Source organism: Gymnodraco acuticeps, unplaced genomic scaffold, assembly GCF_902827175.1.
Source record: "Gymnodraco acuticeps unplaced genomic scaffold, fGymAcu1.1, whole genome shotgun sequence".
Classification (NCBI taxonomy): Eukaryota; Metazoa; Chordata; class Actinopteri; order Perciformes; family Bathydraconidae; genus Gymnodraco; species Gymnodraco acuticeps.
The window spans coordinates 1200-73288 of NW_022989876.1; the positions used below are offsets into that span (position 1 = coordinate 1200).

General features: G+C 40.3%; 4 protein-coding genes across 5 annotated transcripts in view; 3 read left to right on the forward strand and 1 right to left on the reverse strand.

Annotated features, from left to right (window-relative positions):
- Positions 1-1121: 1121 nt before the first annotated feature.
- Positions 1122-11250, forward strand: cdkl1 (cyclin-dependent kinase-like 1 (CDC2-related kinase); the record flags this gene model as incomplete). The annotated part of the gene is given in 7 exon segments (XM_034197935.1): positions 1122-1194; positions 2829-2919; positions 4160-4360; positions 5026-5108; positions 6803-6859; positions 8552-8704; positions 10031-11250. Coding segments are annotated over 7 exon segments (760 nt in total), but the record flags the coding sequence as incomplete, so codon positions are not given.
- Positions 11251-11451: 201 nt separating this feature from the next.
- On the reverse strand, positions 11452-17844 carry dmac2l (distal membrane arm assembly complex 2 like). 2 transcript variants are annotated; one of them, XM_034197947.1, is made up of 5 exons: positions 17730-17844; positions 17509-17605; positions 16266-16474; positions 14499-14670; positions 11452-11976 (listed from the first exon to the last, which is right to left on the reverse strand). In XM_034197947.1, exons 2-5 carry the CDS (start codon positions 17601-17603, stop codon positions 11859-11861), a joined length of 594 nt encoding a protein of 197 aa, XP_034053838.1. In that variant the 5' UTR covers positions 17604-17605; positions 17730-17844; the 3' UTR covers positions 11452-11858. The 2 variants fall into 2 exon arrangements, with proteins under 2 accessions (XP_034053838.1, XP_034053844.1); XM_034197953.1 differs by having other exon boundaries at positions 17734-17764.
- Positions 17845-17870: 26 nt separating this feature from the next.
- l2hgdh (L-2-hydroxyglutarate dehydrogenase) lies at positions 17871-35110 on the forward strand. Its single transcript, XM_034197958.1, has 10 exons — positions 17871-18063; positions 28686-28801; positions 29087-29238; positions 29809-29940; positions 31581-31743; positions 31972-32006; positions 32275-32442; positions 33016-33173; positions 33254-33385; positions 33814-35110. The coding sequence occupies exons 1-10, from the start codon at positions 17984-17986 to the stop codon at positions 34007-34009; spliced, it is 1332 nt and encodes a 443-aa protein (XP_034053849.1). The 5' UTR covers positions 17871-17983; the 3' UTR covers positions 34010-35110.
- A 5198-nt stretch (positions 35111-40308) lies between these two features.
- The window catches only part of sos2 (son of sevenless homolog 2 (Drosophila)), a 61048-nt gene continuing 29267 nt past the window's right edge, over positions 40309-72089 (forward strand). Inside the window, 7 exon segments of the mRNA XM_034197926.1 lie at positions 40309-41120; positions 56237-56362; positions 56827-56958; positions 57979-58143; positions 59974-60180; positions 66269-66412; positions 68346-68456. Of these exon segments, the coding sequence (XP_034053817.1) occupies positions 41037-41120; positions 56237-56362; positions 56827-56958; positions 57979-58143; positions 59974-60180; positions 66269-66412; positions 68346-68456 (969 nt within the window). The 5' untranslated portion in view covers positions 40309-41036.

The window sequence follows — 72089 nt, forward strand, 5'->3', positions numbered from 1 at the left end:
TGAGAAAAATAAAGAGCTTTTTGAACATTAAAGCATGGAGGCATGTAGAGACACTACATACTGATATACACCTGAACATCAGCAGGAGAGGACTCTTTAAAGTAGAGACACTACTGATATACACCTGAACATCAGCAGGAGAGGACTCTTTAAAGTAGAGACACTACATACTGATATGCACCTGAACATCAGCAGGAGAGGACTCTTTAAAGTAGAGACACTACATACTGATATACACCTGAACATCAGCAGGAGAGGACTCTTTAAAGTAGAGACACTACATACTGATATACACCTGAACATCAGCAGGAGAGGACTCTTTAAAGTAGAGACACTACATACTGATATACACCTGAACATCAGCAGGAGAGGACTCTTTAAAGTAGAGACACTACATACTGATATGCACCTGAACATCAGCAGGAGAGGACTCTTTAAAGTAGAGACACTACATACTGATATACACCTGAACATCAGCAGGAGAGGACTCTTTAAAGTAGAGACACTACATACTGATATACACCTGAACATCAGCAGGAGAGGACTCTTTAAAGTAGAGACACTACATACTGATATGCACCTGAACATCAGCAGGAGAGGACTCTTTAAAGTAGAGACACTACATACTGATATACACCTGAACATCAGCAGGAGAGGACTCTTTAAAGTAGAGACACTACATACTGATATACACCTGAACATCAGCAAGAGAGGACTCTTTAAGTAGAGACACTACATACTGATATACACCTGAACATCAGCAGGAGAGGACTCTTTAAAGTAGAGACACTACATACTGATATACACCTGAACATCAGCAGGAGAGGACTCTTTAAAGTAGAGACACTACATACTGATATACACCTGAACATCAGCAGGAGAGGACTCTTTAAAGTAGAGACACTACATACTGATATACACCTGAACATCAGCAGGAGAGGACTCTTTAAAGTAGAGACACTACATACTGATATACACCTGAACATCAGCAGGAGAGGACTCTTTAAAGTAGAGACACTACATACTGATATACACCTGAAAAACACCTTGTAGGAGTTTGATTTTAGCCATCGTTTAATGATTAATCAATGAATAAAGTTGATTTCCTGTTTGTCCTCCAGAGTTCCCGAGCACCTTGTGAGGAGTATAACGTGGCAGACTCTAAAAGCTGTAAACTTCTGTCACAAACAGAACGTGAGTACCTTTATTTCCTCTGTGTGTAAATGTGTGAGTTGTTTCCCTCCTCTTTAAACCCTCCTCCTCCTGCTTTATGACTCCTTTCTTTTTCTTTTCTTTTACGAGAATTCCTCCTCGGCTGAGCAGCAGTTAATGTTTCACTGAGAGACGAAAACACACCAAACAACAGAGTCGTTAAAAACACTGTTTCAACACAAAACACTTTTATTATCTGTGTCTTACAATCAAGAGATGGGAGAAGTACTCAGATCTTGTACTTGAGTAAAAGTAGAAGTACTCAGATCTTGTACTTGAGTAAAAGTAGAAGTACTCAGATCTTGTACTTGAGTAAAAGTAGAAGTACTCAGATCTTGTACTTGAGTAAAAGTAGAAGTACTCAGATATTGTACTTGAGTAAAGTAGAAGTACTCAGATCTTGTACTTGAGTAAAAGTAGAAGTACTCAGATCTTGTACTTGAGTAAAAGTAGAAGTACTCAGATCTTGTACTTGAGTAAAAGTAGAAGTACTCAGATCTTGTACTTGAGTAAAAGTAGAAGTACTCAGATATTGTACTTGAGTAAAAGTAGAAGTACTCAGATCTTGTACTTGAGTAAAAGTAGAAGTACTCAGATCTTGTACTTGAGTAAAAGTAGAAGTACTCAGAACTTGTACTTGAGTAAAAGTAGAAGTACTCAGATATTGTACTTGAGTAAAAGTAGAAGTACTCAGATATTGTACTTGAGTAAAAGTAGAAGTACTCAGATATTGTACTTGAGTAAAAGTAGAAGTACTCAGATCTTGTACTTGAGTAAAAGTAGAAGTACTCAGATCTTGTACTTGAGTAAAAGTAGAAGTACTCAGATCTTGTACTTGAGTAAAAGTAGAAGTACTCAGATATTGTACTTGAGTAAAAGTAGAAGTACTCAGATCTTGTACTTGAGTAAAAGTAGAAGTACTCAGATCTTGTACTTGAGTAAAAGTAGAAGTACTCAGAACTTGTACTTGAGTAAAAGTAGAAGTACTCAGATATTGTACTTGAGTAAAAGTAGAAGTACTCAGATATTGTACTTGAGTAAAAGTAGAAGTACTCAGATATTGTACTTGAGTAAAAGTAGAAGTACTCAGATCTTGTACTTGAGTAAAGTAGAAGTACTCAGATATTGTACTTGAGTAAAAGTAGAAGTACTCAGATCTTGTACTTTAGTAAAAGTAGAAGTACTCAGATCTTGTACTTGAGTAAGTAGAAGTACCAGAGTGTAGGAATACTCTGTTACAGTAAAAGTCCTGCATTCAAAATGTTCCTCAAGTAAAAGTAGAAAAGTATTCTCATCAAAATATAGTTAAAGTAGCGACAGTGAAAGTAGTCATTGTGCAGATTGGTCCATTTCAGAATAATATATATGATATGTTTTATAATGATTGATCATGAAAGTGTTCTCAACGCTGGTGAAGGTGCAGCTAGTTTGAATGACTTTGTATACTGCAGGGTAGCTGGTGGATTTACTCCAGGTGGAACTAAAGTCTGATTTAACACTTGATTATATTTCACATCTGCAGGATAAAAATAAATAGGGTATATAAACAGCAAGGTAGAGTACGGTGTGTAAATATAACAGTATGAATATGAATGAATGTGTTCCTGTGTCTGCAGTGCATCCACAGAGACGTGAAGCCAGAGAACATCCTGATCACCAAACAGCAGGTCATCAAACTCTGCGACTTCGGATTCGCCCGGATACTCAGTGAGTACATACTAAATACACAAGGGTAATCACAAGACAAGACACAGCTGGGCAGGGGAGGCAGAAACACAATGGCCCAATTCCAAACCGCCCCCTACACCTCCGTTTGCACGTTCCCATTAATAATAATAATAATTCCTTACATTTATTATAGCGCTTTTTCAATGACTCAAAGCGCTTTACATATACACACATTACACATTACATGCAATGGTCAGATACTGTGGACAATACCCACAGGAGCAAGTTCAGGTGAAGTGTCTTGCCCAAGGACACACCCCTTGATCTGATGATCGCACTGCGCCACACCGTCCATCTTCACGCCTCGAGGTCATCGAGGCGCTTTTACAAGTACACATTGGTATTATACATGTACTGTGGACAATACCCACAGGAGCAAATCCGGGTGAAGTGTCTTGCCCAAGGACACAACGGCCTGACGCAGTGGCGGCAGGAGCGGGTTTCGAACTGGAGTTCCCCAGCACTCCCCCTTGATCTGATGATCGGATGCACAGACCACTGCGCCACCCGTGCTGTTCCAAACCAACGAGTGTGGAAGGGAGTGGGCTATCAAGCCCTCAAACAGCGAGTCTGCAGCGGTGCTGACTGGAGACCGGTCTCTACCTGACCGGAGTCACGCTGTGTGTGTCCGTCAGGAAACAAGCTGTTTACAAGTAGTTCCAGCCACTGATCCATCCATTATCCACTGATAAACTGCGATGTTAACAACCTCATGATAACCTCATATGTTTTTAACTTAGGATCATACCCGTGTTTAGTCTAGAAAAATGTAAATGTGTGCATTTTATTATAAAGTTGTGTATATTTACAGACTGTTGCAAAAACTAAGAAGCTTATAAACATCAGTTTTAAAACTAAAAGACAACACAATTAAAGATGTTTGGTGTTTTATTTTAGTTATTCATTTTAATGTTTTGTCTAAGAGATGCTGATTTGAAAGCGTTGTTACATACAGTTACGGCATTTCCTGTTTCTGCCGGAGAGAGGGGAATTTGTCCCAAAGCTTGCCGCTGTATTTACTCCCTCCATCTGACGGGAGGGAGCCTCGTTGAATGGGTAGGGTGTGGTTTGGAATTGGGCCAATGAGACAATCAGACAGGAGGGAAAACACAGACAGGAAGCAACTGCAGACATTAGACAGGGGGTGAACACCTTTCAAAGTAAAACGGGAAAACAAAGACAGATCTTGACAGTTATATATATCCTGTGTGTACCCCAGCGGGCCCCTGTGATTACTACACGGACTACGTGGCGACGCGCTGGTATCGGGCCCCCGAGCTGCTGGTGGGCGACACGCAGTACGGCGCCCCGGTGGACGTGTGGGCGGTTGGCTGTGTGTTCGCTGAGCTGCTGTCGGGGGTCCCACTCTGGCCCGGAAAGTCTGACATGGACCAGCTGTACCTGATCCGCAGAACCCTCGGTAAATATTATTTTATATTAAAGGGGACCTATCATGCAAAATGCACTTTTTGATGTCTTTTAAACATAAATATGTGCCCCGGTGTGTCAGGGAACTCACGCAGCGTCAGAAAATAAAACCCTCTCTTTTCCTCCGTACCCAAATCTCTAAAAACGGGCTACAACGAAGCTGATACAGATTTGCGTCCGATATGACGTAATATCTGAAATGTGGACCCACGGCCCAATCAGAAACGTTGCTATCAAAAACAATGCCCGACTGTTTTGGACGTAATATGGTCTTTGTTTACATTAGCATGGCTAACACTCAGAGCTAACCTGTACTGGAGAGAGCGTGTGTAAAAAAAGCAGTAAATAAAAAAAGGAACTCACCTTGTGGTAAACCCGCAAGAGAAAAAGCATTTGAGCTCCATACTGTTTCAGAAATAATCCTTGATGTGGTTTGGAACATGATGGCGTTTAATCACGGCAGAATTTAGCTGTTTCTGCCGGTAGAATTCTGAGCAGGCACAAGCTCCCCCTACCCAGATCAGCCGTTCTCTAACAGGGCTGGAATAGAGGAAAGGTTGGAAATGTTACCTGGGACAGAATTACATGTGTAAATGTGCTGTAAACGCTTGCCTACGTTTACAGGATGAATGAATGTTTATGTGTGTGTTCCTGCAGGAGATCTGACCCCCCGACATCAGCAGGTGTTCAGTAGCAACCAGTTCTTCTGCGGGGTCTCCATCCCCGAGCCCCAGCAGAAGGTGAGAGGATCTGAACCGGCTGAATTCAGAAAGCTTCTTGCACTTATATTAGTGAAGTGACCACGATATCCATTTGTTTTAGTCTTTTGTCCGTGATTCACTCGTGGGCTGACCGATGAATTGACGCTTGTTGTTTGAGAGAAACAATTTAAGAAATGTCCAGATGCAATTGAAAAGTAAAATATGCTTGTTTATTCCAAAAAACGCAGTGGAAAAAATAATTTTCAAACAAACTATTTCTCATATAAACTGATAATTCAAATATTAAAGGCACAATAAGGAACCAAGCTGTCACGCTCCCAACCAGCAAGGTCTAAAGACTTTTATGCTGCAAAACCCGACCTGCAGGAGTAACACGACCAAATGAAATAATAAATAATATACACCACAACATCTTATGCTATAAATGTACTCTAAAGGTCCTTCCACACCAAGCCGATTTTGGCGTTGATAGATGTCGATAGATGTCGATAGATGTCGATAGATGTCTGGCCGTCGATGAGCATCCTGTCGCCCTACTCAGATTGGTGTGTCCCGCCCCGGCGTGTCTTTTCGGCCGTGCCGACACCTTCCGCCGCCGATTCAACAGGCTGTCGGTAAAAGGCCGTCGGCTAAAGAAATCACTCTGATTGGCTGTTCAGCTTAGCGAATCAGTGCATGAGAAGCGAAACGGAAGTGTGGGACCCAAACAAACTATTAAGAAGGCAAATCTGAGATTTCATTTAACTCCAGCTCTCGACACAGGTTCGGGAAAGCCCCGTGAGCTTCTCGCTGTAGAGTGAAAATGGAACGCACACGCTTCTTCTTCTCTCGGTGTATCACTCAGTCTGGGTGTTTCTCAATCGCGAGTACTCTTGCTTAGTAGCACATGTCTGCCGAGCATCTTGCTTCAGAAGCGAGTCAAGAATACTTCCTGACATTTGGAAAACGAAGAATGGAACAGGTGAGCAAGTGTGCGTCATATGAGAGGCCCCGCCTTACATTTTCCGCCACAGATTTTGGAAATTGGTCCGTGCGCAAAGCATTGTGGGGATTTTAAGACCGCGGAGTCTACTCATGTGCAGCCTCGATATTTCTCCAAACGGAGTACGCCGGGCTCGGTAGATTTCCAAGTATGCTGGAGATTGGAACAGTACTTCGGCGGCACTCGATGACATAGTATGCTTGAAATAGTGGCTCTGGAGCAGCTTTACTCACGATTGAGAAACACCCTCTGTCTTCCGGTTGTTGCCTCTTTTGAATTAACGAATACACACTACCGCCGCCTGCTGGTAAGGAGAGTTATTGCCACTCACGCATGCGCAGTTCGTATGTGCTACTTGGCCGTCGGCTGAAGTCTTTGCGGTGTGTTCCAGTGCGACTGTTGGCCAAGACGCAGGAGACGTGAGGCGACGCAACAATCGGGTCCGTCGGGACGTGTTCTTTGGGGTCAGTTTGGTGTGTAGGGGCCTTAAAATTATAAATTAATATAAACTAAGGAAATGGCTCCTAAAATTAGTATTTTTAGATTGGATAATAAAGACTTTGAGAGTCTGCAAATTATACGATACGATATACTTTATTTGTTACATGTATATAAACATAATAAACATTCAAATACATTAAATAGTTTTGGTTCAGGTATTTTGAAACTGCTTTCTTTACATTTTCTAAAAGCTACTAATACCTGTGTTTGTGATGTTTTCTCTCTGCAGGAGCCTCTGGAGCAGAAATACCCAAACGTCTCTCACCAGGCTCTGAGTCTCATGAAGGTAAAGACGACTGTGTTTATTATTATCTGAGTTATAACACACCAGAGTCAGAATCTGTAGTTTAAGGAATGTAAGGTTAGATTTTAATCCAAGGTGATGTGAATGTTTTACAACAATTAGTATTTAAAGTAGTGCTGTCAAAATTATCACGTTAACGGCGGTAATTAATTTTTTGAATTAATTGCGTTAAAATATTTAACGCATTTAACGCATGTGCAGAATGGCCCGCCCCATACGTGCCACCAGTGGCAGCGCCAGGGTATGGCTGGGGTAGGCTACACCCATACCAAGAAATGGCTTAGCCCCACCATGAAAAATGATGTTAAAGTAAGCACAATAAAGTCTGCCAACTCGCGCGGAGTAAATTGCACAGACAGCAGTTAGTAAGATTGATTTCAGTAGCCACGGTTTTGAAAACTTTTGTCACGTAGTGATCGTCTTCTCAATAGAACATCTTTGATAACGGCGTGGTGCTGTTGCAGGAAGTCCCGACGGAGAATACTTTTGCTGTAGTACAGGGGTGCACATAACTGGTACGCAGGTTATGTGCGTAATCTGAAATGCGTACCGTCACTTGTGTCACAAAGCGCATTTGCGTACCGACGTACTTGTGAAGCTTTTCCAGAAGGCGGTTAGATCACCGGACGACAGAGTCGGTCTCCGTGTGCACAGACAGGGCTGCTGTTAACGTCGGTCTGTACAACGGAATTGTGCCAAAACTACGCCAACCGGCTGCGGAGGGAGACTTTCCCCCCCCCCTTCACTGGAGAACTGCGCTAAAACAGCTGATCACAACGTTCACACCCTGTGGTCACGAAGTACTCCACTAGCCGCCGCCCCCCCCCCCCCCCCCCCCCCGTCGACTTTCCTGAAGTACTCCCCCGTTGATAGAAATCAACACGTAATGAATTAAGACCCCACGGTTTGATGATTGATAGGTGTGTGGGTTGTCTTTCATTTTGACACACAGAATTTTTTTATAATAAACATATACTGTATGTTAAATGGATATATCCGCCTTCTTTCATTTATCTTTCCATTCCCACAACAATATACATAAATAAATGGCATATTTTGGACATAGTTCGAATGGTGATTAATCATGATTAATTAATTTTTAAACTGTGATTAATCTGATTAAAAATGTTAATCGTTTGACAGCCCTAATTTAAAGATTAATATAAAGGTTGTTGGTGATCTTTGAGTCAAAACTCAAAAATGTTCATGGAGCTGCAGGTCAAAGAAAAACGTTATGAAGAATTAAGTCTAGGGTGTAAAGGAAAAATGAGGAGAGGAACATTATTGAAAAAAGTCAGATTTCTGGAAAAAAGTCATTATCGAAATCTAAAGATTCAACCAAACAAAAGTCAGAAATCTCCAAAAAGTTCAAATTCAAAACAAAAAAAAGACCGCATTTTTGAGAAATAAGTCATAATAAAAAAAAGTCAAAAGTCTGAAAACAAATCTAAAGAAAAACGTATTTCTTTAAAAAGTCCGAAATCTAACAAAAGTCATAAATCTGAAAGAAAGTCACCAGAAAAAGTCAAAATATTAAAAAAAAACTCAAGTCATAACAAAGTCAGAATCAATTTTACAGGGTTGCCTGAGGATGGACCCCTCGGAGCGCCTGTTGATGGTTATAGTAATGTTTTGTAAAGGTTATAACAGTGTTTTATGTTTGTCTTGATGCAGGATTGCCTGAGGATGGACCCCTCGGAGCGTCTGTCCTGTGAGACGCTGCTGCAGCATCCGTACTTCGACAGCCTGCAGGAGAAGAGCAGCTCGTCTCAGGACCGCTCCGGGAACAGGAGGACCAGACTGACCCGAAAACACCTCCCTCCTGGGGTCAGTATGCTCCGTACAGAGAGCAGAAATCAGACAAAAAATACCAATAAACTACCATATTTATGTCAGTTTTTTAAATACTGAATATTTTCTTTTCAACTATCAAGCATCTTAAATATCAGCATATCAAAATGGTGTTCTTTTAAATAAATTCTAGTGTAAAGAACAGATGTATGTACACATTTAGTTGGGAAGTGTGTGGGAGAGAAACTCCCTCTGGAAGGAATTCAAGGATTTTAGCCTTTGCAGACCCTTTACATGCACACAAACCTATAGAATGGGTATGGGTAAAAAAGTTTTTAAATATGCTGCCCCTTCCGCTTGGAATAATGTACAGAAGGAGCGGAAACTGTCCGATTTGATCACCACGGGGGGTGCTGAGGGGGCTGCAGCACCCCCATCTGCGAGGCTCCACTAGCAACCCCCCCCCACACCCCCAACTCTGACTGACTTCCCGCGTCCCTGAGTCCATCTTAAAGGACAGAGAACAAGAATCCATTGGTCGATGTGATTGCTCTATCCCATAATTGAAGTAGTTTTAAATTGTGCCGGTTTTTTATGATTCATAATAGTTTCTTTTATTTGCATATTGACTGGTTAATGTGCCATTTAATTTGTGTTTTATGACCGCTGTATTCGTCTGCCTGTATTGTCTGTGTTTTATCTGTTGTAACTTTGTTCATGCTGCCCTGCTTGGCCAAGTTGCTCTTGGAAAAGAGATTTTAATCTCAATGACACTTTTTACCTGGCTAAATAAAGGATATATAGAACACACTACAGAAGGGGTGTCAAACTCAATTTCATCGCAGGCCACATCAGCATTATGGCTGTACTCAAAGGGCGGGTTGTAACTTTAAGACTATATATACATACATATATAAATATTTAATATATATAAAATAATGTATTATATTACATTATTGCCTCTTCATTGGATTATTATCAGATAGGGTAATAACTTCATAATTAACTACGTCTGAAAGCAGAAGTCTAGGGCAAATAATTGCAAGTCTCTTCAGTGAGAATGTCACAAAATGATTAAAAATAAAAGCTAAATTCTGGAAAAAAGTCACATTTGAGATGCATTGTGGGACATGTAGTTTATTGGGAATGTGCTTCTGTAAATCGGCATGTAGCCGTATAATAAACATGTTATATTCTTTCAGAGCTCTTGTGGGGCCGCATGAAATGAAGTCACGGGCCGGATTTGGCCCCCGGGCCTTGAGTTTGACACCCCTGCACTACAGGGATAAGAAAACCCCAAAACGCAGAATGGGATCTCTAAAATGCTCTGAAAATTGTCTTTTATGTTGTTTCTCTCTGCAGTATCTGCCTCAGCTGACGAGCAGCAGCATCTTCCCGTCGCTGGATAATAAAAAATACAACAACAACCTGCGCCGGTTCAACTACCACCTGCCCAACATCTGAGGAAATATCTAAACATTTTTAATTAACGAGAGGATTCAAACATTTTATAATGTTATGATCCTGATGTCACTCTATGCACTATTTGCCGACACGTGCACTCAGTGGGTATTTCTCAATGTCGAGGACGCTTCCTTGGTAGGACATGTCTTCCGAGTCACTTCCTTCAGAAGCGAGGCAAGAATCCTTCCTAGCCTCGGAAAACGAAGAATGGAGGAACAGGCGAGCAAGTGTGCAGGTGTGCGTCATGAGAGGCCCCGCCACAGATTTGTGAAATTGGTCCGTGTGCAAAGCATTGTGGGGATTTTAAGACCGCGGAGTCTACACCATGTGCAGCCTCGAAATGTCTTGCTACGAAGGACGCCGGGCTCGGTAGAATTCCAAGGATCCTGGACATTGGAACAGTCCTTCGGCGGGACTCGATGACGTAGCATCCTTGAAATAGTGGCTCTGGAGCATCCTTCCTTGACATTGAGAAACACCCAGTTTTTTTATCTGATTTTCGTGTATTTTGTGTAGTTTTTTAAAGACAAAGACCGCCGCTCTGCTTGTAAAATTGAAGGTCCGTGTACTGCCTTTCCTTTGTTTGCCAAATGTATTTTTTATATATAACGATGGGGACTCTTTGAAAGAAAAATGTTTTTAGTGAGTTTTTGACACAAACTTTGATATTTCTGAAACTATTTATTGACGTCAGGACTGAATATTCTTGAAATATTACGTAATAAATTGATTAATTGTCATATATGTACACAATTTTATAATAAACAGCCTGAATGCAACATGTCCCAACTTCCCTGCATTTAAAAAAAAGTAATTATTACATATTGCTGTAGTTAGTCGGACTGCAACGATTAATGAATCATCAGAAACATTTATTTTCACTCATTTGTATGCAAACATTTCAGAAACTGCTGTTTTAATCCTTTAAAATCTAAATGTTTGCTGATTTTCTCTTTTTTATATCATAATAAAGTGAATATCCTGTATTTTAGAAACCGGGATGGATGTTTTTCCCCATTTTATGACATTTTATAGGCTTAAAAATGTAACAATTAATGATATAATTAAACTGTAAAAATACATGCGATTGAAATAAACAACCAAAATATTTGTCTTAATCTGTACATATTATATATTTTAGCTAGGGATACAGTGAAACTTGGTGTAGTTTTGGCCAATACAATATAATAAAATTTAACTAACTAACAATATATTTTTGAAATGCATGCTGTAATGCATAAAATCAACATATTGTGATTCGATTGGTTCTTACATAATGAATTAATATAGAAACTGAAAACGTGTAATAATTGACTACATTGTGTTCAAGCTGTTTATTGCATAAAGAAATGAGCATTCATAACATGTGTAGTTATAACATGCTGTGTTTTCGCAACAACAACATTGACAGCCATCTGTCCTCACATATCCTACAAATGCCAAATGAATGTAAAAATCTAAAGAAAAAATATTCTTGAATCCTTTGCAACTTGTTTTTCTCTTTGTACAAACACATGGAGTCACCTTTAATACCTTGAATGTTGAAAATATAATATTAAACTACAGATTTGTTCGAGAAAAACTATAAATAAAGTGATTCATTTTCATTTGAGTGCTTATTACTTTCCCATGCTGCACATCATGGACATTCACTTTAAGCTGAAGCATCTACATGTTCCCTCTAGTCCTGGGGATTTTATTTTGTAGCGCCTCTAGGAGAGGGCGTCTAATCGCTCAGGTCCAGAGAGATGTCGAGCTTTGGGAGCGCCGTCTGCAGCCGGCTCACCGTCGTCTTTCTGTCTCTGATCCCCGGCAGGTCGCTCAGGAATAGGAGCTCCAGGTTCCTGAGGGAATATCATACTTTCATTTAAAAGGTCCCTTATTTTACTGTTTTTCATCAATATATTACACGTCTCAGATATAAAACATGTCTCTGATTGGCTGAAACACCAAACAGATCATTGCAGCATTACCCATAATCCCCTCTGTTTCAGCCCTGTTTCCAAAGTGCTGATTCTCTGTCTGTTACTTTAGATGAAAATAAGGAGCCCCTCCCCACGCCCCTCTGAGAGACATTTGGTTACAAAGAACCAGTGGCGAAACGTCAGGGCCTTCAAGGTATTCAGAGAATACCCTGGAACACTCAGATAAAACAAACAAAACATCGATTTAATTATATAAATAAAATGTATAAATGAGAATCGTATCTGTGTTGTTGATCTGTAATATTACAGTGTTACGTTGATTTGTTTGTCCTTCTCGGACCATGCTCTACGCATTTCAGTGGTTTTGTGTTAGAAAAGAAAGCAACCAATCAGATCTTGTTCTGGGTCTCTGGGTAGAATATCCTTCACCAAGGTATTCTACATCCTTGATAGAATGCCCTGGCCGTTGCACTGAATGAGAGCGTACGTTTGGACTGACAGTTTGATCAACCAATCATATATTGATTTGTAGCCAATGGGCGTATTCTTTCAGAGTTTCCCTCGGTTCCAGGGTATTCTAGAAGGCCCGCTAGTTAACTGGAGAGAGACAGAGGATATATTATAGATGAATGCGACGAAGCAATTCATGCCGTTTTATTGTTTTTAACGTTGAAATGACAAGTGCAACAGGTGAAGATGAAGTTGTTGCAGAATTGTTGTGAGTACCCTTTTCAAGACGACAATTCAGTGACAAGACGGACATTATAATGCCGCGGAGGGGGGGGGGGGGGCGACCTTCTGTGTGTCTACAGAAGGTCCAGTTGTGATAGCCATGGTTCGCCACTGCAAAGAACACAATGGTGCTCTAGGAGGAGATTCAGGTGATAAGGTGGGGGGGTACCTTGGTTGGTGATTGGCTAATGGTTACACAAGCCAAAAAATAGTTATGACATCGTAAAGTGGCCAAAATCTGATCAGCTCATTTTCAGACAGGTTTTTATAGAAATGGATCAAAAAGAGAGAGAATCTTTGTTCCTGAAACTTTCAGAGTCTCTTTCCACAAAGGGGACACATGTTGATGTAGAAGAGACATGAAGAAGAAGAGACACATGTTGATGTAGAAGAGACATGAAGAAGAGGGGACACATGTTGATGTAGAAGAGACATGAAGAAGAGGGGACACATGTTGATGTAGAAGAGACATGAAGAAGAGGGGACACATGTTGATGTAGAAGAGACATGAAGAAGAGGATTTTGCATATCAGGTGACAAAATGGATCACTCAGAGTAATTTCAAAGTCATACATCTTTGCAAAGAAGCAGATGTGATATTTCTAAGGAATGCTTGTATATAGATACATCTCATACCTCCAGAAAATCAAAACACCATAATTGGCTATTCCTCAAAATGACAGAAAAACAACATGAAAACCTCAGTTTGCTAACTCTCACAAAACTGCAGAAGGAAAGTGACATCGTCCTGTTTTAAGATCCCTACTTCACGTACACAGGACTTTTACCTAAAACTGCACTATTTAAACCCTTCAACTGCTTCTCTTGTGCTACTCGTCTGTGGGAGTATTGTTGATGCGTGCTTTAATAGGTGCAGTTTTAGTGAAGTGTTTCTGACATCGTGCACATGAGACTTTTATGACAAAATGGAAGAAGAGAACGTGAACACAGATTGACCCATTCTTTCCCAAACTCCTGGAGAATAATAAAAAAAGTCTAATTCATCCAGACCAGTGCTTCTCAAAGTGTGGTCCGCGGTCTGCGTGAGCGTCCCCTAGTGGTCCGTGAGTATATTGGTAAAATTTCACATTTGAAATAAATACATTTCAGTTTTCCGCACTCTCGCGGGAATATCTCCGCAATGGAGCGAGGTTAAGTTTCACTTTCGATTGCATGATATAGCCCAGAGCAACACCTTCATCACACATGTTGACACTTGTTTGTACCATTTTCAGGCGATTTGTAATCTGTTCTAGAAAAACGATGTGTTTTTTGATATTTGTTGAGTTAGGTGGTCCACGAATGTTTTGGTATTGGTCAAGTGGTCCTTGGTATGAAAAAGTTTGAGAAACACAGATCCAGACCATACTCTTCACTAACACAGGACCTTGGTGCATCATGATATAATGTAATGTATAAGTTACAGTAAGTGCAGTACTGCAACACAAGTGATCTTATAAGTGACAATTTAAAGATATATGTAAATATCTTGGATATTTATTATTCAGCAGGAGTTGTGTGAGAGTTTCTAAATGGATGTATTCATTTGCTGTTGTTAAAACAAAAATTCATCAAGACTTTTCTACGATTTTTTTATTCTTCGTTCACCGTGAAAGCATGACATTTTATTTTGGTATTCAAGATAACAAATGGTCATTTTATGGGTGAAGTATCCCTTTAATCTCCCTGTTGTTTCGGTTAATAATCACCTGAGTTTGTGCAGGGCGATGAGGCCCTTGTCGGTCACATTTCCACACGACACCACCTCCATGCGGAGCAGACTCTGCTGCAGGTTCTCGATGGTGCTCAGCCTCTCCAGACACATGTCCTCGATGTAGATACACCGGTTCAGCTTGATCTCCTCCAAGTGCTGCAAACCATCTGGAAACACACACACTTTACTGATTAGGTTTCCAGAGAGGGATTTAACACCTGAATAAATCTCTTAACGCTCGGTGTAAAACATCCCGGCAGCGTGCGTCACTTTGGGACGATCAGAGAGAGATTCACTTTCCTGTTAACACAGAGAATCTCTTTCAGGTTAATGTGAAGCTCAGGTTAATGCAACATTTAGACTTTCTGAGTGGAGCTTTAATCTTTGATTGATCCGGCGCTTCAGGCTGCTAACAGGCCGGGGGCCGAAACGTAATACTCTGTTAAAACGAGCGGAAAGATTCTGTTACACGGCAAGTAACATGAATATTTACTATATTAAAACTACAATAGAAATAAGAAAAAAATATTCAAGATAAATGTGTAGAAACTTAGGTATGGAATATAATTTAAAAAAATAGAAGACATTTATGATGGAATAAAAATAAATAAATAATATTTAGAATAGACATAAATGTATAATATAATGAAAATACCGCAAAAAAATATGTTAATATACTTAATTGCATCTCTTGTAAGAACATGAATAATTTATTTTGACTTGCATATTTTTCATTTCTAAATCATTCTACAGAAAAGGTGGAATCTGGGTGATACAAATCTGCTGAAATAGATTCCTTCTAAAAACATCTAAAACCTGTTAAATAGCAATAACTAACTCTTAACTTGATGAATCCACAACAAGTAGAGCTTAAAGTATTTTTATTTTTTAAATTATTTTTATACAAAGCTTATTTGTATAGGAATGTCACTGGTGTTACGTGTTACCAGGAAGAAGAGTAACACCAGTGACAATTTGGAGAAAACACTACCATTTTAACAAAATGGCTGCAATGTGTCTGACCAAATATGGCTTCAGTCAATATCAAAATTGTTTAACTCTTCAATACAATACATTTTCCAATGTTCACCCCTAGGGCTATGCCATGAGTAACACTAATGACAAACTTGAAAGACGCATGTAAAATGTGAAGATAAAATGACACCTTTAACAAACAAAGTAAGAAGTATCTGACTTTCCTTATGTCTTTGTGCACTGCCTCAAATGATCTCTTGTTACAGGAGGCACTTCAGAGACAGTACATTACTTCAAAAATAAAAGCGTTTTGTGTAGCAGTAACACCAATGACGTAATTTTAGGTGACTGACATTTATTTGATATTATTAATAATAATTTGCGTTTTTTGTTACCATTTCAGTGTTATATTTAATGCTTGTAATGTTATGTAAATTCGATTTATTTATTGAAAAAAATCTTTTAAATTAAAACTATAGGCCCCACTTCCATGTATGATCAAAGTGACAAAGTTCCTTGAACTTGGCATTTTAAATAAATTGCAATTTACGTATAAAACCATTTTTTATTTAGTTTTTATTTAGTACCATTGCAAAGACAATCTCTATTTATTCAACATATATAATGAATGTGAGTATTAGGTCAACGTCATGTATTTTGGTGTCTGCAAAAGTAAGTGACAGCACTTCCACCTTTTCTGTAGAATGACCCATTCCTGGTTTTAGTCCATGCCTATGTGGAGTGAAATGTAAATGTTGTTTATTTCTTTCTCACTGTGCTCACGTACCCAGGTGGTCGAAGCCCCGGTACATGATGCAGGACTCGGTGGCGTCGATGCCCTGGATCTTGAAGCGGCCCAGGGGTCCGGTCGGCAGCGCGTTGTAGTCGTGCTGCCAGCGGTCCAAACCCTGGAACCGGACTTTGGCCCCGCAGCGGAGCAGCCACTCTGCGGCGGCCCGGTCCGGACCCACCGTCTGGATCCGCTCATAGTCCACTCTGAGGAACACAATTTAAAGTCAACTTCATACTGTCCAAATACACTTTCTTTATACATTTTCTCAAACATAAAAATGTTCTGACAGCCCTTTAAATCATTCGGCAAAGAATTCCACTTCTTTACGCCAAGAGACACACATCTGCTTTAAAGTAGTACGTGCAAACTGATGCTTAAAATGTAATTTCCTCCTACATATTAAAGTACCAGAGAAGGGGAGGAGGTGAAGTCAAGGAGGGTCACAGGAAATACAAGTCTGATTTAAGAGTTGATTATATTTCACATCATTAATCTGAATCTGTAGAGTAACTAAAGGTATTAAATATATGTAGTAAAGTACAACATTAACCTCTGAATTGTAGTGGAGTAGAAATGCAAAGTAGCATGAAATGAAATTACTCAATTAAAGTACAAGTCCCTCAAGATTGTACTTAAGTTCAGTACTTGAGTTACATTACATTACATTTAGCTGACGCTTTTATCCAAAGCGACTTACAATAAGTACATTCGACCAGGAAGACACAACCTTGAAGAAAACAGAATCATATAAGTACATCAGGTTTCATAGAGCCAAACATTTCAAGTGCTACTCAACTGGCTTTAGATAAGCCAGTCCTTTATTAGTATATAAGTGCTTTGTTAATAAATCTATCGCTCGAAGTGGAGTCGAAAGAGATGAGTTTTCAGTTTGCGCCGGAAGATGTGCAAGCTATCTGCTGTCCTGATGTCAATGGGGAGCTCATTCCACCATCTTGGAGCCAGGATAGCAAACCCACGTGTTTTTGCTGATGGGAACTTGGGTCCCCCTCGCAGCGAGGGCGCAGCGAGTCGTTTGGCTGATGCAGAGCGTAGTGCACGCGCTGGGGTGTACAGTTTAACCATGTCCTGGATGTACGAAGTAAATGTACTTAGTTATTTTACACCACTGGATATGATCAGTTATCTCCATGCATTGCAGTGTATCCATAAGTTAGCAAATGCAGCTCTATCATTTATCTATGTTGCAATAATATATATATATATATATTGATTTTACTTGTTAAACACTGCATTGAGCCATCCCCAGAAGTGTCTGCGGCTGCTCTCCCTCTGAGACACTGCGCACTGCACTGCCCGAGTTAACAGCCTCATATCTGAAAAACACAAACAAAATAAACTATATTATAAAACTACACTAGTATATCTTTCTGTATGCTATTGCTCTAACAAGGTACACAAATAAATACTGAAAATGCGTCACAGACAGAATAATCTCACCTTCCTCCAACTCTGTTTACATTTGAGACGCGTCCATTGCTCTGACCTCTTGTGTACTTACGTACAGAAAAGCGTGCTCGCTGATTGGCTGAACCGAGAGCGCCGTAAGGGGGCGTGTTAACGTGTCAGATTTCAGGATGTAGCATCATGCTAACAGCAGGAAACAGGAGGGAGGAGGAGACTCAAAACTGATACTCTGGATGTGTTTCTGACAGTTATACAATGGAGTGTGAGGGTTACTGAACTTCGTGATCATGATCCGGACTTTTTGTGGAGCGACTGTGAAGGCTGTCGGGACCGCGAGGCCCATAAAGGAGGTCAGACGGCTACACAGGTACAACATGCTAATCAGGTGTTACTTGGTAGGATAGAGAATTAGCAGACTAGCATCTACCTACATGGATACTTAATGCATGTTTGTTTTAACACATATAACATCAAGAGATTCACGCTATTTTAGAAGGAGGAGGTGAACAATGTTTGTTTAGGATTCTTTTTAAATGATATCTTGAAGCAAAATGACAACAAATAGCTTCAAATCAAGCACATGTATGGCTCTGAATCTTATGTAATACCAATCTTTTAAAGGTGTCACATTTCAGCTTTAATTGCACAGTTGAGTACAAAAAGTTGGCAACTTTAAAAACAGGTTATGTGGATTATATCACATGTATTTATTTATTGTCCTTATACATTTTTATTTAATTAAAATCCGGAAATGTTTTGGTGCATAGCCAATGATTTTCTTTTTGTTGGGAGTCATTTGTGATTTCTAATGGGTCTGTGTGTTTTTTAGGGGATTTGACTTTAAGACACGCAATATAACACTGCACTGCTTTATGCATATGTCTGGAGACTTATTCCCATTGTGGTCCCCTAGTATAATAACTCTTATCATGCCATAAGATAATAAGAAACGAACATAATTGCCCATAAGAACTTTGTCAGTATATTCAGTTACAAGCACATATTGAAAGGCTCCTTCAAAAGTTAAATAAATGCAACATAACACAAAAGAAAGGAAGTAAAGTTTATTAAATACATTTCCTTTCATTCAACAGGATCACACAGTGCTTTACAAGAGTATAAATTAAATTAAATAAGGCCATAAAAACAGCCAAAAAAGAGAAACCATTAATGTATTGAGTGCAGTTCATGGACGAAGAACATTCAGTTCCATTGTTCCCGGTGCAAAATAAAACATATGGTGCAAACAACACGACACGCAGTCTGCTACAGGACAAGATGCAAGCTGTGGAGAAATAACCTGAACTTTGAAACCAGTTATTTATTAACACCACAAGTGAGAAACTAACTTTTAATAATTGCCAGTCAGAGCCAAGGGCATTCAGCTGTAGATTACGTAACACCTCTCTCTGCAGAACCCGATCTGTTACAAGGTGACAATGCACTTACTGGTGGTTGTCGTGCATACAATAAACACTTCGGGAGCGATACTGGTTAAGAAGAATTGATGTCCAAACGGTCTTTACCCTTTTATTCGTCCTGCATTGTATTCCTTTTACCATCTGTTACTTATTAGTACTTCAAGAGAAATGCAAAAAATAATCTGTGTAGGCCTATGTGTCAGGGCTGCACGATCATAGGCAAAATGATAATACAAGTTATACTTAGATTTTAAGGACAGATTATTTCATTCGAGTTTCACATTTAAATACACAGAGCTCTGCTTCTACTTCCATGTTTTGCTGCTTTTCGGAAAATGTACAAATCTTTGCATCAAAATGAACCGGCTCTTCACTCAGAGGGCGTCTCCTCCTAGAAGCAAAATAAAACCGCTCCACATCTTTTCACCCCCGAAAGAAATCAACAGCTTTCACTTCCGCCGTGCTGCGTTCCTGCAACAAGGAGTAAACTAGTCCATGTAAACATTTATAAATCAAGCACATTGGTTATCGTGATACTGTGTGCTGCACCAGTAGGGATGGGTATCGTTTGAAATGTATCGATTCCGATTCCGATTCCGGTTCTGCTTATCAATTCCGGTTCTTATCGATTCCCCGTTTCGATTCCAAAATTGTAAAAGAAAGAGGTCAAATGTTTAGATAACAAAAATATATTTATTCTTTTCAGCTTTAACTGAAATTGTTACAAATGAAAAATATACATGCAATACAAATGTATTGCACAATAGCTGTGCTTTATTTTAACTGAGCTATGCCTGTGGCAAGCTATTAACACTGTGCCCAATTGTCTTTTTATTTTTTAGTGTAGTGGAGCCTCACTTCAGAGCGTTTACCGCGACCCATCTTTGGTGTTATGAAGTGACTGAGCTCGTGAACTGTCTACGGGAGGGCGGGGGGAGCCTCGCTGCGGGGCAACTGTGGACCTCTGTCGCTTGTCAGCGCAACTTACATGATGCCGTTTAAAAAAAATAAGGGCGGTGCCGGCCATCAGCGTACCGAGCCGGCCGTCAACGGCCCGCTGACGACCGGCCGTTCTGTGATTCTCCAGGTCCGCCCTGTATTCCACCGGGTCACCGCGGTACAGACGGACCCGCTGGAATACAGGGTCTACCGCGTTTAGGAACCGTTAAGCAGAACCGAAAAGGTGTATTTTGTACGGGTACCCGGTACCCGGCATTTTCTTATCGGTTCTCATCTGGAACCGAGTTTCGGTTCCCAACCCTATGCACCAGTCAGTCCCTATTGTTGAGCCCACTGTCCTTTTATGAAGGAATGCCTGCAGCATGTGTTTCTTGTTAGACCTAACAGAGGTCTCTCTCTTTTTCCTTTTCCCTCGTAATCAAGTCCAGCAAGAAGTTTCATAACTGATCAAATGTTCTTCGGGTTTCAGCAGGAACAGCGCTGCACATTTTTGCAAGTTCAGGCAGTCACCCAGAAAACCCCCTTAAAGCCATGTTTCCTCCCAGTTATTTGGGTTGTCCTGATTCAACCTGAAGGTTCAGATAAGTGGACTGTGCTGCTTTTTTCTGCACTGCTTGTTTTGTTCCAATGTTCAGAGATGGAAACAAGCTGTTGGCTGTTCCCGGCCTCCTGTGGGAGTGAAGCTCTGTAAATCACAGAGCTTAATTCCCAGCCTTCAACAATGTGTTTATCCAGCTCTTTGCAAAAGCTGCATTGTGGGAAATCTTCAGTTCCGTTTTTCCTAGAACTGCCGTTTATACTCAGAACTAAAAAGCCTCTATCTTTATAAAAAGTGTTTGCAGTGGATGCAGTCTTGTGACACAGCTGGAGATTCTCCAAACACTGAACTCTCACATGTTTCTCCACTGAAGTCTGATCATTACTGGGGGGTCGCCAAAGCGTTGTAGGGCTGATTTTGAGACCGTAAAATACAAATATATTTATTTATATAAATAAATAATTACAATTATATATTTGGCCTTCATTTAAACTCTTAAGCCCCACTCTTAAGATTTAATAAACTATGAATGTTTCATATCCATGTAACGGGAAGAAACTCAGCTAACTGATATTATTATTTTTTTTCAGCAAAAAAAAACACAAGGCTAACGCTGAGCCTCTGAATTAGCCCCGAGCGAAAAAATGCTAACGCCGTTTGCACAGAAAACAAGGTATAACACCATTATTACTTATCGTAACTGCACATCCAACATATCGATTAGCATCGTGAGAATACACAGAATCGATAGGTATCTATATAATCACTCCATGATAAGAACTCGCGACATTATAAACAAAAACAGACAAAACACGACGTAGCTTTAGGTAGCAAAAACGGCATATGTCTCACCTTAGCTGTTATTCTGATCAAAAGTCGTGTTCAATGGCATTAAATCGAGAAAAAACGCGGCTGAAGGTTAATCCATAGGTTAATCCAATGTGTCCGTCACTTTGAAAAAATGATTGATGATCCATAATTCAATTTTTATGCAAAAATCGGAGAAAACAAATGTGCTGCTAATGGTAGCCCCCAGAGTGTGTCGCAGCTCCGGTTTTGGCTACGCGTCACTCTCACTCCTTATTTGGTAACCTGTGTGTGTATGTGGAACCTCCCCTCGATTCCATTGGCTCTGACGGTTAAAAAGAGATGTCAATCATCAAAATGGACCGAGGGGAGCCAGAGATAGGTCAAATCCACCTAAATGACCCCAGAAGTGTTTTTTGTGTGCTAAATCTCTCTAAAAAAGTCAAATTTCACTTGTTTTGCATCAATCTTGATACAGGGTACTTATTCTATGTTGTACTTTGGATTCCTAAAGCTTTTAGTCTACTAACCCATCATCCAAGGGTGGTTTTCACTAAGTAAAAAATATTTTTTTTTAATTGTTTTACTATGTTCAATCTGAATTTTCTTTAAAATAAAAAACATCTATATTGATTCTGACTTTTCTACATCCAACTCACAGGTTTATCATTACTTTGAGAAAAAAGATTATTAATTTTGCCCTTTTTAGAAGGGAAGATATGATCATTTGTTCTGGGAATGTCATTTTCGAGCCTGAGACCTGAAAAACAGGCTTGGGGCTTAACAGGTTAAGGATGTTTTTTTATTTTTTATTTATACTGTTTAAAACGAGTTTTTAAATGAATACTGTTTGTGACAATGCCCGAGCGGCCATGGAGGCAAAATAGGAGAAGCATGCAGGTTGGTGTTTTTCCACAGAAAACTGTTTTATTTTTCCATCCACTGTGACAACATGGCGGCCCTCCACAACCCTAGGCCTTAGACTCAGGTCCCTGGTTAGCCACTCCCCCAAATCAGGAGAGATTGCTGACACCTGATTTGAGTTGACTGCTCAGCTACAAGTATGGGTGCCTGAGCAGTGAGTCTTTCTCTCCTCTTGGGTTTGCTTGGCTCTACTGGACCTTGGTTTGGTTGTCCTTTCTTTATATACTGATGCATGTTCACACACCCACACACTACACACATTACTGATTAACTGACTTCATAGTTAATTTAGTTTCTTTAAATAAATGCACTTCAATTGGATGAATCATGTGTGGTCTCCTTCCTTTGTCCGTCCTTGAGCTAGGGCGTGACATGGGGGCTCGTCTAAAGTCAAAAGTCAAATTTTGACATACATTTTGTTGGTATGAATTTATTTTCTGTGCTAATTTAGGTTGGAGTATCACACATGGATGTAGTTGTTTTGGAGAGCTTTATTATAATCTAGTTTGGGCCAGTTTTCTTTGAGGTAAATATGCTAAATGTTTGGTGTGGCATGTGACTGGTGTTCTCCTCTGTGAGGCCAAGCAGCAGGTTCTAATAGAGAGTCTGTTGTCAGGGGTTGGGTTTAGTGTGACAGAGAAAGTGGCCAGAGCAGTTGTCTCGGGATCACGTCCATGGTTTCTTGTGGGGTCGCTGTGTATACAGTTGCTTTCCAGTACCACTGGGTTTCAGTGAATAAATACCCGCCACAAGTATCTGTACGAAGACTAGGTACGAGTTTAGTCACATAAGGGACATACTCTAATTAGTTAGTTGAGCATGGGGAGTCACCATGTTGTTGTTGCCACTAGTTGCATAGTGTAAAGGTTTGGTGTATGTTACCTCAATTTGGTTATCTAGGTTGATAGATTTTTGTGGTTTGATATGGCTAACATTGTGGAAGATTTTGTTCAGTGTCCCTCGGATGAGTTGTTGGAGCAATGTACAAAGGAGCAGTTGGTGAAGGTTGCTCATTATTACTCTGTTGATTCAAAGGAAACCCTGAAAAGTGTTATAAAGGCTCATTTGCTAGACTGTGCGGTACTGATGGACAGGGGAGGTAAGAGCATTGTCACTAATTATGTGTCTGGCTTAACATTTGAACAACAGAAAGAATTGTTGATTCTTGAAAAAGAGGTGGAACAAATCAAATACAAAAAGGAACAAATGAAACTGGATTTGGAACTGCAAAAATTGGCTTTGATTAGGGCAGGTAAAATGTCTGCATCGGCATTGAATGAGGAACTTGTAAGTTCACGCTTTGATGTTGCAAGTAATTTACTGTTGTTGCCAAAGTTTAATGAAAATGATATAGACACTTTTTTTGTCTGTTTGAGTGTGTTGCTGATTCAAGGGGCTGGCCTGATGAGGACAGAACTTTAATGTTGCAGTGTGTGTTTACAGGTAAAGCACAAGAAGCCTACTCCGCTTTATCTTCTGACGCCTGTAAAGATTATGATACGGTGAAATCGTCTGTTTTGAAGGCTTATGAGTTGGTGCCTGAAGCGTACCGCCAATGTTTTAGAGACTGGCGAAAGAGTGGTAACAAAACACATGTGGAATTTGCACGGGATTTGATCTTGCATTTCAAGCGCTGGTACTCTGCTTCTGGGGTAAAAACATTGGATCAGTTATGTGATTTAATCATTCTGGAGCAGTTGAAACAGTCGGTCCCTGAGAACATTGCAACCTATATTAATGAACATAAAGTCACATGTCCTAGGGAGGCAGCAGTACTGGCTGATGAGTATGTGTTGACGCACAGGCGCATCTTTGGTGAGCGTTATGAAAGGAATGAATCTCAGAAAGCAGGATCTTTGTCCCCAAAGTTTGCACAGCATCCTAATGGCACAAGCAATGCAAATGTGTGTCATTATTGCCATCAACAGGGTCATTGGAAAAAAGAATGTCCTTTGCTAGAGGGGAAAAGCAACAATTTTCATGTGAAGTCAGTTGGTTTGGCTACAACTATTCATAATCCCAGAGTTGGTGAAACAGAAGTCTTGGCTCCATTGCAAATGCAGGGTAAGCCAATTGATGTCTCAGAGGTTGAGTCGGGTTATGCTTCGTTTATGTCTGACGGTTTTGTAACTCTAGTTGGGAGTGACAAGAAAGTTCAAGTCAGGATTTTGAGGGACTCAGGCGCTTTGAATACTTTTGTGAGAGAGGCCATCTTGCCTTTTTCTCCAGATTCAGACATGGGGCGCTGTGTTCCAGTTAGAGGGATTGGTCTGCAAACCATTTCTGTGCCTGAGCATGAACTGTTTCTGTCCTGTGATTTGGTCCAGAGAGAAGTGGAGGTTGGTGTTCGTCCAGAGTTGCCCGTGACTGGAGTGGACATCATTTTGGGAAATGACCTGCCAGGTGGTCGTGTTTGGTCAGATCATGCAAAGCCATTCAGGGGTAACAAAATAAACATTGCAGGAAAGAGTTTTCAAGTTAGAAGCGAGGACTGGTTTTGTCCGGATAAGTGTGGAATGATGAACTTTGCTAGAAGAAGCAGTTGTTACAGATGTGGCAAGAAGAAAACCATGAGGGCACATATGATGAAAGCTGGAGCAACAGATGGTTGGAAAACTCTGGCTGGGAAGAGCAGGGGTCTCTTCAGTGTAAATGATTGGAAGTGCAAAACATGTGGCAATGTCAATTGGGCTAGAAAGTCAGAGTGCAACATTTGTAACACACGGAAGTATGTGAAAGAGAGCTACAGTAACCTCTTTGGGTAAGATGGGGCAGGCAAGGGGAGCTTCGTCCCATTCTTCTTGAAGTTTTGGCCGTACAGGCATTCCCTGTTTCGTCCACTAAGCAGCAGTAGTTGCTTTTCCTGGGGTTAGGCTGTAATGATTGCGGGTTTTGTGCAAATTTCGGTAGTCACCTCATGTACTTTTTGTCATAGTTCTATTCTTTGCCTAGTATCACTTTTGATAGGCTTATAATGCAGTTTTTGTGTGCTCTGAAACGTGTTACTCGGATTTATGAATTGGAAGAAAATGTTGTGTCTAATGTTCTTGTTTTGTTTCAGGATCTGAGGTGCTACCTCATTCTTAAGGGGGGAGGTGTGACGGCCCCTAGGCCTTAGACTCAGGTCCCTGGTTAGCCACTCTCCAAATCAGGAGAGATTGCTGACACCTGATTTGGGTTGACTGCTCAGCTACAAGTATGGGTGCCTGAGCAGTCAGTCTTTCTCTCCTCTTGGGTTGGCTTGGCTCTACTGGACCTTGGTTTGTTTGGCCTTTCTTTATATACTGATGCATGTTCACACACCCACACACTACACACATTACTGATTAACTGACTTCATAGTTAATTTAGTTTCTTTAAATAAATGCACTTCAATTGGATGAATCATGTGTGGTCTCCTTCCTTTGTCCGTCCTTGAGCTAGGGCGTGACACAGCACCTAAATACACCCAGGACTAATCAAACACACAAGACACAGGTGAGGGGGGAGGAGCAAACACAGGGCACCAGGTGAACACAACCGGGTAATCAGCAGGAGGGAACACAGAGACCGGAAGTAACAGACAAGACGGGGGTGAACACTTATACAATTAATGCAATTTAATCATTTAATAAATACTACATCAATAAATAGTATAAACTATGTGCAAATATGCAATGCCAAACTGCACTGTGCAATCACGCCAACAAAGCTCAAACTGTTCACCACTAAAGTGCTGAGTGACATTATTTCCGTGCACAGGGAAGTTGTCATCAATATACCCTATAGCAGTGGTTCCCAAACGGTGTGCCGTGAGGCAAGTCCGGGTGTGCCGTGGGATTTTGTGAAAACCATACGTTATTATTGCAATATACAACTACACAAAAATAATTATTTTTTAATTTACTATATCAGTACTTTGTAGGTTTATATGTACGTAATCTGCGCGATTTGTGCGTCCACATCTCCACGTGCAGTGCTGCATAAACATGGCTGAGTCAGCGATAACTTTCGAGGGGTGGAGGTATGCCCATTATTTTGAGTTCGTCCGAAGAATAGACAGGAATGTGACGGTGAGGTGCAAACTGTGTCCAGGCCAGAAGCTGTTATCCACTGCTGTAAACACCACGTCAAACCTCAACACACACCTGCAAATAACACATGCTAAGGTGAAGCTACCGCACATGCTATTTGTTGTTTGTTTATATCACTTAGTCTGTTCTTCTTCTCGGTCTTCCGGTTGTTGCCTGTTTTGACAAATACACACTACCGCCGCCTGCTGGTAAGGAAAGTTATTGCCACTCACGCATGCGCAGTTCGTACGTGCTTGGCGAGTAAAGTAACGAGTAAAGTAACGAGTTACTTTATGTAGATAGTAACGAAGTAGTGTAATATATTACTTTTTTTTTTAAAAGTAATATGTAATATATTACATTTTTTTTTGTAACGACCCCATCTCTGGAGTTGGCGTTCTCTACTCTGATTTACATGAAGAACAACCGGAGGTCACGGCTCTCTGTTGAACAGGACTTGCGAGTGGCCCTCTCCTCAGTGCCACCAAGGATTAAAAAATTCTGCGCGCCCCGACAGGCACATGTATCTCACTCATTTGTAAGTCGGCAAAATATTTACAATAGCACATGTTTCAATGCTGATTGCTGAAATGTTACATTTATAATTTGTAGTTCAGGACCATGGACAATGCAGCTTCCTTGCATTGACAGTTCTCTGTGCTGAATTTCTGCTGAGTTTCCTTTGCCTCATTTTTTATTTTGTGACCTGTCTGGTTTAAATGAGTGTGTTGCTGCTTTGATGAAGCCTAATTTGATAAAGTTTCAAATTAATTTCTGAAATATTTCGTTAATAAATATTTCATGAGTAATATAGTTGTCTTTGTCACATTTTATTTGGCATTAGTAAATAATTATGCACATTTACAGATATTTTACATGATATGAGTGATAACACGAGTTATAAGGGCTATTTTGCACAATAGGTGTGCCTTGAGATTTTTACTTGTCCTTTGGTGTGCCTTGGGCACAAAAAGTTTGGGAACCACTGCTCTATAGTATACAGTACAATGATTATATAAACATGTTAACAAGAGCCCTAGTAACGGCATCTCGTCGTTACACTGTTTGAAAAAAATTAAACTAGCTTGTATTTTCAAAAAAGGACATGAAGGTGCAAAATAAGGAAATAAATAAAAAGTAAGGAAATCATTTTGGGAACCACTGCAAGGGATATATTTTTTAAAGGGGACCTATCATGCAAAATGCACTTTTTGATGTCTTTGATGCAAATATGTGTCCCCGGTGTGTCGGGGAACTCACGCAGCGTCAGAAAATAAAACCCTCTCTCTTTTCCTCCGTACCCAAATCTCTAAAAACGGGGGAACAACGGAGCTGATCCAGATTTGCGTCCGATATGACGTAATATCTGAAATGTGGACCCACGGCCCAATCAGAAACGTTGCTATCAGAAACAATGCCCGACTGTTTTGGACGTAATATGGTCGGTGTTTACATTAGCATCGCTAACACTCAGAGCTAACCTGTACTGGAGAGCATGTGTGTGAAGAAGCAGGAAATAAAAAGGAACTCACCTTGTGGTATAACCGGCAAGAGAGAAAGCCTTTGAGCTCCAGACTGTTTCAGAGAGAATCCTTGATAATCCATGATATGGCGTTTCATCACGGCAGCATTTAGTTTAGACAGTAGCTGCCGGGTCCCGCATGAGCTCAGACCCCTCCTTTTTTTTTTTTTAAAGCTTTATCCCCCAAATCAGCACTTTTGAAACCGGAAGTGAAATAGAGGGATATGAGGCATGGCTAGAATGGGTGATCTGTTTGGTATTTTGAGCAAAACACTTCATGTTTTTTATATATCTGAGACCTATGCTATTGCCTACAAATAGCATGATAGGTGACCTTTAAGATTACCAATGGAAAAATGCTTTTATTTATTTTTATTAACTTTACTAATATTAATTTATTTTTATAATTATCTTATTTATTTCCTTATTTTAACTTGTAACTGTCTTACTTATTTTTTTTATTTTTTTTTACTTTATTTAATTTCATATTCTGTTTTACCATATTATTATTTGTCATTTGAACGGAAAAGTCATATGTCAGGATATGTCTTGATTTGTAAAAATGAAAATAAACAGGTTTTTTTTAAAACAATGGATTCAGTGCAGTTGGATATTCTCCTGAAATATTTTTCTGATCCGAGTCAAAGGCCTCTGCTGCTCATTGGACATTCATCCAGTGACCTCATCATTTGACCTGCTGTAACCTGATTCTCTTATCAGTATTTACCCTGATTTTTAAAAGTGTGTGTGCCGTCTGTGTTTCAGCTCGTATGACGTTGCGGTGGTGGGGGGGGGCATCGTGGGTCTGGCCACCGTCAGAGAGCTGATCCTGAGACACCCGACACTCAGCTTCATCCTGCTGGAGAAGGAGAAGGAGCTCGGTACGTCCCTCCAGAGGACGATATAAGAAGTGAAGTGTTTAAACTTGGTGCAGACACAAGAGAAAGAACAGTTTCAGTTTATTTACACCAACAGAGTGCATTTTTTATTTATTTAATTAAAGCAATTACACATTTTAAAATGTATTGTGGTTAGCTTAATGGTATTTTACTGTACACTTTTCCTGTTAAAGTTTTTGCAGCTGCTCTTCAAAATGTCCGTGCACGCTCCTGATGATAAACCTATCTATTAATGTCTTTTTAAAAATGTAATTCCTGTGTCTGCAGCGGTGCATCAGAGCGGTCACAACAGCGGAGTGATCCACAGCGGGATCTACTACACCCCCGGCTCTCTGAAGGCCCGGCTGTGTGTGCGCGGCGCCACGTTAGCTTACGAGTACTGCGACAAGAAGGGACTGCCCTACAAGAAATGTGGAAAGGTCCGTATATATAGCAAATAAAATACTAGCCATACATTACTGAGGCTGTAATTTATGGTCTTTTTGTTTTAATTCAAAGCTTTTATTGAGGGTTTGGAATGAAGCAACGTCGTCATCATCACGCTTAAAAATTAACAACAAGCTCGTACAAAATCCTCACTTTGAATAACAATTTAATGTATATTTTCTGAATATCGGAGCGCAGTGAAAATTAGTTTTAGTCTAAATACCAGGACATATTTTAGATATTAAAATAAATGTCTTAATAAATGTTGAATTTCCTTGAATTTTGCAAAGTATGTCTGAAACGATCCTACGCCACTGGAATCCCATTCTACTAATTGTATATATTTCTAATAATATTATTGTAGCTTTCCTTTTTCTATCTCTGTGCACAAACACAACAAAAGGAATGCAAAAATAAATCAACTTTATGAATGAAGTTTAAAACCTTTTTGTACAGCCCTATATTTATATACAAAATGCATTCAACACAAACTCTGTTTAAGGATTTGCAGGATGGATCATTGTGTTGTAATTGTGTTGTTACCGATGTGTGTGTTTGTGCAGCTGATCGTGGCCACGGAGCAGGAGGAGATCCCCCGGCTGCAGGCTCTGTACGAGCGCGGCATGAAGAACAACGTGAGAGACCTGAGCATCGTCGACGCTGAAGGCATCCGCGAGAGAGAGCCTTACTGCAGGGTGAGAGAAGACTCACACACTGATGTACACAGTGTCTGCTGTCCTTAAAGATGGGGTAGGTAATTTTGGAGAAACCAGCTCGAGTGCGCTAGAATTTGAAAATACACAGCCGGAACAAATCTGCCACTTCCTTCAGACTTCCTTACAGAGCCCCTCCTCCAACACACACAAACATGACCAATGAGGGCACGAGATAAGTCTGTGCACAGATGGAAGGCTGACAGGCAGGTAGGCCATCCAGATACTTTAGCCGGGCCGGCTCAGATGATTGGTCGTGCTTTTTACAGCGCCACGGCTTCCACAGATGAAATGTATTTATTGTCAAAGCACTTAAGATATTCATCGCTATCGGGATGTTAAGAGCATTCCATGGAATATAACAAAAAGTGTTTCTCGAGCCGGTTTCTCAAACTTACCCCACCTTTAAAGGCCCAGACACACCAAGCCGATTTCAGCCGTCGATAGATGTCTGGCCGTCGATGAGCGTCCTGTCGCCCTACTCAGATTGGTGTATCCCGCACCGTCGTGTCTTTTCGGCCGTACCGACACCTTCCGCTGTTGAATCGGGGAGCTGTCGGCAAAATAAATCACTCCGATTGGCTGTTTAGCTTAGCGAATCAGTGCATGTGAAGCGAGGTACGCAAACAAACGATTAAGAAGGCACACACAGAAGGCTATTACCGCACTAAACATGTTTTCGATGGACGAGAGTGAAAATGGAACGCACAAGCTATTTGTTGTTTGTATATATCACGCAGTCTGTCTTCCGGTTGTTGCCTCTTTTGAATGACGAATACACACTACCGCCGCCTGTTGGTAAGGAGAGTTATTGCCACTCACGCATGCGCAGTTCGTATGTGCTACTTGGCCGTCGGCTGAAGTCTTTGCGGTGTGTTCCAGTGCGACTGTTGGCCAAGACGCAGGAGACGTGAGGCGACAACAGTCGTGTTCCGTCGGGACGTGTTCTTTGGTGTCAGCTTGGTGTGTCTGGGCTTTAAAAGTCACCTATTATACTGTTTTTCATCCATATATCACAGGTCTCAGATATATACAGAGCCTGTCTCTGATTGGCTGAAACACCAAACAGATCATTGCAGCATCCCATAATCCCCTCTGTTTCCAAAGTGCTGATTCTCTGTCTGTTACTTTAGATGAAAATAAGGAGCCCCTCCCCACGCCCCTCTGAGAGACATTTGGTTACAAAGAACTCAATTAAGCTCTAGGAGGAGATTCAGGTGATAAGGTGGGGGGGGGGTTACCTTGGTTGCTGATTGCCTAATGGTAACACAAGCCAAAAAACTCGTTATGACATCATAGAGTGGCCAAAATCTGATCAGCTCATTTTCAGACAGGTTTTTATAGAAATGGATCAGGACAAAAAGAGAGAGAATCTTTTGTTGATGTAGAAGAGACATGGAGAAGAGGGGACACATGTTGATGTAGAAGAGACATGAAGAAGAGGGGACACATGTTGATGTAGAAGAGACATGAAGAAGAGGGGACACATGTTGATGTAGAAGAGACATGAAGAAGAGGGGACACATGTTGATGTAGAAGAGACATGAAGAAGAGGATTTTGCATAATAGGTGACCTTTAAATCAGAGTAAAGGATCTGATGCTTCCTCCTCCCCCCCTGCAGGGCATCATGGCTCTGGACTCTCCATACACCGGCATCGTGGACTGGAGGATGGTGGCTCTCCGGTACGGGCAGGACTTTGAGGAGGCGGGGGGGACGGTGGTGACGGAGTCCGAGGTCAACGACATCTGCTCGGCGACGGAGAGCCAGGCCGGGAGCACAGAGGGTAAAAAAACAGGGGTGCAGAGTAACAAAGTGCTTTTGCTATCAAGTACTGCACTACATTTCTGAGGTTCATTTCCTGCTCTTTTTTTACTTCTACATAGAACTTTTATTATGCACAGTAATATAACTGATCTTTCATCCAAGTTGCAGCTAGTATGTTCACATTATTCTGGTCCATTATAACACAGTCATAAACAAGACTAGTCATTCACATTTGTTTTACTTGCAGGTATGAAATACCCTATTGCAATCAGAGATAAAAAGGTAAGAAACACGCGTCATCAAGTACACATATTTAGATTGTGTTTTATAGTTGCATTATAATAATGACAATAAAGCTTTATTTTTACACCATTTTTAATACACAGCACATATTCAGCATGTTGTAGTAAAACAGAAATAAGAAAAAATTGGTCAATACAATAAAATATAAAGATGTCATTGTGTTGTGTAGCCCCGGGGTTAAAGCTTCACAATTTCTATATCTTGTTTTATTATTTCCATCATTTTCTTGCTGTTGTTTACTCTCCAGGGCAGGGAGGTGCGGTGCCGCTTCGTTCTGACCTGCGGGGGTCTCTACTCGGACCGCCTCTCTCAGATCTCAGGCTGCAGCAGTGAGCCGAGGATCGTTCCCTTCAGAGGAGACTACCTGGTGCTGAAGCCCGAGAAACACTACCTGGTGAAGGGCAACATCTACCCCGTGAGTCTCAGGAACAATCCTTTAATTTATACATGTTTAAATCATTAGAGATTCACATACCAGTACTGTATGAAATCTGAAAACGGTGGCGACCCCAAGTGGCAGAAAGAGACGTGTGTTTGAGTTGTTGAAGTTTGAAAGATATGGAAATACTTGAACACGTGGTCAGTAAGCTTAAGCCTTTTTTTAATACTTTCTAAATTATTATTGTTGCATGTATTTATTAGTTGTTATTTCCCATCATCTTAATCTGTTCCCAATGGGGATTTCTAAGTAAACCAAAAGCTTGGAAATTGCAATTATACCTCTGTCTTAATTTGGAGTAACTCTTCTCATCCACTTAGCAGCTGATCTCTGTTACATATACAAAATAAAAAATCAGATTTAGATTCCACTTTTTTGTCATTGCACATGCAGTTTGATAAAGTGTTTGAGGTTCCAGTAGTTTCACATATTGATAACAGTATCACAGTTGTTGGCAAGGTACAGAAAGTTTTGTATGAATATGAAATTAATATGAACAAATAAGGTTGTTTTCTCCTTCATTTTTTCTCCATTTAAATATCCGTATAGGTCCCTGACCCCCGGTTTCCCTTCCTGGGAGTCCACTTCACTCCGAGGATGGACGGGAGTGTTTGGCTCGGTCCGAACGCCGTGCTGGCCTTCAAGAGGGAGGGCTACAAAGTTTACGACTTCAACGTCCGGGACTTTGCAGACGCTCTCTCGTTCAGGTACAACATCAACAACATTTGATCTGTTTTAAATGATATTATTACAGAGATTCTGAGTGTTTATTCTCTCTGTTGTGCAGGGGTCTTCAGAGGCTGGTGATGAAGAACATGGTGTACGGGATGGGAGAAATGTATCGAGGGATTTTCATTGGTGCACAGGTCAAAATCCTGCAGAAGTACATCCCCGAACTCTCGCGGAGTGACGTGCTCAGGTACAAGATAATGCAAGACCTAAGAAATACATGCACACTTCCTTATATTACAGTATCAGGGGTTGATTAACAGGTGCACTTACCTCTGGAGGTAAATCTACCAGCACAATTGAGATCTAGGGCGGCTCGATAATGCCTGTAATCTGTTTTCAAGGTCACAGGCTCCTCCAACAGTGCAACACAATAAAACTGATAATAGTTCAAGTAAATAAAATAAAATAGAATATAAATAAAGCGGAAAAAAAGGCAAAGTTGGAGAGGAACAAAATACACAGCAGCCATCTTCACCGGCGCCATCTATCAGTCAATATTGAGATAAGAATTAGCTACCTTTTATTAATTGACTCTGGAAAACAGTGTGCATTTATGTAACTTGTTTGTAAGAAGATAACTGTAGGATTTAATTCTGTTTCCTGTTTCCTCTGCAGGGGTCCTGCAGGGGTCCGGGCTCAGGCTCTGGACCGAGACGGGAACCTGGTGGACGACTTCGTGTTTGACGGCGGCGTCGGGGAGGTGGGCAGCCGTGTTCTCCACGTGAGAAACGCTCCATCACCCGCCGCCACCTCGTCACTCGCCATCGCTGAGATGGTGGCCGACGAGGTGGAGAAACGCTTCGATCTGTAGAGCAAGATCACAGAATAAAGAAGAGAGAAAACCAAAAATCATCCTTATCTTGACAGTGAAAATATTTGTTATCCAACTATCCCTACCTCAACATCACTGCCATCATGGAGCCTTAATGTGGAGAAGAAATTTACATATTTCACATTTTTCAACAGTTTTTACTTAAGTGTTGTTTTAAGTTGCTTCACATGTTAACTTTACTACATTTCAATACAAGTGCAGCCTTTAGAACTTGTTAGCCTGCCAACGCTAGCCTGCCAACGCTAACCTGCTAACGCAACAGGTGTTCAGGCAGAAAATAACCAACAACTTGTAGCTGTTAGTAAGCTGACAACAAGCTGAGCTCCCATGACTTAACAGTGTACTTAATTAGCCATTATTCTCTCTTAGCTTTAGCAACATTGTTATTAGCCATTAGCTCTTTTAGTTAGCCGCTGTTTTACAGTAGCAACTGGCTAGCCTCACAAGCATCCAAACTAGTGCATTTCGGATAAGAAAAATCTTATCAGTTTAATGTTTTAAACGTACTTTTTTAAGGAGATTGAGGGTTTTTAAAACTATAAATCTTGTATGGTTCTTTTGAGGACATGCGGTTTTTATTTGTGTTTTGACTGTATGAGAGATTAATTTGTCCCTGTCATTTTCATATTTTAATACTGTAAAGCCTGCCGGGTTTTGTCAGACATGCTCCAGAAATGTATAAGAATGAGAAAAAAGGAAAGGAAAAAATAAGGATTTTGTCCTTAAATATAATTGTGTCATAATGTAAACATGATGATCTCTAGTTTTTTGTCAACAATCTGTATGAAAAAAGTGGGATTTTATTTGTAAATGTCATAACACACAGTTAATCAGTTTTATCTTCAATAATTGTGTTAACAATTAACAATATAGTCTTATTGTCATATTTATATTCACTTAAGAAGGAGTTGTGTTGGGGTGCTAATTTCATTTAATTCTGCCTAATTTGCACTTTCTACATGTTCAAGAGCTTCACATTTTCCAGACAATGTATATATATCAAAATTCTATTATTTCATACGTTTTATTGACATTGAATGTTGAGTATTTTGTACCATAAATACATATTTTTGAAGAGCATGATTGTGGGTTTTTGCTTCATTAGTTACATGGCTGCAACCTCAGTTGATTCCAATGGATGTGCATGAACGAGGTGAAAAAGTGAATAGAAAACACGTTTATTTGGTTAAATTTCAATAGATTTTTTAACCTTTCATATTGAAAAGCGTGTGTATATTTACACATGCCCATCCTTATCAAAACCAAACATACTGTATGATGTATACAAAGTGTATATATAGGGTGGTCCTTAAAATTGAAAGTGGGAAAGTCTAAACTCCAACCCCCAGAATTCATTCTATTAGTCAAGAAAACTCTCCTGGTGAATTTCTTCCACAATCTGACAACATGTACCCCTCCCTCATCGACCTGGGCTGCCACACCAGCAGCCACGGTGCGTAACTGAGGCTAAACTTTAAGGTTGATGAGGGAGGGGTAAATGTTGTTGGAATTTGAATACAATTCACCAGGGGCCTATACTACGAATCTAGTTCAACCTAACCTGGATATGTTTGAGTTAGCCGGTTGGCCTAATCCAAAACATACGCGCTCTCGCTAAACTGTACTACGACCCGGGTTATCAAGTGGATCGCTCAAGCCAGCCGTGTCCTATCTAGTTAGGTGCGCGTTCACATGAAAGGGGTGGTATTTGGAGCATTCGACCAATCAGAAACATGGAGAAGCGTACTGACAGCGCAGCGTCATACTTCCTGAATGAAAAGTGAACTTTAATACTAGTCAAAAATGAAGAAGTTAAACTTTAAACATCCATGACTTAAACACTTTATCCAGGATAAAAGCCACATAGTCTGCACCTGCAAGGTGAATACAGCTGGCAAAAGAAAAAGTGTTTGAATGCGTACATTAACAGGTTTATGATATCACTGCCCCGTCTAAGACACGATTTGACTTTAATTACATTTGTCTCGAGTGTTTCGTCAACTTAATGTGTTGCTTAAAATAATACTTCTGCATACAGTATGTGACACTGTGAGTGTTGCACGGCCAGATAGGGCTCAGCTGACTCAGATAAGAAAATATGATCCATTATGAAGTGATATGCCGCGGACTGTAGGCCTACTTAATGTTACTCTGATCCGGTTACTTAGGCCTATGTTGTGGCAGATATTTAAGTAAGCTTTCTTAACGCTAATGTTATAATAGTCAGATTGCTCTGAAGATGGGAGGTGATATTCTATTCTTTTTCACGTTCACACAGTCGGTGATTTTTGCCAGCCGTCTTTCCTGCGACGGCAGCTTTTCTGTATTTCCTTTCTCCTGTAATATGACTTGATCGCTTTAAACTCCACACACTGAGCTCTGATTGGTCAGCAGGCAGTGCTTTCACTGAGTTGAGCTCTTAGCCTACAACCTAACCTGGTCCCGACCAGGTTAGCCGCTTAGCATAAGTTACCATGGAGATCTAGCCTGCTAAAAAGAGAACCAGCTTCGTAGGACCGGAAAGCCGGAGTTTTCCCTGAATTTAGCCGGCTAAGCGAAAATCCTGCTTCGTAGTATACCCCCCAGGAGAGTATTCTTGACTATCATAACGAATTCCGGTGGTTGGAGCTTAAAATAAATTAATTCGAAAATGTACATGCCACTAAGGACCACCCTACTGTATATATGTATATATATATATTGTTTTTTTTAACCCTAACCCTAAGTCTAATTAAATAAATGGGAAAATAATCATAAGATAAGATGGAACTTTATTTATCCCCATGGGGAAAAACAGGCTTAGAGTTAAAAAAAATAGAGGTAGAGGTAAAAAATAAAGACAAAGTAGAATAAAACAATTAAAATAATTATACAAAAGCGATACAAATAAAGTTATAAATAAACAAAAAAAGACACATATTCAATCAAATAAACTTCATTGTGTTGTTCTGTATTATATATATTTTGTTATTGTTTGTATCAGAATTCCAGAATGAAGCACTTCTTCAATTTGTCCACAAGGAGGCAGAGTCACAGTAACAAACGGTATGAGGCATACATATTTCTACATTTAAGGATTTTACTGTGGATGTTGGTAATTGTACAATTCGTTTTTATCACAGATGACATGATTCAATCTTTGATTAGATATTTATTGTGTTTCAAAATATATTACTATATCAGTTTTGAAAAATACACAACACAACACAAATAAAGTCAATAGAAACTTAAAGAAATAATAAAAAAAATAAAAAAACATTTATCATTTTAATAAATAATATATATATATAAAAAATAAATGAACTTATTTTATATGTATGTATTATAACAATATAAATAACAATTATTTTTAAGAATACTTCCTTGTTATGAAACCAAACTTTGCAATTCACAAATAAATACTACTTCTACTCAAGACCAAGACTTTAAGAGGTCGAGACCAAGGGTGTTTCTCAATCGCGAGTACGCTTGCTTGGTAGCACATATCTTCCGAGCGTCTTGCTTCAGAAGCGAGGCAAGAATACTTCCTGGCATTCGGAAAACAAAGGGAGTTTCTCAATCGCGAGGATGCTGGCTTGGTAGTCGCGTACTTCCAAGTCACTTCCTTCAGAAACGAAGCAAGTATACTTCCAAGCCACGGCTTCGGAAAACGAAGAAGAATGGAACAGGCTAACAAGTGTGCCACTCTCTCTAACGGTTTCAACATAAACTACCGAAAATAAATACCTCACGATGTCTATCTAATTATGAACTTGCTTTACTTTCACGGAACACTTTTTTGGTGATAACAAACAAATGTAACAAAGTAACATATTTACCAACACATGTTCTACGCCACTATACTTACATTTAAATGTGTGCTGCGTCAGTTCAGCCATTCTCCGCAAGGGTTTTTTTAATTGGTCCGTGCGCAAAGCATTGTGGGGATTTTAAGGACGCAAAGTCTACCCATGTGCAGCCTCGAAATTTCCCCCAAACCAAGGACGCGGCCTCTGTGGAATTCCAAGTATGCTGGAGATTGGAACAGTCCTTCGGCGGCACTCGATGACGTAGCATCCTTGAAATATTGGCTTGGAAGCCAGAATCCTCGAGATTGAGAAACGGCCAAAGAGTGGAACAGGCTAGCAAGTGTGCAGGTGTGCGTCATATGAGAGGCCCCGCCTTACATTTTCCGCCACAGATTTTGGGAAGTTGGTCCGTGCGCAAAGCATCGTGGGGATTTTAAGACCGCGGGCCGTTTCTCAATCTCGAGGATACTGGCTTCCAAGCCAATATTTCAAGGATGCTACGTCATCGAGTGCCGCCGAAGGACTGTTCCAATCTCCAGCATACTTGGAAGTGACTAGGAAGTACACGACTACCAAGCCGCATCCTCGAGATTGAGAAACGGCCCAAGACTTTAAGAGGTTGACACCAAATCAAGACCAATACTTTAAGCGATCGAGACCAAGACAAGACCAAGACAAGACCAATACTTTAAGAGGTCGAGACCAAGTCAAGACCAAGACCAAGAACAAGACTTTAAGAGGTCGACACCAAATCAAGACCAAGACTTTAAGAGGTCGACACCAAATGAAGACCAATACTTTAAGAGGTCGACACCAAATGAAGACCAATACTTTAATCGCTCGAGACCAAGACAAGACCAAGGCAAGACCAAGACTTTAAGATGTCGAGACCAAGACCAAGACCAAGTCAAGACCAAGACTTTAATGCCCCGGCCACACGAGGACGAAAACGGTCGTTTGCGTTACTGTTTAGTGTCATATAGACCGTTCGGCCACACGAGGACGACCGAATACGGCACTAAACGACTGCGTAAACGATAACGGGTCCCAAGGTGGATAGAACGGCATACGCAACGCACTGGGGGGTCCAACGGCTCCGTGTGTACGCCCTATACGATCATTTTCTGATAATGATGAGGCAATAGCCCCGCCTCTCCCCACCTCTGCTGCTCATGAAACAGACACTGGCGCTGTCCGAAGAGAGGGAGGAAAAAGAGAGGCTCCGTGTATTTTATTATTATAATATATAGATTCGTTATTCATTTGTTTTAAAGCTCAATAAATAACAAAGAAGACCTTTGACCGGCACTTTTATAATTTTGTCGGAAGATTTAAACTTTAATACACGTTGACTGGTGAAAAACTCTGCCCGGTTCCCTCGGCCCCCACCGCGGAGAATAAACAGAAGGGCAACCATGACAACCATGCTTCTTCGCTGCTTTTGTGGAGGAAGTTACAGCGCCACGTACAGGCTCCTGCATATGTACTGCAGCTTCTCCAGCGGTTGGAGCTAAACGGAGCTGTCTCGTGTGGACAGTCACTATGCGGTGAATATTGCGTGTGGACGGAAGCTTTTTTGCGATTGCGTTTGCGTTAATCCTATGCGTTTAGCTGTTTTCGTCCTCGTGTGGCCGGGGTCTAAGAGGTCGAGACCAAATCAAGACCAAGACTTTAAGAGGTCGAGACCAAGACCAAGTCAAGACCAAGACTTTAAGAGGTCAAGCCCAAGACTTTAAGAGGTCTTAACTTCAGACATATTTCATATTATTTGAGCCAACTTTTTTATTGTTGTTTATTTTTCTCACATTCTTTATATATGTGTCTTTGCTTTTATTTGTATCCCTGGTAAACATACGTTACTGAAACCTGATTCTGATTTGTATTCCTGAAACTAAAAATGTGTTTGCTTCTGTAAGTTCCATACTTTTCACAGAGACAGAACATCCAGCCTCTTTTTTTATAGAAATTAATAAATCATATTTTTACTGTATTTTCTTATGTAATAAAAGATTTAATAAATACAAATGAATTTAAAATAATAAAACTGCACTGCCCTTTCAGTTCAAATCCAGATATATTATACACATTTGTATAGTACTCTTATTGTCATTTAAAAAAAATCTTCATTAATGTTTCTTGATTTTTTTCAATGACTTCCTTGTTGTGAAATAATACTTTGCAATAAAAATAATTTTGATTCAGATATTTTATTCCTGAAACTGTGAATCTTCTGTCTCCTGCTGGGACTATAATATGCAAAGAGACAGCAAGTCCAGCCTTTTTCTTTTATTATATAGAAATACAAATCATTATTCATGTTTCTTGTGTTTTTCTTAAATACTTTCCTTGTTATGAAAACCTATTTTGCAGTAAAAAGGGTTCTGATTCTAAATCTGTATTCCTGTTACTGTCTTCTGTCTCCTGCTGGGACTCCAGTATGCAAAGAGACAGAAAGTCCAGCCTTGTTTTTCTCCTCTGTCCAATAAAGAGCTCAGTTCCGCAGCCTGTCAGCGGAGTTACGAACATCTCTGACTTCTTCTCAACCAAAAAAACACCTCGACCTCCGCACGAAATGCCTCGGACTCACCGCTGTTTTTGGGGGGATTTACGATGGATTTTTAACGTCTGATCACCGCGGTAAAAGATGCCTGAATGTGAGGTGTCCAGCGCTGGAGAAAGAGTGCCTTTTCTGGAGCTAAACGGGTCCGCAACATAAAACACAAGGCCAGCCTGTAGCATCTAGTTAGCATCTTGTTAGCTGCTAACGCTGCTAACAGGTGTTCAGGCAGAAAATAACCAAACACAACGTGTAGCTGTTAGTTAGCTGGCAAAACAAGCCCATGACTTAACACTGAACTTAATATGCCTATTATTCGCCTTTTTTAAGCAAACGCGAAGTAGCAAGTATAACACTTAGAAACATTGTTGTTAGCCGATAGCTCCTTTTTCAGTTAGCCGCTGTTTACAGTAGCTAGCCTCACTTAGCATCCCAAGCTAACGAGTTAACTTTATAGCTACATGTGCTTGTTTTTATGTTGTAGCTGATTTTTCGCTCTTTAACTGGATTCTACTGCCAATTTTGGTGATTTTCTTCACGTTTGCAAGCGAGGCAGTTGGAGTTTTCCCCACCGTACCTCTGCCCCGGACTGACCCCCCCCCCCCCACAGGACTCTCTATCCGGGGCCGATGCTGACAGTTCAGCCCGGTCGCAAGGAGCCATGCAGCCCCAGCAGATATACGACTTTTCCAGTGACGAGAACAGTCACAAATGGAGAGGCCTCTTCGTGCAAGCTCTGCGGAAGGTAAGACTGTGATTATTACCTCTATTAACCTCCAAAAGTCACACAACCTGTCTTAAATACAGGAGATACACTGGTTCAATGGAGGCACTTACTAACCCAGACGTCAACAGTCAATATAAATAACAACAGCTAAATCATGCAAATGTCACAAGCAGGACATACTAATTGTCTTCTTTTTACATGCAAAGGGCAGCTTTTCTTCTTTAACTTGCATTTGCAAAATCTGCTGTAAATGAATGACATCAAATCAAGACATGACAAAAAAAACAATAGAAGCTTCTGAAGAACACTGATTACTACCTCTTTATTAACCTCACTAAGTCACACAAACTGCCTTAAAAACACACATGCAGTAGATACACTGGTTCAATGGAGGTACTTGTTTCCTTGCTAACCCAGATATCGGCATCAAAAACAATAGCTCATTTTTATATATATATATATTGTTATGTGGAATAGAAGTAAATGCTAATGTCACCAGCAGAAAATAGTTATAGTCTACTTTGTACATGCAAAGGGAAGCTTTTGTTCTTAATTACATCAAATCAAGACATATAACAAAATACCAGAAGAAGTTGACATTATATTGAGCACCATGCACAGAGGCTCTGGTTTCTTAAGTAACCCAAACCTCAACAGTCGACATCAAAAACAACAGCTAAGGTTTACAAAGATATTATTATATGCAGAAGAAAATGCTGATATCACCAGTATGTGTGTACTTTTTACATGCAAAGGAAAGCTTTTGTTATTTGGCTTGCATTTGCCATTATTGACATCATATAAAATCAGGACATGACGTTAAAACACAATAGAAGCTTCATTAAGATGACTACAAGCTGAAGGTATGGAGGCACTTACTAACCCAAGCGTCTGTCTCAAGCTCAAAAGCTATAACATATAAAAACATGTTGTGTGATAGAAGTAAACGCCAATGTCATCAGCAGAAAACACTTTATTATGTGTGTATTTGCACAATCTGCCACTAAAGGGGTACATTTAATTACAGCATGTAACAACCGTATGACACACAACACAAATAAAGCTACATTGAAATGAGCACCAGCTATGGTGAGGATGTCATTGCTAACCCAAACTTCTGTCACAAATGTTAGTGCCCCTGACAGTCAATACTTTATTGACTACTTGGTTTTCTTTGGTTTGTAAACATATGCTCTGAAAAAGGGGAACTTTAAATACACATTTACAGTAAAGCACAAAACAAAACTGAAGTTACAAATGGTTTGGTTTCCTTTCTAACCCAAACTGTCAGTATGGGCAACACAACTATTACATCACATTACATGTCACTTGTTAGACGCTTTTATCCAAAGCGACTTACATACTCAATACTGTGGACAATCCCCACAGGAGCAATTTGGGGTGAAGTGTCTCAGGGACACAAGACATGCTGACTGCAGTGGGGTTTGAACCTGTGCCCCCCTGATCTGAACACCAACGCACTAGCCCACTGCGCCACACGCCTCCTATGTTATGCCAAGCAAATACATAATTCTCTATGTTCGTAATGCAGATTTTATTCTTTGGTATGCACTTGCAAAATCTCCTACTAAAAGGGTGCATTAATAACATCACATGATTTTAAATACATGTAAACCAGCTTCTGGATGGTGCAGGCTGGATCAAGGTTAAATAAATACAAAATCTAAAATGTTGTGTGCTGAGCAAACCGGCTTAAAAAGGCCACGTCCTCACTGATTAAGATATTTTAAAGCAACATGGGCCACATTTCCACTAGTGTGTGTGTGTGTGTGTGTGTGTGTGTGTGTGTGTGTGTGTGTGTGTGTGTGTGTGTGTGTGTGTGTGTGTGTGTGTGTGTGTGTGTGTGTGTGTGTGTGTGTGTGTGTGTGTGTGTGTGTGTGTGTAGTGTGTGTGTGTGTGTGTGTGTGTGTGTGTGTGTGTGTGTGTGTGTGTGTGTGTGTGTGGGTGTGTGTGTGTGTGTGTGTGTGTGTGTGTGTGTGTGTGTGTGTGTGTGTGTGTGTGTGTGTGTGTGTGTGTGTGTGTGTGTGTGTGTGTGTGTGTGTGTGTGTGTGTGTGTGTGTGTGTGTGTGTGTGTGTGTGTGTGTGTGTGATGTGTGTGTGTGTGTGTGTGTGTGTGTGTGTGTGTGTGTGTGTGTGTGTGTGATGTGTGTGTGTGTGTGTGTGTGTGTGTGTGTGTGTGTGTGTGTGTGTGTGTGTGTGTGTGTGTGTGTGTGTGTGTGTGTGTGTGTGTGTGTGTGTGTGTGTGGTGTGTGTGTGTTGTGTGTGTGTGTGTGTGTGTGTGTGTGTGTGTGTGTGTGTGTGTGTGTGTGGCCTCTCCCTTTTTCTTAAGAAACTTAATTCTCAAGCTTTACAGACAGGAAACATTTTAATTGTAATGTCCGTGCTCAGCAGGACTTAAACGAATCGGTTCCTTTTTGACTGTCCCTCTTGTTTCTTGCGTCATCTTGGCTTCTCCCCGTCATCACCAGGTTGATCCCCCCAAGTCTTCACCTTCTGCTCGTTGCTAACTGAAAACACAAAGTATGCATAGCTCTTTTTGTTTCACTGTCAGCTTTTTTTCTTGGCATTATGTTATAGTGTTTTTACGCGAGAAGCTGCACGAGGCTCTGCAAGCTGCTTTCCTTTCGACATGGGTGTTTGTGTAAAACCACAAGGCCCTTTCTTATGTTTCCTGGAAACTCAAAAAGAGTCACTCATGGGTTAAGAGCAGGGCCCATGCAGTTGTGGGAAAGCACGGTTGCTGTTTAAAGTAGAGACGAGACATCTTTTGCAAAGTTTCCATTGTGCTGTGCTTCTGAGAATCAGCTTGGCACATTAAGATGGTGCAGGAAGAAAATGCTGCTTTCCTTTGTGACCTCTTTACAATATATCATCTTTATTTCATTTATCACAATGGAAACTTAGGGATGCACGATATTGGTTTTTTGAAACCGATACCGATAACTTCCTGCTTCTCAAGACCGATACCGATAACTTCCTCCTTCTCAAGACCGATACCGATACCTACCTGCTTCTCAAGACCGATACCCGATAATAATATATATATATATTAAATGTACCTGTAGTTTTTGCACACCTGGTGGTAAGAAAAAGACTAGTAGTGAGCAAATGACATGAGCATTACTACTATGAACAAAACTAGCCCTGGGGTCGTCTCTGGCAAACTTCTTGCCTTTTTCAAAAGCCTCGTCGATCGGTAAAAGCCCCGGTGCCTTTGCAGCTGGCTTTGGATTCGCCGCTAGTTTAGCAGCGCAGGCGTCTTCGTACGCTTTTAACACACCATCGTAGCGATGGCGATGTTTCAGGTGACTAATCAGGTTGGAAGTATTATAGCTCGTTGCCTTTTTCCCTCCTCGTGGAAGTTCTGCATTTGTTAATACAAATAGCAAGCGAACTATCTAACTCTGAAACTTTGAAATAGTCCCATACTACCGGCGACATGTTTGTTTACTGTCCTGGCTTCACGGCCGCACACCATTTACGTCACAGCCAGGCATGAGTTAGGGAGCGCTGGATTTGTGAAGAACTCCCCTCTTCCTAAACCACTAATACCACAGTACTGGCAAAACGGGAGGAGCCGAGTGAAAAACAAGCGCCCCTCATCCCAATCCACCCACACCGCAGTATTTGTTTCTTTTTTTACCCAAAAAATATATTGTATATTATCGGGGCTATTAATACTGTTATCGGGTTTATCGGGACGACATCATAATTCATAATATCGGGCCGATAATTATCGTGCACCACTAGTTTAAACGTCTTAGCATGTCAACATTTTTAAAAAATGCTGATTTTAAAAACAATGGATTTGTTTCTGAAATAGATGTGTGAAGACACAATGCCATAATGCACCGGGGCGTTGTTTTGGTTATTAGGAAGAGGGTATTAGTAAAAATCTGTATATTATTCAGAATTTATAGAGATTAATATCGGTTTAACTTTTTACTATCATTGTTTTTCTTTTGGTGGCTTTTTGTCAGGTTCTCCGCGGGGTCTTAAAAAGTATTACAAGTTGATAAATCAATTTAGCGAAAATGAAGGCTATTAAAAAATATTAAACGGCATTTCCCAAGGTGTTACATTTTGTAGCTTGTTGTCAATAAGTATATAAATGGTCCAAAGAGGTTGTATTCTACAGTCTGCCTGAATGTAATCATGGCGTAGGTGTGTAGTGTGATTCTGTAGTTTATTGATGGCATCCCGTTGGGTTTGACGTCATCTGAACAGGACATCGCACGCTCACTGCTTGATAGCGCGAAGGTCCGTTTACGCCGGTTGTTAAACAACATCGTTATGGGGAAATGCAAGTGTGCGTCCAAATGGTTGGAAGATAAGGAGGAAGGACAATCAATACTGTATATAGTCAATGTGAGGTGAAGTGTGTCGCCAAGGTAACCGGTTCAAACTCCAAGTGGCGATGAGGTCTTAAAATGTATGGAAAGGGGCTTAAAAGGTCTTACATTTGACTTCAGGATTCCTGCATTCCCCGTCTGTGTTCATTTCAGTAATTGGTTGTATTGGAGTGGTTTACTGAAAGCAGCTTCAAGGCAGTACTGAGGAGTACACACTAATATCTGTTTATTTACAAAAGCAATGTATTTTTGCAACAAAAGGGCCTGGACATTGTTGATGTTTCTCCATCTATAAAGCATCTCATCCAACATTAAGCTAACCCCCTGACAACATCAAACAATGTCCCTTTTTCTCTGTTTACTCACAACTTGAGTCAGTCTGAAAACTTAATTTAAGACTGCATGTGTTATTCTTTTATAATACACAAAGCCACCACAGTTTGAACTTCTCAGCATGTGGACAAAAAAGACTCTGATAAAAATAGCGAAGGAGTTCCTGAAATAGATGTAGAAGTACGTGCACATCAAGTGTATTTTCAGAGTATGAAAGATGCACGACTGTTCTCCAAAATACATGACTAACTTTTGAAACTGAGCTCGGTTAACTGCTGCCTTTGTCTTTGAAAGAGCAGCTAATGAAGCGTCTGCTGTTAACTCTTGCTCTGAGGTCAGTTATTGGCACACAATCTGCTCTTCCTTCCCCTTTCTATAGCGTTTTTATAAAATGCAAAGTAACGTACGGCACACAAAGTGAGGCGCGCACTTGTATTAACATCCATTTTATTCCCTTTGTGTTATTGTATTGACGTCAGAATTCTTTTTTTTCTTCTGACGTCATATTTTGCTTTTATCAACGTTTAAGTCTACAAAACAGTGTAAAGCCTTTTTGGGGGGGATTGGGTTTTTCTGACAGTAAGTTAATACAAAAAAAACCCTGAAATTTGTATTAAGAAGTTAAAGTAAAAATATGCAATAGAAAGATAAAATGTAACTTAAAGGTCCCATGTCGTGCTTTTCCGGTTACCACCCGTCCCCTTGTGTTATGAAGGTTGTTCTGCATGTGAACGGTCTGCAGTCACAAACCCTCAAAGTACACCCTGTAGCGAGTACAACTCTAACACAGAGAAGACCTGTCTGTGCTGCCCCAGAACGCCTCGTTGGACATTTATCTTTTTCCATTGTTTGCTTCCTGGGTATAGTGACGTATTTCGGGTATAGTGACGTAACGTCCGCAGAGCCGTTACGTTTGGACCAATCCGCGGTGTAACAACCGGACAGGTAAACACCGGTAGTCACTCACGGTAACGCCCACCCAGCCAGTGATTCACTGTTGGTTGGCGCCTCCATTCAGTTCTCCCTATATAGTTAGACGGAGCAGGAAGGGGAAGCGTGTGTGTGCGGCAAGAGAGATCGTCGGAGCAACACGCTCATCCGTTTAGAAACCAGCAGTTAGGTCGTTTAAAGTCCGTGTTACCGTTTGTCTGATCCGCCGTCCACCGTCATCATACCCTTCTGTCGCTTCACGTTCCCGGATTATTGTTTGCAAAACTGAAAGGAGCCGGTCATCTCCCAACCACCTTGAAAACCAGGACTGGATTTCCAAAACCGAGTGGATTACTAAAAATGACTTTAATTTATTTTGAAGAAAACCCGAAGTGGAACGTTTTGGATTTAAAATTGAACTGTGGGAAGAAGGACTGTTTGTGGGGTATTCAAAATACACTTGCTATTTGTGATTATCATTTTGAGTTGTGTCCTTTCTTATATTTTCTAATGTCATTCAATGTTGGGTGTTTGCAGTGAGATGTATACACAGACAGCACAGACTTACTAACACTGACTGACTATCAAAACCTGAAACGTCAGGAGAGAAACCTGACTGGCACCCCAACAAAGTCAATCAAGAACCTAAATAAGTAAGTCAAACTGTCACAGCGGACTTCCTCACACACACACACACACACACACACACACACACACACACACTCGGCGGGACGTTGCGAGGCTCGCTGCTGCGAGGAGCGGGACACTGTGAGCCGGCTCACTGGTGTGGGGTCGGCGAGACACCGCGGAACTCAGCCTGGGCACACACACAAACTCCCAGCCAGGCTGCGGGTGTGTGTGTGTGTGTGTGTTTCGGGCTGGGTTTCGCTGTCTCGCAGACGGCCACTGGGCTCACAGGGGGGGGGGGGGGCAGGAGCTCCAACAAGGCGTGTAGGACAGAGAGTGAATACACAAACTATACAGAGATGCTGTGGGAAACCAAAGTGAGTTTGGAACATTGAACAATGTACATGTATCTAGTAGAGCTCAACAATGGAGTTCTGATCAGTAGAAATGGCCGTGACATGGGAGCTTTTTAAAATAAGAAGTTATGGTTATACAAACATTAAAGTCAAGTAAAAATGTGCAATAAAAGCTAAAATATAATATGTATTAAAACAGAAGTTAAGCAGATACATTAGAATAAAAAACATGTATGTAAACAAAGGAATTAAAGTAAAAATCTACAAAAAAGGCGCACAGTGTAATGCAATACATAACGACGATACATATTTGAAATTGTGCATATTGCAATAAACAGTATAACTTAAACAAAACGATTTTTGCTCAGAATATAAAGTGTAAACAATAGGTTTATTTATGAAGCAGCATAGTGTTTTTAAATGACACACGTTTTCCTCTTCCTCCTGCTCCTCGTCACTGAGTGGATGGACGAGGTGAAACTGAGAGCAGGTGTTGCTGCTCTGACTGTCTGAACATGTTGCTCAGCGCCGGAGGGCAAACCGGCCTCTCTCTGACGCAGGAGACGTTTGTTTTGGTTTTCACAGACTCTGACTCGCTGTCCCTCACAGCTGTCCACCGAGGGAGGGGGGTTCCCTGTAGCTATGTACGAATGCCAATAAAAGCCTTGAATCTTGAAAGCTACACAGGAATGGCTTTAATCACAGGAGCTGCAAGGAGAAGTTAATCAACAGCGGCAAATATTGTCCTTTTTTTTCTTCTGAAAGCATCAATAGTCAACTCTATAATATCGATATAGTGATAGCTTGTCCAGCCCTTATTTCATTTAAACTATTAATGTCATTATTACCTAAAAACCCTTCTATATTCTGACACATTTTGTTATTCAAATATGACATGATTGAAGATTTTAGCCATGTACTACTCAAGTTTCCCTTAAAAATCGGTAGTTCAGTCATTCTAAAAATGACATATATTTATTTATTTTAGCGATAGATTTGGAATAATAGTAATACATCCAGAGAGTTCAAAAGAGCATGTTTTTATCCAACAAAATATTCTGCAACACTTTAATCTATATATGTGGGTGTTGAGCCTTTTTAAAAAACCACAATGTGTAGAAAAACATTTTACTCGCATCTCCGCGTCAAACTGTGTGTTTCGGACAGGATGTTCCAACAGGTTGCACTTCCTGTGCACCAGCCCCAGGCTCATTAACACACACACACACACACACACACACACACGTACGACTACACACAATATCAAATCAAGTGTGTGACATAAGTGTGTCCTCAGACAGAGGAGGAGGGGGGCAGCGGGGCTGGTCACTGGGTTGGGTCAGACCAGGGTCACGGAGAGAGGCCACACACACACACACACACACACTGCTGACGGGACAACACTCAGGCTGTGTGTTTGTGATGAGAGGAGCTTAATGTTAGTGTGTGTGAACTTGTTGTGTGCATGAAGGTTTGTCTTCTACAGTTTGTGTGTGCGAAGGATTTCAGTCTAGTGTATATATCTGCACCGTGTGTTAATACTGTATGTGTGTGTTTTTACTAGTACTGTGCACTTGTTTTTCACGTGTGTGTGTCCATAGGATTACATGTCTCTTTGTTCTAGTATGTTTGTTGCACCATGTATCTTGTGTGTGTCTCTGTGAGTGTCTGTCATTGTGTTTCTTTCTGTGTGTCTCTTGCTCTCTTACTTTATGTGTGTGTGTGTTCATTTGTATATCCTTGTTGTTGTTGTCTCCAGTATCTCTACGGTTCTGTGTGTCCCAAAGATGACTTCTGCCTCTTTGTCTTAGAGTGTGTGTCGTATGTCTGCACCATGCATCATTTGTGCAGTGTGTGTTGTTTTGTGTTTGTACGTACGTGTGTGTTGTCTCAGCGTTGATCTCTGGCCTGCGGTTCCCCAGACAGTCTGGTTGTAATGGCAGATGATGTCATGGTATGAATCACAAACAGTGACACATGCTCGGGTTTAATAACAAGCCCCACACACAGACCTGCAACCTGAGCCTGATGCAGCTCCATGAACACAGCCAGGAAAATAATCAATTGAATTAGAAATGTTAACCCTGTATTAACACCGCCTGGCCTCTATTGTTACCTCACACTCTCTGTTCCTCTGCCACCAGCACACACCACACCTGATGCCTCACTGTGTGTGTGTGTGTGTGTGGTGTGTGTGTGTGTGTGTGTGTGTGTGTGGGTGTGTGTGTGTGTGTGTGTGTGTGTGTGTGTGTGTGTGTGTGTGTGTGTGTGTGTGTGTGTGTGTGTGTGTGTGTGTGTGTGTGTGTGTGTTGTGTGTGTGTGTGTGTGTGTGTGTGTGTGTGTGTGTGTGTGTGTGTGTGGTGTGTGTGTGTGTGTGTGTGTGTGTGTGTGTGTGTGTGTGTGTGTGTGTGTGTGTGTGTGTGGTGTGTGTGTGTGTGTGTGTGTGTGTGTGTGTGTGTGGTGTGTGTGTGTGTGTGTGTGTGTGTGTGTGTGTGTGTGTGTGTGTGTGTGTGTGTGTGTGTGTGTTGTGTGTGTTGTGTGTGTGTGTGTGTGTGTGTGTGTGTGTGTGTGTGTGTGTGTGTGTGTGTGTGTGTGTGTGTGTGTGTGTGTGTGTGTGTGTGTGTGTGTGTGTGTGTGTGTGTGTGTGTGTGTGTGTGTGTGTGTGTGTGAGCATTACTATACTTGTGGGGACCTAAATCTGTTTACACAGTCACATGTGGGGACCCGCCTCCCTTATGGGGACAAATTGGAGGTCCCCATAAGGGGGATCATTCATTTTGGTAAGGGTTAAGGTTAGGATGAGTCTCCAGGAAATGTGTGTGTGTGTCATCTAATGATAGTTTTCAGTAGCGATGGTCTATAAAATGTCCACCCAGATGGATTGACAACATTTTCTAATGGTAAACTACTATATTTCGGTATGTTATAGTATACGTGTATGTAGGGTTTTGTCTAAGCCAGGTAACAGGAGCGCGCCGCCCTCTTACTTGAGGCGTGCTCCCTCATACCAAAATGCTGATTTCCCCCGTAAAATGTTAAAGTGATCCCAGATAACAATATTTCTGTTCGTCGAAAACTGTGTAATTACTTTAACAAAATGGTGTCAAATGCCAGACGGCATAGACAGCTTTGTTTACGGAGCTCTGGCGTCGCGTTGTAGTTTACGTCTGCGGTGCCATCTTGTATACGGGCGTCATGCTCTCGTCAGAATTGATATATCTTATACACATGATCAGCGCCACAGTATTCCCCTCATACTGTATTTTATTATTACCACTGTTTTAATGTCACACTTAAGAAAGGAATGTAAATATTTTGAAATCCGCACTTCCTGTTTCAGAATAAAAGCATTTCCTGTAGACAGAATCCTTGCACTTATAAACACAATGCTTTTATTCAGAAATAAGTACCTTGTTTTTTTAAATAGCTCCATAAATGAATAAAGGGCATTTTGAAAAACATATTTCTGCAGCTGTAACCTTTCACTTATACTTTGAGTTTCTACAGAATCTGGACTATTTTGTGTGCACATATCCGTTCCTTGCTCCATGCTTTTGGCGTCAAATAATCTGTGTCAGTTTCCAGGATTAATATTAGTGATGAAGTTGCAATTTCGGGGTAATTTAATCTTATTTTTGAGGTGAAATGTCTGTGGGTTTGGAGATGTATACTAATGCTGCGTCTACTTTTTCCACTAAACTTTGAGTTATGTGCTGCTCAGTCTGCCTCACTGTCCTCCGTCAGATGTCATTATTTCAGCGTGTTATGTTTAAGATAAGATGGACTTTTATTAATCCCTCATTTTGAACAGCGCCCGGGGAGCAGTGTGGGGAACGGTGCCTTGCTCAGGGACACCTCGGTAGCACTTGGTCTTGCCGGGACCTGAACTGGTGACCTTCCAGTTGCCAAGCCGCCCCAAGATTTAAGATACTGTATGCTTCTACAGTGTCAAACTAATGCACTTATAAGCATGTAAAATGTGTTTTTAAAAAGTGTCTGCAGGCGCCCTCGTGTGATGGTGCCATATGTTTAAAGAAAGGGTTTATAAACATGTTAAAAATGGCATTATAATATTCACGTTTTTTCTCTCGAAAAATATAGTAAGGTGGCGATACTGTGGCGCTAATCTTGTATATAAGATATAAATTCTCACCAGAACATGACGCCCGTCTGACGGCAAGAAAGCTGTGTGTCTTGTTGTCAGACTCGGGTGTTTCTCAATGTCGAGGACGCTTCCTTGGTAGGACATGTCTTCCGAGTCAGGTCCTTCAGAAGCGAGGCAAGAATCCTTCCTAGCCTCGTAAAACGAAGAATGGTCGGAACAGGCTAACAGGTGTGCGTCATCTGAGAGGCCCCACCTTACATTTTCCGCCAAAGATTTGTGAAATTGGTCTGCGCAAAGCATTGTGGGGATTTTAAGACCGGAGTCTACACATGTGCAGCCTCGACATTTCCCGCAACGAAGGACGCCGGCCTCGGTAGGATTCCAAGGATCCTGGACATTGGAACAGTCCTTCGGCGGGACTCGATGACGTAGCATCCTTGATATAGTGGCTCTGGAGGAGCCTTCCTCGACTTTGAGAAACACCCTCGTTCTACATTTACTATAAACACATAGCAGCTCTACCTGCTGTCAAATTCTCACATTTAAGAAGCTACAACTGAACAAAGCTTCGACTAAGTTACAATATCGACATTATAATTAGCCAATCCATTCATTCGATTATTAAACTTCCTATTTTAGAGGTGAAAACTGCTTTTTCTGGCATTTTTATCGAGTAATTACATAAAATAGAATATTGTTCTCTCTTTGCAGCAGAAGTTTAATAATCCTACAGGAAATCTCCGTGTGTAATTTTAGTCTAGGATTTATTACATTCATGGATCAGTTTTGTGCTCGGTGTGTGGTCTTCTTTCTGCACTTCAGCTAGAATTGGATCTAATGTAAGACGCTGAGGTTAAAACATCCTTTTCCTGCTAGTTTCTGTGTGTGTGTGTGTTTGTGTGTGTGTGTGTGTGTGTGTGTGTGTGTGTGATGGTTTCTCTGCTGGCTCTGCTCCATTCTGTAGTACGAGCTGCTGCTGTTACACAGAGAGAGGTTGGGACTTCCTGTACGCCAGCCTTTCCCTCCTTAATGGAGCTAACCCATGAAACTGAACACCTTTATGGCACAGGAGGATGCACGTATGATGGAAGGAGTATGAATTGAAGCAAATGGAAGACATGATGCTTTACTGTCCTCTGTTAATCACTGCTTTGTAATCGGCTTTCATTTCATTTCAATATATTACCGTTTTATTCGCATTACATTTTTTACGTTTTTATTTATTTTTCTTTCTTGGTTGTGTATATACCTTTTTTATTCTTAACAAAGTTCATCGGGTAACGGACTAAGATAGAATAAGAAATATATATGTGTATTATTCATACCACAAAGTAGACGATAGAAGATAATGATATTGGTTTTAGAAAAAGTCTGAAAAACCAACATAAATGTCTAACAAAAAGACCTGGAAAACGCCGTAAAAATGACAAAGAAAAAGTCCCAAAAATACCATAAAACGGCCCAAAAAAGAGAGAAAAATGCCTTAAAATGTCTTAGAAAAGTATGAAAAATACCATTTAAAAAGGCAAAAAGAAAATCAAAACTAGTATGAAAGCAAATACCTAAAAAAAAGTTTAATATGACAGAAAATTGCGAAAAATGCCTAAAAAGTGGGATAAATACCCCAAAGAGGACGTCTTCTGCAGATATACTATGTTTTAATATTTTGTAATGTTATTATAGTTTTCTTAAAATAGTTCTCATCTGTATTTTTTTGTTTGACTTTTATGTATGCACCATGACATCAAGTCAAATTCCTCGTACGTGTCATCCTACCTGGTGATAAACCTGATTCTGACGTATGAAGTCATCCATGCTCTCAGTGGAGGGACTCCTGACTCCTGTTCAGATGACCTTCGGATTGGTGTATTGGCGTGACGTTGCTGAAGCTAGTTGCCACATTGTGTGTGTGTCGAGGAAACCCCCGTAGTTTCAGCCCGTGACTCACCGCTCCTGCTCTCCTGTGGAATTTGGTCAAGTGCCTATTTGTGTAAGAGAGGATATATCTTATCTACTTCTGCTTTGAAATGTATTTTTTCCAAGTGGCAGATTTTATTCTTGTGGCTTATTTATACCCGCCAGGTCTTGTGAGTGTGCATGGAAATAGAAAATGACGTGCAGAGACGCAATCGCCGGGACTTTTTGTTAATGACTCTTAAACAGATCTAGGAAAACAAGAGGGTCTTTTATTGTCGCCTAAAGTGAGTTTTATATTGAGCAGATGAAGCTGACACACAGAGGGTTACTCCTGTGGAGTCAGAGCAGAGGAATGCATGGCGCTCGCTCGCTGCTGACCTTTTTACTCTCCTCTCACATTCCTCAACACGGGGGCAACGTTTTGTCATCATAAAGCGCCACTTTACTTTATGCCAGGGTAATTCCATCACCACCATGTGAACAGGTCTGAAGAGAGTCCAAAGTATTCCGTTCACTTTTATATTCATAATAAAGCACATTTTTGGATTTCTTTAGAAGCTGGAAAAGGGACATTTTTTCTATTGGTTAGAAGATTTACCAAAAATAATTATTCAACAAATAAAATAATGTGCGATAAACAGATCAAATGTATATATATGATTATCAATATCTTTTTAATACTAACACCAGTGTATATGATGTTATATCCATGTGTATATATTACTGTAAATAATGTTTTTTATGTTAAATATTGCAGTACGAGTCGAAGTTCATTAATTTAACTTCTGATAAATATTTGTGTTTAATTTTCTCTTTGACATTTTATTTTTTATAAATTATATGAACTTTTTTATCTTTTTATTGCATATTTTCACTTTAACTTCTAACATCTGGGTAAATATTGATATTTTTTAAATGTATTTATCTTTATTATTTGCTTCTATAAACAACTGTCATACTTTTCCCCCGGGGTAAATAAAGTATTCTGATTAAGATTACTATCATATGTAAAAATACAATTAAATAAAATAACAATATGTATAAATTGTGGTTTTAAGGTAACTAACCAGTTAACCCCCCTCTCTCCTATTTTGCACAATTAATCGATATTTTGGTGGAGAATTTAAATATTGACTCGTGCACTGTTCAAATAGCAGGAAGCACAATATGTGTTAAAGGCTAAATATGTTATAACATCTAAATGTAAATGTGGCACTGCAGAGATACCCCGGCCTGCAGACGATATTCTACAGACCTACAAATATATGTTTGATACTCTTAAAAAAAAGACCATTTCAATGTGTTTTTTTAATGACAACTGCATTTATAATCAGAATGCCCCTCTTCACTTTCTACCAGAGTAATTCCATCACTCACATGTGAACAGGTTTCTCAGAGGAGACGAGAGTGAATGCTCGTCTCCTCTCGGTTTCTCCCACATAGTATGTTTTCCTCCCCTCTAAGTCTGCTTTGGGTGCTATAATAGTTTCTCAACGGACAACATTCCTGGGAGAGGGCACGGCCCAATGACGACAACTTTTGGGAGGTTTGGGGGGGGTGCGTTTCTCTCTCACTCCTCCTCTGCACCTAAAGCCTCCTCCTGTCAGGCTGGCTCTCTACTGGGAGCCTGGATGACTTCATTCTTCTCCAATAGAAACCTTTTTAAATGCTTGTTTGTTTACCTTTAAATGGAGAATGTATTTGCTGAGAGATACATGGTTTACAGAGTCTTGCTGCTCAATTTGAGGCTGGAGATGCGGATGGTTCTTGTGAACTTTGGACTCAAATGAAAATACGTGTAGTTGGCTTCATGTCCCTGCGTTTTCAGACATGTTTCACATACTTGTGTTGACATCTTGCTGACATTTTTCAGGTGTTTTTGGAGTATTTTTCAGACTTTCTTTCAAAGCGTTTTGGTGGTATCTTTTCCAGTCCTTTTTAAAAACATTTACGGGCATATTTTTTGCACCTATTTTTTTGTACCTTTTTCAGAAGTCCCAGAACAGTGAATTAAGCAGTTGGATGTTTCTAGACATTTAAACCAGAAATGTTAGATATTATAACTTTAGACTGATAATTTAAAAAGTAGTTTGGCATTTGAGTCTTTGACTGTTTTAGTCTTATCAAGCAATATTCAAAGAAAAATAGGAAAAATACTTCCTTTTTTGCCAAATAATGACAACTTTTCATGTGTATATATCGACCTTTTCATAATTTGAAATTCAATAAAAGTACAATAAACTAAATAAATAGTAGCCTAAGCTTATATTTGTCCAAATTGAGAGCTATTTCAACCCAAATAAAGTGACTTATTCTATCTAAATCATACATCAAAACACGTAGTAGTAATACCTTCAAGAACCAGAGTAATAAAATATCTTCCAAGACTCAATCACGCTCCATAAAGCAATAAGTTAACACTTAAGAAAATGTACCTGGTTGAGTTGCACGGCTGTCATCTCATCTTTTGAATCTCTTGTCTCTCACCCTCAGGTGCAGAAGCAGGTGCACCCGAACCTCACGGCGAAGGAGGACGCGCTGCAGCACATCGAGGAGCTGATCCTGCAGCTGCTCAGCATGCTGTGTGTCGCGCAGCCGCGCTCCGTGCAGGACGTGGAGGTGACGCATCGCAAATATACACTTCATGACGTGAATGTTGTAAATTGACAGATTGCAGTTGAGAAACCCATGCAGCATTCCACATGACTAATTTCAGTTTTAGATTAGATTCCTTTATTGTCACTACGCAGAGTACAGCGAAATTCCAATCATTTCCGATGGTGCGATCACACATAACGGACAGTATAGCTAAAACTTTTAATGTACAAAGTGACTCATCTTCAAAGTCAACTTTATTGTCAATCTTTCAGTTTGTGTACAGACAGAGCGATCGAAATATCGTTTCCCACAACCCCGAATACAAATATATGTATATACCTACAGTATATATACACAATCAACAGACACATTTTTACATATGCACACATTTAAGACATAAATAAAATCAATATATACAAAATAACAGTCGCTCCATGCTTCCACATTCATCGAGTGTTAAGAGAGTGATTTCCCCCTTCTTGCAGGAGCGCGTCCAGAAAACGTTCCCCCACCCGATCGATAAGTGGGCCATCGCTGACGCTCAGTCGGCGATTGAGAAACGCAAGAGGAGGAACCCCTTACTGCTCCCCGTGGACAAGATACACCCCCTGCTCAAGGTAAAGACCCCCCAAGAGTCAAATCCTGAATTCACAACCTTAAAGGTGGGGTAGGTAAGAATGGAGACACCAGCTCGAGTGCGCTAGAATTTGAAAGTACACAACCGAAAAAAATCTGCCACTTCCTTCAGACTTCCTCACAAAGCCCCTCCTCCAACACACACGAACGCGCACATGACCAATGAGGGCACGAGATCAGTTTGTGCCCAGATGGAAGGCTGACAGGCAGGTAGGCCATCCAGTTACTTTAGCCGGCTCAGGTGATTGGTCGTGCTTTTTACGGCGCCACGGCTTCCACTGATGACATTTGTATTTAATGTATTTATTGCTATCGGGATGTTAAGAGCATTCCATGGAATATAACAAGTGTTTCTGAAGTGAATTACCTACCCCACCTTTAAGTCAAAGTATAGATCAGCGAAAAGTACATTTGTCCTGGTCTTATATTGCATTAATGTATAAATTGCATTTTACTGCTGTGAATGTTTTTGACTTATTTTACAAATTGATGTTTCATTTCATACTTTTTTATATTTTTGGGATTGTTTTCAAATGTGTTGCTCTGTAGATGTTTTGAACTCCTTTACATACGGTTGGCTCGTTTAATCTGGAGCTATGCATCATATTCTATCACATCGTTTGTTTTTTCGTATTTCTTTGAGAGAAAAAAAAATCGTTGGCGTGTTCTTTTGAAAAAACGTACCTAAATGTGGACATTTTTAACCTAATTATCCGAACTTTTGTCTTATTTTCAGTCCATTTTTCATACATTTGACATTATTTTTGAAGTTTTCCGACATCACTCTCAGACCTATTTACCTGCACAAACATTTAAGTTATTTTCAGAAATGTTCACATAATTTGAGTCTTTTTTCTGACTTTTTTAGGGTTCTTTTCTTTACTTTATTCACATATTTTTCTAAATAAATAATTTTGATCTGCGCTTTAACCTTTATATATACAGTCTATGGCTTTAACCCATCATTTAATATACTGCTTTTTTCTCTCGTGTCTCAACAGGAGGTGTTGGGCTACAAAGTGGACTACCATGTGTCGCTGTACATCGTGGCTGTGCTTGAATACATATCAGCAGATATCCTGAAACTGGCGGGAAACTACGTGGGAAACATCCGGCACTATGAGATCAGCCAGCAGGACATCAAGGTGTCCATGTGTGCAGACAAGGTGAGGGTAACGCCCCCAATCAGCTGCTTAAACCATCCTTAACTGCAAAACGTATAATACTAGGGATTACGTGGGGGGAAACGTGTGGTGCAGTGGGTTGTGCCTTGGTGTTCGGATCAGGGGGTCACAGGTTCAAACCCCACTGCAGTCAGCATGTCGTTGTGTCCCTGGGGATTGCCCACAGCATTGAGTATGTATGTCGCTTTGGATAAAAGTGTCTAACAAGTGACATGTAATGAATGATTATTACCCTTATTGATACTTAAACACCCTGTATTTATTGTAATATAATTTTTTTTACATATAGGTTTTAGTACAATGTGCATATCTTCACTTATGTTTATTTACATACATGTCTCCTTTACTCTGGATCACATTACAGCACAAATCCAAATAGGCATCTTTAGGACGATACTTTTACAGTATCATTGATCTGTTTTTAGATGTTGAATACATGTTTACTTTTACAAAATGTCCATTACATTTGTATTCCTGGGACATAGTTAGGAGGTGTTTTAACAAAAGCTTAATATTTTCTTTTGAAATTCACATATTTCTTTCCAGATGTATGTTTTCTGGCAAACGAGCGATACTTTCCCTTTCCATATACTCCCTATTTTTGTTTTATGAAGGTAGTAATTGCTCTTAATTTACCCCTGGTATCTACGCTATATACACTTGAATCTAATTTGAACAAGTAACTATTATTTAAGCCATTTATTTTAATGTCTGGACACTTCTTTACTCTCCCCTGTTTTAAAAATAGGTAAAAGATCTCTCATAGCTTTCATCCAATTTTGCAGTTTGATGCTTGCAGGTTGTGGTCATTTCTGAAACATCATAAACGATATGTAAGGGATAATGTGCATAATGTGCATAATGTGATCTAGATCCTGACGCGAAGCGGAGGGATCTAGATCTGCATGAAGGTGTTCTTTTCCCCATAATGACCGCGTCGCTGCACATGATCCCGCTTATTGCACGGCCACATTCTCAACAAAGTAACGACATGACTCTCAATATTAATTGAAATGCTTTTGTGGATTTAGAAAATGATTTTATTGATTTAAAAAATAGTTGTATGTATTGATTTAAATTGACATGCATCCGCTAAGAAAAATAGTCCGTTGTTACTGCTTGAACTAACGTAGCAACGGCAGGAAGGAACTGCTTCGATAGCGTTTTTGAGGAGCTTTTTGATTACAGATTTGAAAACATCGTTGCTTGCTTTAAAAGTAGCACAATTCATGATGTCAAAGCTTGGGAAGTATCTAGATATCCCTGCCCTAATGCCAAAGGAACTGGAAACTGAAGATGTGTCGCCGTTTGATGTCTATGTCTGGACCGCTGCGTAAAAAGGAGGGTTTCTGCCCCGTTACTTCTCCGCTATTTTCTTGTCGCTCTTGTCTGGTCAGTTTGAAAAGCATTTGCTTTTCAGCCAAACGGTATACAGTTAAATCGAACGGACTTCTTTGTGCAGATGTGAGCGTCCTTAACAACGGTCAATAAGTCCTTGACAGCGGTCTGTCTGTTCTGGATTAACAACGTGTCACGTGTTCTGAATTGACCAATCAGAATCGAGTATTCAACTAAACCATGTAATACGATACGATAATACTTTAATGGTCCGATCAAGTCTGAAATGTGACTTGCATTACAGCAGCTACATGTGTAACATCAACATAGACAAATATCAACACACAATACATGAACAACAAACATTTAACATAACGGCACAATCGCTGAGAGAACAGTTTCAAAGACCCTTTAGCGTGCATTTGATCTGATAAAGAATTAGCTTTGACTCTGATCGCTTACTCGTTTCTGCAGGTGTTGATGGACATGTTCGACCAAGAGGAGGACATCGGTCTCATGTCTCAGTGCACGGAGGAGCCCTCGTCCTCGGGCGAACTCACGTACGACGACCTGGTGCGTCTGGAGATCGCCGAGGAGCGTCAGTACCTGCGAGAGCTCGACCTCATCATCAAGGTTTTCCGCCAGCACTTCCTGTCCAACCCAAAGATCTTCACGCCGCAGGTGAGGAACGCCCGCTTAATTAAAAGAGCTGTCAAACGTTTTGTCTTTATTTGGAGTTTGATCAAAGGAAGGGTTGTTCATATCACAGTTAACATGCTGGTGCAGAATCGAAAACAATTGGAATATAAATGAAACTCTAATTTACGGTCCTGTTTTCACACCTTCTGTTCCCTTGGCCTGGAAGGTGGTTCCACCGGATGTATTAGTTGGATCACCAGTTGTTGTTTTTTAATGCTACTGTTGATTTTGAGTCCTCGGAAATAAACTTTTTCTCTGATATGACCGGGCGAAGTGTTGCAAAAAAACGACTTTTGCATGTGTAGCACCTCTTGTCCTATCTCACACCAAGAACAGATGCACCAACATCTACCTTGGTTTGAATAGTGGTGCCGTGAATAACTCTGGGAAGAGTTCGATTTTAGTTGAAGATTTTACAATTGTATTGCCAGCAATGTTCAACAACAGTGCGTGCGGAAAAAAAACACAGTTTCCACACTTAGAAGACGACACTGGCTGCCGTCTTCTAGTTCGGATTCACACAGGGGTTCTTGCAGGTTAGAGTTTGTTAACTAATATAGTTAAGAGTACAAATACACACTTTTTCAAATGCTATTATACACACTATACTAGGAGCTGCTTGACTTATGTCTCTGCGTCTTCAGGGTGTTCACAGGGGAAGAGAGAGGCGGAGTGATTCGCGCCACTCATTACCATGGGTTACACATGCTTAAAATGCAACTTAAGTTGAATTATTTATCCTATTTTGGCCTGTGAATGTGTAGAATTAGAAAAAGCATTGTGTGTGTGTGTGTGTCTGCCATTGGGATATCACAGTAATTAATTAATTTCAGGAAACACTTGATGCTATCTGCAATAAGGGGGGACCAATATGTGTGTTTATCGGCATCAGCAGATAAACAATATTGCCACAAAGCCAATATTATGCATCCCTATTTTATTTTGAAACAGGAAATGGTGACGATGGGTTAGCTAACAAAAACTTGACTTGTGTCACTCTGTATATTTTATCTTAAAAATTGTGCACCTTTTTAAGATAAATGAACCTTGATGTGCAAGAAATAGGAAAGGTACAAAAATAATTCAGTAGCTGCCTGCTTACTCTAAAGCCAGCTTAAAAACAAGTCAAGTTTCCAACTAACTGGAACCCTAATTATAAAGCAATTTTCAGCCAAATCCTCCATAAGAACATTTACAGATTAACCCTGTAATCGGCTAACCTGGTAATCAGCACCAGGAAGCACTTGGAAGTATGTAAACAGATTTAAAAGTGATTATTTAGGTATTAAACCTGAAGAAAAGATGCCCTTAAAGTAGAATTTTCCTATTTTTCTTTAATTTCTTTGAATATTGCTAGATAGGACCAAAACAAAACTACTTTTTAAATTATCAGTCTAAAGTTATAATATCTAACATTTCTGGTTTCAATTTCTAAAAACATCCAACTGCTTAATTCACTGTTCTGGGACTTCTGAAAAATGTACAAAAAAATAGGTGAAATATTTCTGAAAACTTTTACAAAAAAGGATCAGAAAGATATCCTCAAACAAATAAAGAAAAAATGTCTGAAAGCTTTTTAAAAAAAAATATAATAATCTGATAATTATGGGACACATTTCAACGTTTGAGAACAAATTAAATGTCTGAAAAGTGGAACTCAAATGTATTGTAAAAAAATGTAAAAGTCCCAAAATCATGTGGAAAGAAAATATCCTTTTTTCTTGGGAAAAGGTGTAAAAAATAATTCCAGAAAATAAGTAAAATATTTCTCATGTCTGAAAGCCTTCCAAAAAATATGTGAAAAATATGTAAAGTGTTTAAAGAATGGACAAAAAAAAAAACTCCCGACCCCTTCAGTAAATAGATGTTCAAAAAATAGTTTTACATACAAATTGTTTATTGAGGCTAAAGTGTCTTAAAGGGGACCTATCATGCAAAATGCACTTTGTGATGTCTTTTATACATAAACATGTGTCCCCGGTGTGTCAGGGAACTCACGCAGCGTCAGAAAATAAAACCCCCTCTTTTCCTCCGTACCCAAATCTCTAAAAACAGGGCTACAACGGAGCTGATCCAGATTTGCGTCCGATATGACGTAATATCGGAAATGTAGGCAGGCTTTACACCCACTGGCCTATCAGAAAGTTGCTATCAGAAACAATGCCTGACGTGTTTTGGACGTAATCTCGTCTTTGTTTACATTAGCAAGCCTCGCTAACACTCAGAGCTAACCTGTACTGGAGAGCACATGTTTTAAAAAGCAGGAAATAAAAAAAGGAACTCACCTTGTGATAAACCCGCAAGAGAAAAAGCCTTTGAGCTCCATGCTGTTTCATAAATAATCCTTGCTGTGGTTTAGAACAGGATGGTGTTTTGTCACAGCAGAATTTAACTTTATCTCCGGTAGAATTCAGATCAGGCATTAGCTCCGCCTCCTCTTTTTTTCAAGCTAAGGACCCAAAATCCGCGTTTCTCTAACAGGGCTGGAATAGAGGGGAATGAGCAGTATGAGGCATGGCTACAATGGGTGAACTGTTTGGTATTTTAAGCAAAACACTTCATAGGTATGTTTTGTATAGGTATGGCCCTACAATATATGTTTCCAATATAGCATGATAGGTCCACTTTAATATTCAATTGTGAATTAGGTGCTCTGAATTCCCCTAAATAGAAAGCAAAAAGCAAAAGCAGTGGATCTACGGGCTGAGAATGGAAAGTGGAGTTGAATGGGTCGCTGTGGTTTTGCATATTTTAGGCTGGGTGATTTGTGGTATGATTTGGGTGAGGAGGATAAACCTTAGCGAGGCCCAGAGGAATGCAGAGCGTGTAATTATGTTGACACGGGAACAACCTATGCAGCCCTTTGCCAAAATAACCTCAATTATGTCTGTTGTAACAGCGCAGCGTAATCTGAAATCACTCCAGAAAAGTGTTTTACGGTGAAATAATGACGGAGTGAACTTCTATTCTATTCGTCTCTCGCTGCTGTTTTAGGATCCTCGTCCGCTTGACTAATGATTTCCTCGGGCTGTTTCTGATTTTGTTTAGAGTCGTCCTCACCACTGTGTTTTAGCTTTTGTTTATCTGAGGGAGGAAGGCCAAGAATGGGAGCACTTTTTTAAAGCATTCAGTGTTTAAAAATGCCCTTCAATGATCTGGGTATTGTGGTTTTCCTGTGGTACGAGGAATTCAAGAAAGAAATGTGAAGTATACAGTAGGGATGGGAATTTGAAGGCAAATGTATATTCGAATATTCGACCCCCCAAAAAACGGTTAACCGATTAACCGAAATGTACATATCCTATAAAAAAATATGGGGGAAACATTTTTACAAGAAAATTAAACCAAGTCGAATTTGTCAAATGTATTGAACTGGTGATCACAGTTTGAACAGTTGACAGCTATAGGCCTACAGCTTTCATGCTTAAAACATAACTTGGTTTTCTGATGGATTTGGACATAAACGCGAGTGAAGTATAACCGGACGCGAGAGAGAGAGATCAGCACCTGCAGCTCTGCCCGCTGTGAGGGACCGGTGAGCGGAGCAAAACACACCTTTAGACCTAACACACTTGGCTATGGCACTGTCGTATACATTGAATTATTCCATTTGATAATATGTAATCAACTTAGGCATTCCTCCCAAATAAAAAAAAATATTCATAACTCATATCCTCATATTCGAATACCTGAATAATTTCAAATATTCGATTAATCGTTCCCATCCCTAGTATACAGTGTATACGTGACCTGCTCTATCGAAATCAGTCGGAAGTCGCAACGGCTTATTTCAAAATAAACGTGGATTTGCGTAAAAAAATAGTTTTTCGGGGTTTTGTTTGATTTCAAATAAACAAAATCTTGGCTTTCAGAATATGAAACTTTTATTTCCAAAATCACGCGATAAATACATGTTTGAAGCTTGTAAAGGGAAGACGACAGCTCTCACTCGCAATCTGCTCTTCCGCAGCGCCGCCCCCCCTCCCTCCGCTGACATTATGAATGTAAGGCGTAGAGTAATCATAGATAACACGGCAGGGTTACAGTTGGTTTTCATCTGATTTCAAATAAACAAAGTCTTGGCTTTCAGAATATTAAACTTGTTTCGGCAAATTCAGATGATAAATACAGCTTTGAAGCTTCGGCATAATTACAAGCGGAGAATGGAGTAACTTGACGTCACAGCAGGCATAACAACAGCCGGTGTTTCTCCTGAGAGTTTTCCCCGGGAAAAAAACACAATACACACAAATGCAAAAATACACAAACACACACACACACACACACACACACACACACACACACACACACACACACACACACACACACACACACACGTATACACACACACTCGCGAGCTTCCCCCAGACCAGTAATCCAAACCAAAATATCTTCCCTCCGTACTACTTTGATCAGATCGATGGATTCCAGAGAAGAGGAAACTTTGAAGCCCTTTTTCTCAAAACGATGACTCGGTGACAGTCATTATATAATGTGACATATTTTGCTTAATATTTGGAGAACAAAAACATTCCTGATATCATTAGAAAGCTAGGAATCTCCTCTTTCCAACAGTGTATATAACTCAAAATGTGTCTTCGGGTCAATGCATCTGATTTCATGGAGCAGGTCACATATATGCAAAAATGATACGAATAAAGTCTGGAAAAATCCTTGTAATAGCTCTGGAAAAATTCCCTAAAATACCAGAGCATGTCGTAAAAATGATTGAAAATGTTTTGAAACTTTTCTGAGAAAATGGCCTCAAAACATGTGAATAAAGTCTTGGAAAAAGTCCTTGGAAAAATGTCCCAACAGAAAGTATGCGAGCAGTTCACCCTCTCCTCTACGTCATATCCCCAAAACCGGCATCCAACATGTGAGCTAAATACCAATTATTACATGGCTTAGTTGAATACTCGATTCTGATTGGACAATTCAGAACATGTGACACGTTGTTAATCCAGTAGTACAGACCGATGTCAAGGACTTATTGACCGTTGTTAAGGACGCTCACATCTGCACAAAGAAGTCCGTTCGATTTAACTGTATACAGTTAGGCCGAAAAGCAAACTGCATGCAGTTTGCTTTTCTAACTGGGACAAGAGAAGTAACGGGGCAGAAACCCTCCTTTTTACGCAACGGTCCAGCCATAGACATCAAACTGGCAAAACATATTCAGTTGCCAGTTACTTTGTCATTAGGGCAGGGATATCTAGATACTTCCCAAGGTTTGACATAATGAATTGTGCTACTTTTAAAGCCACGATGTTTTCAAATCTGTAATCAAAAAGCTCCTCAAAAACGCTATCGAAGCAGTTCCTGCCGTTGCTAAGGAGGATCAAGAAAGAGAAAGTAAAAGACGGAGCGCTGGACGTCAGATAAATCACCAGAAGAAGGCAGAGAGGAAGTAAACACTAACAGGAACACGGTATGGGCTCTGCAGTGTTTAAGGACTTGTTAGTGGATCAGAAACTGAACAGAGTTGGACAGTGCTGCCATAAAGTTGTTGTTGTCGCAGTTCCAGCCGTTGGTGCGCCGTGGAACAGAGTTTCTGAGCGGAAGAAATACGATCATTTTTAAGTCAATAAAATCATTTCAATTAATATTGTGAGTCGAGTCGTTAGTTTAGTATATGGCCGGGTAATAAGCGGGATAATGTGCAGCGACTTGGTCATCATGGGGAAAAGAACACCCTGATGAGCCTGTCGGGTGTTCTTTTCCCCATAATCACCGCCTCGCTGCACATTAACCCTACATAAACCATACCCACGTGACAATTGCCGGAAGTGATAAACAATAAGAATGAAACGTGATGCAAACATAAATTAAGATAATAATAGAAATAATAAGCAATGGAAAAACAAGCATTTTCAGATCAGAATCAGAAACAGGTTTATTACCAGGTAGGTTTACACGTACGAGGAATTTAACTTGGTGCATAACAACAAGAATTAAAAACACAGATAGAGAACTAGAAAAATATTGATTACAAATATAGTAAAATATAACAGTATTTACATTGCAATGGAATAAGAAGGACTCTGACACTAACCTTTATTCTGTGCAGGACGTGGAGGTGATCTTCAGCAACATCCTGGACATCCACGAGCTGACGGTGAAGCTGCTCGGCCTCATCGAGGACGCCGTGGAGATGACGGCGGACGGCAGCCCGCACCCGCTGGTGGGAAGCTGCTTCGAAGATCTAGCCGAGGTACGAACATCATCTGACGGCCTGATTGTCAGGAGCTCCAGGAAGCTTTGTCGCACATTTAATCAACATAAAGAAAAAGGCCAATGTTTCAACATTTTATTTGTGATAGATGGATAGATGGATGATAGATGGATAGATGGATGGATGATGGATGATAGATGGATAGATGGATGGATAGATGGATAGATGGATAGATGGATGGATAGATGGATAGATGGATAGATGGATGGATGGATGGATAGATGGATAGATGGATAGATGGATGGATGGATAGATGGATGGATGGATGGATAGAGGGATGGATGGATAGATGGATAGATGGATAGATGGATGGATGGATGGATGGATGGATAGATGGATGGATGGATAGATGGATGGATGGATGGATAGATGGATAGATGGATAGATGGATGGATGGATGGATAGATGGATAGATGGATAGATGGATGGATAGATGGATGGATGGATAGATGGATAGATGGATGGATGGGATGGATGGATGGATAGATGGATGGATGGAGGGATAGATGGATGGATGGATAGATGGATAGATGGATAGATGGATGGATGGATGGATAGATGGATGGATGGATGGATGGATAGATGGTAGATGGATAGATGGATGGATAGATGGATGGATGGATGGAGGGATGGATAGATGGATAGATGGATGGATGGATGGATAGATGGATAGATGGATGGATAGATAGATGGATAGATGGATAGATGGATGATGGATAGATGGATGGATAGATGGATGGATAGATAGATGGATGGATGGATAGATGATAGATGGATGGATGGATAGATGGATAGATGGATAGATAGATGGATGGGATGGATGGATAGATGGATAGATGGATGGATGGATATGGATGGATAGATGGATGGATGGATAGATGGATAGATAGATGGATAGATGGATGGATGGATGGATAGATGGATGGATGGATAGAGATTGATGGATAGATAGATAGATAGATGTATGGATAGATGGATAGATGGATGGATAGATGGATGGATAGATGGATAGATAGATGGATGGATAGATGGATAGATGGATAGATGGATAGATAGATGGATAGATGATGGATAGATGGATGGATAGATGGATAGATAGATGGATGGATAGATGGATAGATAGATGATAGATAGATGGATAGATGGATAGATGGATAGATGGATGGATGGATGGATGGATAGATGGATAGATGGATAGATGGATGGATGGATGGATAGATGGATAGATGGATGGATAGATGGATAGATGGATGGATGGATAGATGGATAGATGGATAGATGGATGGATAGATGGATAGATGGATAGATGGATGGATAGATGGATAGATGGATAGATGGATGGATAGATGGATAGATGGATAGATGGATGGATAGATAGATGGATGGATAGATAGATGGATAGATGGATGGATAGATGGAGGGATGGATGGAGGGATAGATAGATGGATAGATGGATAGATACATAAGTACTTTATTGATCCCAATTTGGGAAATGTTTGCATTGCAGCAGCATAAAAAATAAGAGAAATTAAGACACTAGAAATAAACAATCCAAAATATTTCTGAAGTAGAAATAAAATAGCATTAAAAAGTTAAGAATATACATGTGGAAATACACATTTCCAGTAACAAAATATAATGCAGGATATTATAAATGTATATATATATATATACACTAATTGTGCAAGAATGGTGGTTAATAACACTTAACTCCTTTGCGTGACATCCCTTAATTAAAACAGTAATAAACAGGTATTTAAAGAATGGCTTGTAACCGATCAAGTAAAATGTCCCATCTGTATGAGTGCATTTGAATGCGTTGTTCCAGCAGACTCTCAAATACTTTTCAGTGGCATTTTCTTATATGTAGATGTCCGCAATGACTGTTAAAAGATTCTCTCCTCGTGTACAGGAGCAGGCCTTCGACCCCTACGAGACTTTGTCCCAGGATATCCTCAGTAAGAATTTCCACGAGCACTTCAACAACCTGATGGCATGCTCCACCGCCGGCCACTACTTCAAGGTAGGATGATGACATCAGCCACAGGCACATTTTAAACCATAACCCTAATCTAAACCCATGTTATAACATTTTAGAAAACACAATTATAACAATCAATTCAATTCAAAATAGTGTTCATTCAGTCAGCTATTTTTTAATTCAGTTTTAGTCTTAGTCCTGTGTTAAATGTCCTTTTTAGTTTTAGTCATATTTAGTCACCTTCATCCTGTTTTTATGTATTCAAGTTTTAGTCGACTAAAAGTCTGAGCATTTTAGTCTTATTTTAGTCAAAGAAAACTGTTGAGTCTTTTTTAGTCATCAGATTATATAGAACATTTCAGTCAAACTAGTCAAAACCAATAATTTTTCATTTTAGTCACATTTATTTCACAATAAGATTATATCTTGTCCTTATTTGATGAAAAACAGGTTGAATGATTAAGAAAGCAGCTTTGCACAGTATCTGGTTTGTGGTGTTTTTACCAGCTGTGTTTTGGCCACATTGCTTCCCTTCTGATGAAACAATGCATTGGTTTTTATTCTCCGCCTTCATTGTAGCGAACATGGGCCCAAATTAGGTATATCGTGTCATGGCGATAACCGCGATATGCGCATTCACATCGCAGGGACGTGCGATTTTATACATTTTTTATAATGCATTTTTTTTGCGGGCGTGCGATATTAAGTAGGTACATTAACTCAAACACGTCATGTTACAATTATTTTGCTGCTTGCTACAAAAGGAAAACTTGCGCGGCTCTCATGTCAGGGGTACTTGAGTGAGTGACACAGCAAACCACCAATCACAATCATTCTTGATCAGATCACAGCAGGCCCCGCCCCGCTAGTTTGCAGACCATCAAAACACCGGTAAAATATGAGCGAGGCACAGGAGGACGATACGGGTGAGAATGAAGATTTACTTCCAAAAAGAAAGGCAACATCTGCCATCTGGAACTATTTTGGATACAAAAAGGTTCTTCTCTTCTTCATTCACAGATGAAGCCCCTTATTTGAGGGTAAGCAACATGCATTATCATGACATGTTCATGACTTAAGGTATGATGAGTCAACCAGTTAAGATCCAGACGTCCGTGACTAACATCCTTCATCCGGTTAAATATAGTTAAAAAACCGCAATATATATCGCAGGGGAAAAAATATCGCAATGTCAGTTTTTTTCAATATCGTGCAGCCCTAGCCCAAATATCACATCGTTTCTTTCTCCCAAGCAGTGGTGGCTTTAGACTTTTTCGTTGTCAGTCATTTTGACGGACAGGATCGTAACATTTCCGTCTGTTAACTGTGTTCTTATTCTCAGCGTCCAGGAAAGAGAAGCTTAAAAAGGAGACTAAATGGAGTCTCTGGAGGTTCAAAATTGGTACTTTAATTAATAAAAAAAGCGCGGTAAAGTCACAAACAGGATTGTTCGATAGGAGAGAAAGTCTGCAGCTTCCTCTCCAGCTGCTGGCCGTGCAGAAGAGAGCTTACAAGCATTCGTCCTTCCCGCTTGCTCGCTGTTCGCTCCTCCTCTCTGTGAGCTGTAGTGACGTAAGGGACTTCCCCCTCTCGTTCGTCTGTGTCCGATATCGCGTTAAACAGAGGATTTCGACATTTTACATTCATTGCTTACTTCCACATGCCTTTTCTCCTCCTTATCTCTTTCATAACTTTATATGTAATACATGTTAACGGCGTCAATAGCCACTTTAATGATACTAATGGGCGGTAATCCCGGATGTCGTCATGAAGGATTTTCAGAATAAAAGCTTAACAACTGGACGCACAAGAACTTCTGGTTTTTCAGTATAAAACAGCATTTAAACTGACGGTATGTTTAGGGTACATTATGCTATCAAAACATTGATTTTAATTTCTAACACGTCATAATCCATTATGAGGGGAGGGGGTATTCGGTTAACGCGAGTGCGACCACTGCTCCCAAGCCCTGTTGTTACCATTTTATTTTCTGTTAACTAAGGTTAGTTAGACCATGAGTTAGACCCGAGTCTTCCTGACAGTTCATATTGTGCCGCTGTCCGGTATAATTCAAATGTACCGCCGCGCGCAGCACAGACACACAGCTGCTGCCCTGCAGCACCGGAAATGGAACTGCTGGGAGAAAAACTGACTCAGAGAATGTAACGTTATCTTTGATAATATTTCGTCTCCTCATTTTTCGTCAACGAAAGTAAAGAGAGATTTTGGCATAGTTTTTATTTAGTAAACTACATTTCGTCTCCTCACTTTTCGTCAACGATATTGCATGATGATTTCGTTACAGTTATTGTTTACTGCCGTCTCGTCATCGTCTCGTTTTCGTCATGGAAAAAAAGGTCGTTGACGAACATATTTCGTCATAGTTTTAGTCAACGAAATTAACACTAATTCAAAACCTTTATTTATCAGGTGAAATCCCATTGAGATCAATGATCTCTTTTTCAAGGGAGACCTGCAGCAGTAGGTTCCACAAGAAGACATAAACAACAGAACAACAAAAGGACATCATACAGCAAAATGTACAGGGATTACAATTTACATATATAACCACAAGTACAGGTACCAACAGCATCTGATTTTGTAGCATCCAACCGAGCTTTAAAAACATGTAGTGGTACTAGCTTGGTAATTTTCCATTCTTTTTGCAGACTGTTCCATGTTAGTGGAGCTGCACATCTAAAAGCTTTCTTCCCTAAGACAGTCCTAGCACTTGGCACATTTAATAAAACCACAGCATGCGATCTCAGGCAATAAGTACTTTCAATTCGCAGAGAGATCAGGGAGCAGATATAAGATGGTAGTTTATCCAACATGGCTTTGTAAATGAAAATGTACCAGTGACTGAGCCTCCGTACAGTAAGTGATGGCAAAACTGCCTTGGTATACAGCAGGGGTGTCAAACTCAATTTCATTGCGGGCCACATTCGCATAAATGATGCACTCAAAGGGCCGGTTGTAACTATATATAATATATATATAAAATAATGTATAATATGACATTATTGCCTCTGAATTGGATTATTATCGGATAGGATAATAACTTAGTAATTAGCTACATCTGAAAGCAGAAGTCCAGGGCAAATAATTGCAAGTCTCTTCAGTGCGCATGTCACAAAACAAGATGCATTGTGGGACATGTAGTTTATGGGCAACCTGCTTCTGTAAAGTGGCATGTAACCGTATAATAAACGTATTATATTCTTTGCAAGCTCTTGCGGGGCCACATAAAATGAAGCCGCGGGCCGGATTTGGCCCCCGGGCCTTGAGTTTGAGACCCCTGGTATACAGTGTACAGTGATGCGTAAGTGCTTTACAATTTGTCAAAAATCTCAGTGCGCTGTGATACGCAGCATAAAGTCATATCTCCCACTCTCCTCCTTCCTGCCATTCTCAACTGTCAACTCTCTTAAAGAGCAGAAATGCCATAAATCTAAAAAGAAAGGGAAAATGTTTGTTTTAAATACGAAGCAGGTCATTTATGTATTTTCACGCAGCAAACAGGGCTCGGTATTTGTTCCTGTTTGGCTTTGAAGTGAATTCCTCCAGATATCGTTTGAGGGCATGTCATGACATATTTGTCGTCCTGTGTACAGTTTATTCACATTGTTTTATTTGGACATTCCTCACAAGAATAGCATTGAATTTCTCTCGGTG

What these genes read in the sequence shown, in the direction of transcription:
- l2hgdh (XM_034197958.1), top strand. Translation starts at nt 17,984, where the DNA reads ATGATCCGGACTTTTTGTGGAGCGACTGTGAAGGCTGTCGGGACCGCG. An exon ending in AGAGAGAGCCTTACTGCAGG is followed by an intron (nt 29,941 to 31,580) that starts GTGAGAGAAGAC and finishes CCCCCCCTGCAG; the next exon opens with GGCATCATGGCTCTGGACTC. An exon ending in GCAGACGCTCTCTCGTTCAG is followed by an intron (nt 33,174 to 33,253) that starts GTACAACATCAA and finishes TCTGTTGTGCAG; the next exon opens with GGGTCTTCAGAGGCTGGTGA.
- dmac2l (XM_034197947.1), bottom strand. Translation starts at nt 17,603, where the DNA reads ATGAGGCTGTTAACTCGGGCAGTGCAGTGCGCAGTGTCTCAGAGGGAG. An exon ending in CTCAATGCAGTGTTTAACAA is followed by an intron (nt 16,475 to 17,508) that starts GTAAAATCAATA and finishes TGTGTTCCTCAG; the next exon opens with AGTGGACTATGAGCGGATCC. An exon ending in ATCGCCCTGCACAAACTCAG is followed by an intron (nt 11,977 to 14,498) that starts GTGATTATTAAC and finishes ATATTCCCTCAG; the next exon opens with GAACCTGGAGCTCCTATTCC.